At 40.2% G+C, this 72,089-nt stretch overlaps 2 protein-coding genes across 10 annotated transcripts in view; one reads left to right on the top strand and one right to left on the bottom strand.

The window, feature by feature from the left end:
* Positions 1-17,935, top strand: part of MAST4 (microtubule associated serine/threonine kinase family member 4) — a 592,623-nt gene extending 574,688 nt beyond the window's left edge. For 7 of the 9 annotated variants that reach the window (XM_075182588.1, XM_075182552.1, XM_075182578.1 and 4 more), the window contains 10 exons: positions 343-465; positions 875-987; positions 2,125-2,252; positions 3,992-4,218; positions 5,538-5,741; positions 9,307-9,533; positions 9,650-9,772; positions 10,330-10,466; positions 11,474-11,655; positions 12,026-17,935. In XM_075182588.1, the coding sequence (XP_075038689.1) occupies positions 343-465; positions 875-987; positions 2,125-2,252; positions 3,992-4,218; positions 5,538-5,741; positions 9,307-9,533; positions 9,650-9,772; positions 10,330-10,466; positions 11,474-11,655; positions 12,026-15,459 (4,898 nt within the window). In that variant the 3' untranslated portion in view covers positions 15,460-17,935. The remainder of the gene's footprint in view (positions 1-342; positions 466-874; positions 988-2,124; positions 2,253-3,991; positions 4,219-5,537; positions 5,742-9,306; positions 9,534-9,649; positions 9,773-10,329; positions 10,467-11,473; positions 11,656-12,025) is intronic. The other 2 variants (XM_075182596.1, XM_075182569.1) reach the window with 1 other exon arrangement.
* A 9,130-nt stretch (positions 17,936-27,065) lies between these two features.
* On the bottom strand, positions 27,066-45,290 carry CD180 (CD180 molecule). Its single transcript, XM_075193508.1, has 3 exons — positions 45,133-45,290; positions 31,157-31,323; positions 27,066-28,872 (listed from the first exon to the last, which is right to left on the bottom strand). Exons 1-3 carry the CDS (start codon positions 45,223-45,225, stop codon positions 27,135-27,137), a joined length of 1,998 nt encoding a protein of 665 aa, XP_075049609.1. The 5' UTR covers positions 45,226-45,290; the 3' UTR covers positions 27,066-27,134.
* Between the last annotated feature and the right edge of the window lie 26,799 nt (positions 45,291-72,089).

Below are 72,089 nucleotides of genomic sequence, written 5' to 3'. Positions count from 1 at the left end.
TGTGACTGTGATGGGACCCTGTAAGTTCAGGGACTGAGGACCACTCACAGCCGAGAAACACTGTTTTACAGACTTGTCCCTTTCCCAGCAAACTTGACATCCAGGGTATTGGATGAAACAACCTTCTTTATGTAGAACGGAGTGGTTGTAACTTAAAGGGCGGCTCCCATAAATGACAGATGCACTTCACATGCAGCATTACATTTACATTGGCGTTACGTTTCACTTTAACGTTTGACATGTGGCTGCATCTTAACACACAGAAGGGCATCAGGATTTATCGTGGCATCTGCTTTGTTCAGTATAATGTCTGCATATAACACTGTCTTGCTGCTTTCACAGGGGGTGCATATGAGGTGAAGCAACATCCCTTCTTCTGCACCTTGGACTGGAACACTTTACTGAGGCAGAAAGCAGAGTTCATTCCACAGTTAGAGTCAGAAGATGACACCAGCTATTTTGACAGTAAGTGGAATGAAAGGCCATCTATGGAGGTTATCAGGGTGTAGTACAATTTGTGATTAATCTTAAGTGGATGATGTGCACCTCTGTACAGACAATGCTGGTACTGAAAGGATAGTGGTGACCTAGCCATTGAAGTCTGTGCTCCTACCTGCACTTCTGCAAAAAGCCACTTTTCCATATATATAATATATGTATGTTAATGTTACATTCCCTTCGTTGTATGGAATGATCAATTATTTTCCCTCCATTTAACTATATTTATAAGGTAACTGGTTGTTGCTTTTCCATTTCCTTGTGGATCACTTTTCTCCTCCAGATCACTGATGAAAGGGAAACCTAAATGCTTTATTTGTTTATGTTCTTCATGCTCTTTTCTGACCATTCCCGTTTATAAATATTTATTTTTAAGCTCGGTCTGAAAAATACCATCACATGGAAACAGAAGAGGAGGACGATACGAACGATGAGGACTTCAGTATGGAAATTAGACAGTTTTCCTCATGCTCACACAGGTTTTCTAAAGTAAGTCAACTCTACATCTAGTAATACACCCACTGTACTTTATGGCATATTTCACCCCCTACTGTGAAACTGAAGGATGTTACAAGTCACTAAGGCCGTATGCTTTAGGGGTGCATTATTCCTTATAATACAAGATTAGTAGATTTCTAACAAAGAAATTAAAAAATTATCTTCAATTGTATTGAAGTTAACAACGCCTACATTATTTCAGTATATTTAGTTTTTTGTTTAACTATTTCACTGCCAATGACAATGAAGAATTGTGCCACACACGTTGGTGTCCAGTTATGGAGATTCATCTCTCTTTGCCCCTTTTCATGCCACATTGTAAGATTCGAGCATTGGTAGAACTTCTGTGAGCAAAGACTCATGGGGAAAGTAATCACATAGATATGTATTGTAGGCAGGTTAGTCGGCCCGCTGCCGGCAGGGTAAAGTTTAACTAAGGTGAATTTGATGGTGAAGGAGAGGAATGAAACAAAGAAGTAACAAATATGTTTCAGGTACAATGATCAACATTTTGTAAACTTTTATTGCTAATTGTCTTGCAATAATTTTGCAAAAAAAATTCAAATCTGCATAATCTTTTTCTCATATCCATGCAGTGTACATATACATATTGCACAGACATGGAAAAAATGTGCACCAATACATTGAGGTACAAAAAACCCCTCTGTACAATAGGAAGGTAAAGGATAGCTTAAGTTTAGGGTTTAATAAGTTAAACCGTTATTATTGTTATCCTTTATAAAGCACTGACCTATTACACAGCACTGTACATGGAGAGGATCATGAAACGATCCTTGTTCTGGAGAAGACTTTTACGTTTGTGCCAATACTAATTATTACATTGGGTCCTAAGATGTTCTGCTGTTGTCCTGTAAAGCAACTACAAACTAATGTATCACTGTATTTTAAGCAACATCATTGTCTAAGCACAAAAATTGGGATATAGTCCAATTTAAAAATGAAAGCCCTTTAAGAGAACGAATTAGAAAAAAATAAAACTTCTAGAATAAATGAAAATAAAATGTGAGTGTTACACAATAATTGTTATGAAAAAGAATGGATGATGATTGCTCTTTGCACATGATAAAATCTCTTGCAGAACTTTTAACCACATCTTCATATTTTTAGGTATTTAGCAGCATTGACCAACTGATGCAGAACAAGATGGAGGAAAAGGACGATACTACAGAGAAAACAAAAAGCCTGAATTTACCTCCAGTGGAATCTCTGAGTTGGAGCTCAGAATATTCAGAGATGTGAGTAGAATATGAAGATATTGATGAATGTTCAGGCTGGCATTAGGGCAGAGTGTTCCCTTGCAATGTAAATGTCTTAGGTTTGTCTAAGCAGATGGAGAGTAGCTTACTGAGCAGACAGATCTCTTCCTATTTCAAAATAAGTGGCTGCTCTAAACGCAGTATAAAGCCACGCCCATGCATGGGCGTTATCTTGCAGATGCTGCACACTACGGCTGTTCTGATGCATATGACGCACGCTCCTTTGACAAGTGTCTTATTTTGAGTTACACTGATCATGACTTACGTTGGTTTATGGAATCATCATTGTTGCAACTACATAAAACTGTCCAAGTTGTGTAGTTGATAATGATTGTTGCGTCTTTGCTCTGCACGCATCTGTACACAAGATATGTGTGCAAATCAGAATACAGTTGTGGAAACACAAAAGCGGGGAACCTTTACATTCATCTCTAGATCAGGCTTTTTTACCCCCTTTGACCGCTCAGTAACCATTGACCTAGATGTACATGCACTGTGCATTGGCTAGTAAGGACTACAAAATAAATCAAATTGGGCACATTACAGCTACATAACAGAAGACGTTTTCACATATTGCTGTTTTGGTCTAGTAGACATTATTGGTACAGACCATCCCTGCTTGTCTAGTTCCACATTGCAGTGTGATGATACTCTGTTATAGAGAGTTTGTGGTGTTCTGTGTATGGGAGAGATGTATGTGAGGCATCCTTGTGCTTGGAAAGAAAATACCTTCCTAAAACATCTGAAGTGTGGTCAAGGGGGATTTATTGAGAAGCCAAAAAGTAAAGTGGAAGCATAGCTAAGGCCGTTACAGGAACTGAGAGTGTAGTCCAACATTCATTATATATATATATGTGTGTGTGTGTGTATATATATGTGTGTGTGTGTGTGTGTGTGTATATATATATATATATATATATATATATATATATATATATATATATATATATATATATATATATATATATATATATTTACATTATATTATATTCGTATGTCTGAATACTCTACACGGCATACCTGTGTGTTTATATACTTGACTAAATATGTCCATCACGCTCTGTTTTAGTCCTCTGCAGCAGGTTAGGAGGTAGGTGCTTCTCTAACTAAGCAGGTAGAGTTTGGGGCAGATTCTGTTAGGAAAGAACCTTCCTCGATGTGTTCCTGCACAAATTCTTGGCATTTCCAGTACAGGAAACATCACTCATAGAGGTGCGAACAAAAATGAGCTGAGATTTTTACCTACAAGATCCCTGGTAGGGGTTCCTATGGGACCTGAAGGCTATTTGAACCCACCCCTTTGATTGGTTTGTGTGATAGCTTCTATGCAGAAATACACTACGTGGATTGGTGGATTCATAACTGGGGGCAGGGCCAGTGATGTCACAGTAACTAAATCAGCAAGCTTTATGATTTGGATGAGATCTCATTCTGTCCTACAGGGAGGAGCTTACCAGGGAGATAATACTTTTTATCAGAGCTGCAGTGGAAAGTCAGTTTTACAATGAACAATTCTCTGACAAGTTGAATTTGGGGTTTTATTGGTCCTTTCAGTTTATTTGAAGCTGTAAAAATTGGGCACCAATTATCATGTACAAACACTGACTAATAAGAATGTAATGACTAATTTGACACGCAGAGTTGTGAACCATTGCAATGTATTTAGATTGTGTTTGTCTTTTAATTATAATGTTACAAAGTTTTGTTTTACCAAACAGGCAACAACTGTCTATATCGACCTCTTCTGACACCGAAAGTCTCAAGCAACGGCACAATACCAGTCTGCTGCCAAAATTTGCTATCTCTTCCGACCTAGAGCGTGATGAGTCCAGTGCTGGGGACTCCCAAGAGGAAGGAGATAAATCTGTTCTAGTCTCGGAGGACTCCCCACAGGACGACCCTGATCTCACCACACCCGTCAGCATTAGCAGCTCTACGGTTTCAGGTGTGTACAGATCTACAGCAGAGAAGTAAAAGCTCAGTATTGATGACTTGACCAACGCGAATGTTGGTCAAGATCCACCAAACGTTGCCTAGATGGAATTCTAGATTGTTACATAACATTAGTGCGGATGTTCTAGACTCAAGATTGGCTTCTTTAGCCGTTCATTAGTGATATATTCTAGTTCTGTTATATACTGGATTTCACAGGGGACAGTATAGATCTAACTTTAAAATAAGTGGCCACCTGCTCATTACTTTAAGTAGAAGTGATAAATAACTGAAGTATTGTGCCTATTTTTCCGCTAACAATATCCTGTATTACTCTTGGCAAAGTACATCGTGTGTTCTGTGTACATAACGTGTTTATCATTAGAGTTGATAATGTTATCATCACTCTGAAAGTAAATTTATTAGGGAATGATGCTGACACTGTTCTGCTGACACTTAGAGGTTTATCAGTTCTGGATTTGTGTGTCAAAGTTCCAATTGTGAATTGCAAAAAACTTTCCAAATAATGAATTCCAAAACTATATTGAATTGCATTATTTATCCTTAGTCCAAGTACACTGGGTATTGTAATATTTTAGTAATCCTCATAAGTAGCAGACAAATAATTAGAGCTAGCTTTATTAAAGGATTCCTATACATTTCCTGAACTATGGTTTCTCTTCACACTCTCTCTGCATCTAGTGAGTAGGAACTGCTACGTTGATCTCTGTGCAAAGTTTTAAACTAATTCTTCCTGAAATATGACAACACCTTGAGGGGGCATCTATAAAAAAAAATGATAATGAAAATAAATAGTGCAGACAGTTTACTCAGTTCTTGTGCTCTGCATTAATATATGTGCTGTTTGCCCATCTGATAACCCCAGATGTGCCTATATAAGAAATATTATATGATTGCTTATTTTGCGCTGTAAAAACACATGCAATGCATTATAAAATAAAAATAAAGTGCTGCTACAATTTTCAGACATTGCCGACTGTACTGCCCCTTAGCTATGTTTAGTTAACCAATGTGTAGGCACTGTATGTTTTAAAACAAGTACGTTTTAGGTATATTATTGCTTGAGATGAGCCTTATCCCATTGGTGTCACTAGTTCCTATAGACTTACTTTAGTTCCTCCCCCAAAAAATGTCTGCCACCGTATCAGTTACATGTATTAAAGCATTTATAATCCTTGCAAGTCTCCCATGTTACTGATCCTTGCAGCACAGTCGATACCTCTCGCATCTCTCTGGGTAGAGTCAATAGAGCTGATCTATCCTCTCAAGCTGTGGATGTTTTAATATGTCTGTCCTTTCTCCCTTGAACAGTGAGTAGTTTTTCAGAACACTTAGATCATGTGATAAATGGAAGGAGCGAGAGTGTGGACAGTGCAGATAATTCCTCAAAGCCCACGAATGAGGCCGCTGCTCTTACGGGTCGTCAGCGATTAGACAACACAGAGAAACAGAAACTGTCTGGGAAAGTCACTAAGTCCATCTCTACTAGCGCTCTGTCTCTCATGATCCCTGGAGGTAGAGCTACAAGTCCTCAGCATGAATCCTTGTGACCTTGCATGACCTTCTCACCATTTGTCATCCATTATTGTCACATACGCACTTTTCATAATGCATCCTTGTTGTTGATTGTTTGTGTCTACATACACAGTACAGCACCCATACAATATATTTCCTGCCGGGATGGCCAATAGTTCCAAATTCCAGCAACATTATGTGGCTGCACAAATTGCATTTAACATACTGTAAGTTTGTATCCTCATTGGATGGACATTGACATTTACCCACAAATACCTGGGAAAGTAGTACATCAAGGCTGTATTGCAGTCTACATGATTGGAGATTTAATAATAAGACAAGAAAAAGGTTTATTTAATGTGCGTTTCTCCTTGTTTCAAGGTTTCTGAATTAATATCTTTTTGTTATTTCAAACCAACTTTTATTGATAATTTAATAAAACCACATATATAAGCACATTCATCATTTACATACATGCAACTATTTAATATATGAGGTCTTTTATTCATTTGTATTGGTAATTGTGAACTATTCAGACTGATCATCTGGAGTAAGATAACCTCAATCAGATATGGGAATGACAATTAAAACTGCCCCCAGCTATTTTAAATTCACGGTTTTTAATAAATTCACATGTGCACTTTTCACTTTATTTCACTGTTTTTTAACCTATGTGGTTTTATTGAATAATCAATAAAAGATGGTTTTAAATAACAAAAAGATATTCAGAAACCTTGCAACAAGGAGAAACTCTAATCACCACATTAAACGAAGCTTTTTCTCTTCTTATTGTTATTGTATTCAGTTTGGTTGCTGCACCCCACAACTAATAAAATGAGAATTAGAATATATATTTTCAGCAATTGGTGCTGCAGAAAAATCTCTTTTTAATTATGATTGGAGATTTGCAATTTAAATGCAAAGCCTCTCTATCTGCAGACTGCTATCTGACCGCGGAATCAGACCAAGGAGTATTTAAGCATGCATATATCAGGGCCAACAAGCATCTTCAACTTTTCATGACTCCTACTGTTAAAAGCCATGATATATTTAAATCCTAACCTAAGTGGCCACCGTTCATCCTCTTAGAGCCCTATAGGAAGTGGCTCTGGGGTTTCCCCTGTTAGATGGAGAGCAGAAAGCAGCATTGTGGTTGTAGAAGAAGTTGTTCTATTAATGTAAGCTGCATTGAATGGGATTTTTAAACCTTCCACCGCATTTGTCACTGAACCTGATTTTGCTTTTGGCAATGGGGGGGTTGTGATTGCACAGAGCATTAGGAAGCCCCATCTGCCCCCCACCACCTGCGAGCCCCTTCAACATAATTTGTGCTTGCCTCCTTCTCTCTGTGCTCATATAGATAACTATATCAAGTCTAAAATCATATGTAAGGTTTAATTCACTAAAGGAGGCCCCTAGATGGTTGAAGCACACGGCTTGACACTTTTGTGGATTAAACATCTGTCTGTGCATTTCTTTACTACTCTCCCCTGCAATCCCCCTCTTCTTTCTCCTTTCCTCTCCTCTCCTCTCCCTTCAACCCACCCCACCCCCTCCCCACTTAGCCATAGATTGACCTATGGGGGCATTGGCAAATAGGCTGTTATAGTGGCAAGAACAAATGTTTGTTAGATTGTCGTTGTCCCCTATCTAGGGATACAATTAAAAAAAACAAAAAACTGGAACCCATTGCTTACCCTCATAGATGGCTTTTGTCAATTGCAAATAGGCATCATCTCGTTTTTATAAACCATATTATAAATAACATTATCTGGCATGTCTTGTGTAATATTTGTTTAGCTAATGTAATAAGTGTACAGCTTTATTGCACTGTGTTTACAGTGGACACCTTCATACCATCTATATACCATTATAACAGATAGATATTACTGTTTAATGCCTTATGTGACACACTTAGTATGGTTCTTTATATATAATTGCAGGACCAGAAAGTGCATCCATTAGTGTTGTTATTATATGAACTAGAAAGAGTCTAAGTGCCCTCTACTATAAATTTAATAGTTAAATGCTCAAATTTAAAGCTAGTTTATAACAACTGGTTTTATCCCAGAGGGTTAAATGTCAGCTGAAGAATTGTGGGTAAAACATGCAAATTATTTTTTCCCCTTATTGGAGTAAAATGTATGAATAGACCTAGATATAGGAGCCATTAATCCTGCTTGTAGACAGCTTGTTTGTATCTTGTTAGCTCTCCTTAGTGCAAGATATGGATCATTGGCTTCTGCTTTATAAGGTTTGGAGAGTACCCAGCAATAGGTACTACTAGGTTTATAGTGAGGTGGGCTGTTTTGATGCTATTACATGCATCGATTTGTAATTCCTTGTTCTATTTTTAATTTGTACGTAAAATCGTAGCCCCAACAATTTCATAGAAGTCAATAAAAAAATATGACCTGTACTGCGATGAAAACACTTGTCACAGGGACATACCTTGTTTCCCAAACATGTTCCACATTAAATGCCATAATGAATGTATGTATGTGGTCTCAGGCTACTTTATAGAAGCTCTAGTGATAGTGTGATGCCATGGTTGTTTTAGGTATTTGTCTTCAGCAATTAGAACTACTGCCTTGTGGAATGATTGTTTGCAGTTAATGATGCTGTGTGTATTAGACAATGCTCAGTTACGCTTGTGATAGAACTAACCAAGCTCAGTTCATGTATCGTCTGTACAGACAAAGGTTGTCTCTGTCACCATTATTTCCATCCTCCAGTACTTGTGAGAACTTGCTGAGAGTTCTGATGGACAGCTGTGAATAGAAAACCATTGGTTCCCATTTTTTTAAGGTTTAAAATGTGATGCATCAGCATGGAATGTAGCAGATAGGTGTCAGGTGTGTCATCAGAGCTGACATGTGACAAGATTAAGGAGTATTTTACACCGCTGTAGAAATGTGCGTGTCAGCTTTTGTTGTGATATACTGAATAGAATGTTGCAATCTGTTCTAAATTGATGGTGAAAGTTTGGCTTATTAATTAAGTAAGTCTGCCCACAGCTATAATTTTTCTGTTCAGCCTTAGTGGTAGAAAGTTGCTGCAAACATTAGTGCCTTCGTTCCTGCTGTGTGTAGGCTGCATAGTGGAGAATTGTGTGTAATTGTCTCCAATTAGCATCACCCAGTGGTATAAAGGAGTCTGAGCTATGCAGAATCCCACACATGTCCAAAATCTGTATTACCTTTGTGGAACTGGGTTCGTGGAAAGACCACGTAAACTAGGCCGAGGTGGGAGATTTGCACAGGAGCATACAATATTACCATCTTTAGTTACTTTTCCTATAGACGTGAATGAGATTTTGGCAATGGGCCCCTGTAGTTATGGGAGGGGCCAGCCAAAGGGTAGTAAAATTGCAAATCCAGATCTTCTTGGATTAAGTTATGACTTTCCATCTCTCCTCATCTTATAATACATCGCCTGCATGGTTTGTTTCCATATGTATGAATTGCTTGATATGGCTTGCCTATTCTCTGGTTCATGAAATAACTAGTATTTTACACTATATGCGCGGCACGGTGTGTACTAAATGCCGGCTGTCTTATTGCAGATGTGTACAGCGTCTCGCCTCTTGGGAGTCCCGTTTCCCCACTCTCCATATCTTCAGATCCGTCCTCCAGAGATTCCTCTCCCAGCAGGGATTCTTCCATCTCTTCTTTTAGTCCGAGACAGCCAATCGTCATTCAGAGTTCCGGCAAAAAGTTTGGTTTCACTCTCCAGGCAATCAGAGTGTTTGTAGGTGACAGTGATGTTTACACCGTGCACCATATTGTCTGGGTAAGATTTACCATTATTAAATTACGCTTATTGTGCTGTGGGAAGTACATTGTAGAAATGTATATTATAGCGCTCCCTTCATTTACGGTGATCTATATGTTTTCTCTCCACTGCAGAGCGTTGAGGAAGGAAGCCCCGCCTACCAAGCTGGTCTTAAAGCCGGTGATCTCATTACTCATATAAACGATGAGCCAGTTCACGGGCTTGTTCACACAGAGGTGATAGAACTCCTGTTGAAGGTACAAGTGACCTGTATTTCTCAGGGATAACCCTTTATTATAATTTAAACGGAGACCTTGAAGTTAAATTATAATGGAAGAATAATCATGCATTAATTATAATAAGACTGTGACATGTCATTATTCATTGCTTCACCTCCTTAATATTATGCAGCACATCCAGTTAGCAGTTTTTTTTTCTTTTTCCTTACCGTAGTAATTTGATTATTACAAAAAGAAAACCACTTTGATCAGGTGATTGGGGCTGCATTTTATATTTCCCAATATGTTCATTTATGATAAGTGCATTAGCAGTTCTTTTATTTTAAGGATTCTTAAAACCATTTTTCTGAGCGCAGCCGCTGCAGCGCACAGTGTGGGGGCCTTCAGTTTAGCGCCCCCTTCTGGTACCTGATGGCATGGGCAGGACGTGAAAGGGAGGGGAGGGGCTTAGGCAAAAGTAGGCAAGCCAAATTGCATGCGTATATGCCTTTCTTCATGCCTCTTCAATAGCTAAATCTTATTTATACCATGCTTTTCATTTATTATAGCTCCTTAATATTGTCATTTCTTGACAGAGCGGCAGCAAGGTGGCAATCACTACAACCTCCTTTGAAAATACATCAATAAAAACTGGACCTGCCAGGAGAAACAGTTACAGGAGCCGGATGGTGAGACGCAGCAAAAAAACAAAGAAGAAGGAGAATATAGAAAGGTCGGTGGCAGACTGTTCACGTCTGCTAAGTATTATGAAGACTGTACTGTATGCGCTTCTATGACAATAGATCAATTTTTATTGTTTTTCTTTTTAATACTTCATAAAAATCTCACAGTAATATTGATTCGGACACCAAGCAACGATGGGCTTGTTGTTTGCTTTCTGCAGGCGTTTGTGGTTTTAGATAAATGTTTGTAGCTCAGGTGAAAACTAAATTATAGAACAATGTTTAACAGAATCCATTCTGAGCCCAAATCATATGTCATAGCTCCCCTTACCCAACTAGCAGAAAGGCCTTTGTCTGAGACCCCTACACCTGTCATGTTCAAGTCTTCTGCTAGTGGATAAAGGACAGTTTTGATTTACAATTCGTGAGCTCAAGATATCAGTTACATAGAGACGAATAGAAATTTGTCTTCGTTTTACTCTACTCCTATCATGTGCCAAGGAGATGGCGCAGCAAACTGCTTACGCTTATCAATGTGGCGGATATGTTAATGCTTAACTGGGCAGTGTGTTGTCTATTGTTCCGGCTGCGAATTAGTGTTATAGACCAGTGGGGGCGCTATGAGAACAGCGACGTAGAGCAGCAACGGTGTGATTATTATAGTGGGTGCACTGTTATCTTCACTCTGTTACAAAGGAAGTGAAAAATATTTGGAGGTGGATTGAGGGGAGAGAATTTAGGGATGATTCTATCTTCTCTACTTAACAACATATCCTGGGGCCCCCTGGTAAATATATCCTGGGGTCCCCCTGGTAACATGGTTCCTTTACTTTCTTTAGCAGTTCTCTTTGCTGTGTATACAGTGAAATACTTGTAACTGTGATCTCCTGGTTAGCTCCTTTAATACTAAATTAGTTCCGAACACCTTTGTAATGTAGTAACGTAGCTGGTGAGGTTGAAAAGGCATAGAGGGAGGCAGGCAACAGTGGCTGTGCTGATACATGATCTAGTAAATCTGTACAATCAAAATAATGTGATGTATGTTTCCCACTTTCAGGAGAAGGTCTTTTTTCAAAAAACTGGCAAAGCAGCCGTCTCCTCTGCTTCACACGAGTCGAAGCTTTTCCTGCCTAAACCGCTCGCTGTCATCTGGAGAAAGTTTACCTGCATCACCCACCCACAGCCTGTCACCCAGATCTCCTACTCCTAGCTGTCGCTCCACTCCGGACTTCCCATCTGGTGAGCTACGGAGGTTGTCATCTTAGCATAAGGGAGGGCAAAGAGGTGTTATTCATAAGCATAATCCTGCAATGGACACATTACATAGCTTGTGCACCTTTATGAAAAGTGACTCATTTATTATACGGCTGAATGGATTAATCTTATGAAGGTTGTGCGTGAACAGTGCTATGCAATCCTTTTTATTTAAGTAATTGTTTTTATTGTGTTTTTTCTTAGCATAGATTCTACCAATGTCCATATTTGCAGCATCATTTTTTTTGTATATGAGGACAATGAAAAAAGTTTTTGCTTATATTTAAAATGTATGTGTTAATTACATTAAACATTTATAACTTTTTCACTCACTGTTTATGCTCATATTTCATAGGCACTAACTCATCGCAGAGCAGCTCCCCAAGTTCAAGTGCTCCAAATTCCCCAGCAGGTTCTGGACACATTAGACCGAGCACTCTTCATGGCTTGGGTCCAAAGCTGGGTGGTCAGAGGTACAGGTCTGGAAGACGCAAGTCTGCTGGCAGCATTCCCCTCTCTCCACTGGCAAGAACCCCATCACCAACTCCTCAGCCTCCCTCCCCACAGCGCTCTCCATCTCCTTTACATGGGCACTCCGTGGGGAGCTCCAAGTCAACAACCACCTTCCCAGTAAAGATGCACTCCCCACCAACCATTGTAAGGCATGTGGTCAGGCCCAAGAGTGCTGAGCCTCCAAGGTCTCCACTGTTGAAGAGAGTACAGTCCGAGGAAAAGCTTTCACCGTCGTACTGCTGTGAGAAGAAACACTTATGTCCCCGCAAGCACAACCTGGAGGTAACCAAGGAAGAAGTCCTAAAGCAGTCCTCACCGCGTGACATCACATTACAAAGCCTGGAGGAGAACGTATGTGACGTTCCTGCATCAACACGGGTTAGACCTGTAGAGCAAGGCTGTCTGAAGCGCCCAGCATCGCGGAAACTGGGGAGACAGGAGTCCCTGGATGATCTTGACAAAGAGAAATTGTTGGCCAAAATAGTCCTAAAGAAAAAAGAAATGTCGGAAAGACCAGACTTTCTCCTAAAACAGAATATAATACAAGATTTGCACAATGAAATCGGGTACCAAGCCTCAGAGGTGGAGAAAGAAGAGAAAGCACATCAAACTATTTTAAGGAGGTCAAACATATCTGAGAATAAATTTTCTGCTTATGAAACTTGTTCTGTCGGAACGATGTTTAAAGACACTCACTGCAAGAGTGTAAATTCTCGACCGAATGGTGCCAACATTTCTTTGGATCCCAATTCATTCTGTCAGGGTCCCCCCGTTGCTGATACAGCCCACGTATCCTACGAACTCAAGAAGGCTCCCACTTCATGCTCCCTGCAGGACAAGCTTGTCCATCCCTCTGATAAGGTCATAAAAGATGACAATTTAGATAAGTCCCCTCCAAGCAACATTGATTATTTCAGGAAGATAAAGTCCTTCGAAGAGAAAGATGCTGGTTTCTGCCCAACCTTAAAGTCTAAAATAGTTACTGTGTCTCATGAATGTATGCAGGCAAAGACCGGACATTTACAGACAGATTCCTTATCCTTGCTAGATAACAGGACTTGTTTATCCAATGTTCAGAGCAGTTCTCTTTCTTTTGCATCATTAAAAGCTGCTAACAATAGATGTGAAAATAACGTAGACAAATCAAGTGTTACAACCACAGAGACACCTGTCCGGAAAAGCCCTTCTGAATATAAACTAGAAGCAAGAGCTGTATCTTCCTTGAAGCCAATTGAAGGTACTTTAGACATAGCATTACTGTCAGGACCAAAGGTTCCAAAAGCCGAGCCTGACGTTACGTGTACTAACCCCATGAAGCCTGATGAGCAAAGCCGAAATTCAAAGAGCGAAACTCCAGACACTGGAAATGCATTATTATTATTTACAAAAACAAGCTCTAATTGCTCAAGTATGCTCACAGGGCACAAGGGACCTATTAAAGAGAAGCCGAATGAGTATGTACCAGCTGATTGCCGCACTGCAAAGATTTGTCAAAACAAAGATGTGTCCGGACTTAGAATGAAGAAAAATGTTGTGGATGAGACTAATTCCACTCAAAGTCAAAGGATAGGCGCAGGGCAGGCAGCAGTGAGGTGTCCAGCAGCAGAAGGATTGTCTCTTTCTCTGAAAGCTAATAGACAAGAGATGACATCTCAGGATATGTCCTCTGTCAAGTGCTCACTGGAGCATAGATATAGTACATCATACTCTGAAAGGACTCGTACGTCTAGAGAATCCTTTGAGAATACAGCTGCTACAAGTCTGACACAATCGAGCAACTCTGAAAAGTACGTCTCTGCACTCAGCTCTATAGAGGAAGTAAACCAACAGGCAGCTGTTCCCCAGATAGACCATAATCCTCACACATGTATGACAAAGAATGTTGACTTTTCTCTTTCAGTCGAACCTGGGGCTAGCAAAAAAACTGTATTGAATGCAAAAGAGGGATCCGCTCCTGGAAGCTGCAATAGCCAAAGTAAAAAGCTGCAAAACGCTCCGCAAAAAACGTCTCCGGAGCATATCAAGAAAAACTATGTAGATGCTTTGAAAAAAGAATTATCCTCTCTTTATGTAGAACAGTCACCTACAGCCACAAATGACCACCCCGGAGCCAGTATTAAAGCCCTCACGCCGGTTAAAGAAGAGCAAAAGAATGCACACACGCAGCTAGTCAGCAGTATCAACATGTCAAAAGTGGCCATGGAACCGAAGCCCAACTCTGCTAAAATAGCCCTCTCTGATAAGTCAGTCTCACAAAATCCTAATCCAAGACTGTCTGATATAACAAGCAATCAAAAAGTGATTCAGAAGACTGAATGTCCTATAAAAGTTGCCACTGGCCTGAATACTGACTCTAGTGCCCTCACCCAGTACAAAGATACCAATAAAAGTGAAACCAGTTTCATCACCTCCTCTCCCATCGAGCGTGTAAATACAAAGGGCACCGCCAGTGTGTCCACCACTGAACTTTGTCTCAATGGGAGTCCAGCAGGTACACCAGGCACTGTTATCCATAAGGAATGTTCTGCAAAATCATATCTAAAGGAAAAAACAAGTGCACATGCAAAACTAGCTAGAGTAGCCGCTACCAAAACCTGTGCACAAGGAAAAGCCGTTCTTGAAAGAGGTGTAGAACTTGGACTTCCTTTTATGGAAAGTTCTCACGAAAATAAATGCACTGAAGCACTTTATGTCCTGAATGACAAAGGAAAAAGTAAGATTAGTTCTGTTACAAATAGAGACGCTAGAGAGATGACTTCAGAAAAGCATAAACTTGGTGTTTCTCAAAACGTAGTAGGGAAAGAAGGAGACCTGAGGAAGACACTGTGCGACGCTAAAAGCAGCGGTGCTGCTCTGCCTAAAGCTGTGTGTACAGATGTCTCTTTCACCAAATCGCACTTAACTGAATGTCCTGTGAACTATTACAAAGATAAAAATGAGCAAAATACCAATCTGAATGTTGCAAATAACAAAGTTAAGAAAGACACCCAGGTATTATCCGGTAAGACCGGTGCCGCTTCCAAGGATGGCGGCAGCCTTTCCAGTAAACCTGTCGCCGAAAAACAACTAGGTGTCCTTACAAATACTGCAGCCCCGGCTACAGCCCGGAGAGAGCCACCTTCCTCTCCAAACAAGAAGAATGTCACAAAAAATGTGCCCAAGCCACCAGCTGCACCTCTGGAGAACATCAGTACCCTTTCCTCAGAGAAAGACTTAAAGGGACTAAAGCGAGGAAAGGACACCGTTCCACAGTGTAGTCCTCTGAAGAAGACTTAATCCGCCAGCACCATCACCGAGACCTCTTTACTGTAGTAGCTGCTAATCTGAGACTTCTTTCAAAACCAGCACTGTGTAGTATCTTCATATGTATTTGTATCACGTTGTGTGTTGAAATAAAAAAAAGTAAAGAGGGTTGTACTTTTCAGCTCATGATCCCAACTGTTAGCCAACAGGGTGCGGTTACTAGCAGAAAGATGTAGGGATGGGTAAGGGCTATAGGGGATAAAAGGTCTGTGTATATTTACACTGTTGTATTTTGTGTTGAATGTAGAATGTACAGTTTGCTGCTGAATTTCACTGTTAATTTTTAGTTTGCTTCATGAAGCTATAAAATTAACAAAACCATGTTTTTACCACTGAAAGGCGATAGTTGCTTTCCTAAAGTGGCATCTACAGGAATCTAAAAAAAATAAGGAAATGCGAGTTTTCACTTTTTAATTAGTTACACCCGAAGATCAGCCATGGCTGTGTGATAGTATTTCCACTTTGCTTTGGTAATATGGCAACAATAAAATAGAGGTCAACTCTGCAGCAAAGTTGCTGATGTTTTAGCAATTCTATAACATCAAGGAGTTGTACATGACAAAATGTCACAAACTTTTTTACCAACCGCAAGCTGATTTACAATGTACAATGGATGGAAATGCGCTCAAGTCTAAGAGGAATGTGTTCTGTAAAAACTTTCCCTTGCTGCAGTGTTGGCAGCCCCCTAATAGTGCCAAATAGTTACTGTCTTTAGCGACAACCTTATTGTAGCCAATCAGAATCACCCAGCAACCTAAGGAGTTTAGTGACGTGAATGTTGTCATGAAAATATCATCTTTTACAGTATGTATTTAACGCCAGTGTGGAGTTCATATTAATATCGTTATCAAAGCAATGCATTTATCCCATTCTGCCTCCATTTCACAAGTGCAAAACTTTTTTGTGTGAAAGAAACTTTCTTTCTTGCAGTTATTGAATGTATATATTTTGGTTTTGTTTACTACATAGGCTTGAAAGGGAAACTTGTTTTGCAACATAAGAAATAACTGAGCATTTCTTTTGAGAACATTTGTAGATGTTGATACATAGCTGGGGCCTTACAATGTAACGGTTTAGCTGTGCTGGGATATACATTATTTTGTAAGTGCATTAAGTAGCTCCATACATTTCATACCATCTCTTTTTATGTATTATAAATATGTGAATAATGTAACATAATAGGGTTTTTTTGTGGGGTTTTGGGGCCATGTTAGAGCTACTTGGTGCTTGGGGAGGGGGCAACTTTACTTTCTACCTTTTGTGAAGCCTTATTTAAATTTTATATACTTACCACCACGTTTGTTTGTTATATCTCAATCCACAGTTAACAAGAATTAGGAACTGAATCTGCCCAAAGTTAACACACTAGGGGAGGACCTCCCTTTCTATGTACTACATGTAATCTCTAGTTGCTACACTGTGGCAATAAATAGATTCAAAGAAGCACGTGACCGTCTGGTGCAAATTCCTACAGACCGCTTTCCACTTGCTCAATGTCAGTGCAATGATCGTGGTTTCCCTAGAAAGTATTACTGAAATCGCAAGACAGGCACATGGATCTATCTCATTTAGGGACGTGTTTGGCTATTTCTTTAATAGAGAAGTTAAGGATGGGATAGCAAAACATTTTCTTTAACCTAATCTGCCATAAACCTGTCTCTTTTACTTACACACAACTTTGCAGCAGCTTCAAAATCATGTTGCGTCCTTTGGCTTAGGCAGCCGAGAGGTGTTTTACGTGTAATCTTTTGGCCGTAGACATCATGAAAACACTGTGCTGCTGTACATCATGTTTTCACCGACTGACTCTGCAATTTGTGTGCTGTTTACAGAGATCAGCTTTACATTAATTGACTAATAAATCATTAGAGCACATCATATAATTTTACCTGTCTTTTAGAGTTTCTTGCTGCTGCCCTGAATAGCAGATTCAGAGGTTGCACAATAAAATTAGAGAAGCATTGCAGGCTTTCTGGTGGTTATGTATATTACCAAATATTAATGCACCTGTCTGTCATAGCACTGCATTTGCATTTTAGGCTTTCGAGTTCCTTCATCCCCCATTTATTAAATGTTTACAAATGTACGTGTTGTGTAGTCACTCCTCACACCGGTCACTCATGTTGTAGTCTAAAGTACCTGTCGTGTTCATGTCCTACTTGTTTGTAAGTGTTAACCTTACTGCTAAGATATTTGTGTTACTGGTTAGTCTCTTCTATGTAACGTTTCTAAGACCTGTGCTCCTTTTATAGTCTCTTCTGCTGTAGAAATACCAGCTTAGTATCTGTGCAATAAAGTGTTTGTTGTCTTAACTTTCTATAAAAACAAAATACACAAGAAAAAAAAAAACCTCTACTCTATGAATGTTGTATTTGTTGTATATTGAACAAGTATTTATACTTCAGCTGCAACACGTAACATTGAAATAAAAAGTCAGCATGAAGGTGAAGGCTGTATTGTTTCAGTTGATTTTCCAACTTGGCTCCTGTGCAAAGTGGATGAAACATTGACGCAAGACAATAGGACGCGATGTATTCATGTAAATCGAGCGTCAACTACGAAGATACTGCCGATAGTATACATGGACATCAAGGAACCTTATCTGCCATGTCCAAATAATGAATGTACCATTGGTGCCCCAAAAAGTATGATAAAACACAAATGACAATAATCACTTAAAAGGCAAATAAAGTTAAAGAAAAAGTAATTAGGAAAATAAAATAATTAGAAAATAACAAAACAGAAGTAGGAGATTATGAACTATATGGAACATGGATCTTCAGAGCTGGTCCTCATTAACACCCTACAGGCCATATTTTGAAGGTTTCCTTGGTCATTTCTAGAATTTAGTTACTGATGAAGGACAGTGAAATAGAGAGAACAGCACATGTCATGGAGGAGAAAATGGATGGCACGGAAAATATGCTCAGACTTGTGCCATGTGGACGGCACACTCGTAAAGAATATATATATATATACCCCTGTTATGCTGCACAAAGCACTTTATCTTTGATTCAGAAATGATCCCACCTGTTTGCCTTACAACCTGACCTGTTCAGGGAAAGGGAGAAGTTAAGTAACTGATATAAGCTCAATATAATATGATTAGAATCTACACTGGGTACAGGGACATACGACCGCTGAGAAGTTACAAGACTTGAAGTCATGGGTAGCCTAAAGATGCACATCACATAGCAATAGCTGACACGTTGTGACATTAATTCTGTTAACTAATTACATGCCTTGTCTAAACTCATAATGGCTTTTGGTACTGTTGTCTATCACATTTTCTAGTCATCATCCATGTTGTTTGGTGGTGTGAACATGTTTCTATAGTTGAATTTTTTACTAGTCAAAGCATTGACTGTTTAGGTAAGACTGATACAGCGCAAAAAAGTAGAAAGCTGTGCCCATTTCAATAGCAATTTATGGCATAGAAAGCAGATGACAAATTACTGTAAATAGGTAATGCTACACTTTGATATATAGTATAACCCGTGGGCAGGGGGGCATGTGCCCCCCGGGCCGGTCCCATAGTGGGCTATCTTGGGCTGGGTCACTGGGCCACCTTCATTTTTTTCCCTTTAAAATAGGCTGTGGAGTCAAGTCTTGCCCCCTGGGCTAAAATTTGCCAGCCCTACCCTGCTCGTGAGCTTATTTTGAGCTACTCTGTGCACAAAGAGTTGAAGTCACAGAACACCGTTCTTTAAAGAATCCGATAAGTGAAGAATCCATGGCAATGACCACATGAAATGGAGAGTAAATCCTGAAAAAAGGCACCTGCCCCTGTGTTCTAAATCTGCACATTTGGGTCACCCTATCTGCTACCATTATAATCCAGAACTTATATACCTAATACAGGTCCGGGCCCAGGTACTACGTATCTCCCCCTTGTGCCTTTGCACACACACCCCATTCATATTGTGTGGTACAGTCACTAGACCCCCCCAGCTGAAGTAAACGTACAATCAGAATGATAAAAGTGCTACCCAGGTTCATTATTAGCTGCTGAAACCGCACAGTTTAAGACCTATGACCTACAGTACATCGATTACCTACATTTCTCAGAGAGGGCACCTTCCAACCCTACAAAGGTCTGTAAATTGGGATAATTGGAATGCATATGTGTAAAATGTTTTGACAATACAGGAACCAATCCATCCAAAATGAAATGTTTGTGCTTCTGTAACCGATCATTTAGGCATCTAGTAGTTCTGCCAACAAAGAATAAGGACAATGAAGTGCATAAATTGCAAACTTGGTTCCACAAGTAAAAATAAAACAAAAATAACTTTAATTATCTCTACCCCAATAAGAAATATCTAGGGTCTGTGTGCTACCATTGGGTGAACCTAGGTGGTTGCAAAGTGCATCATGGTTTAGGGGCTCCTAAAATGAATGATTGTATTTTCCCGGCGCCCCAACACTGAACGTTGTCCACTGACATCAAGCAGAAGCACCTGTCCGCTTCTTATCTGTGAAGTTTCTGCTCTTCCATGTCGGTGATGAGCTAACATTTTGTAGACATGGGGCCTGATTCATTAAGGTACTTAAATTAAGAAGTTTATTATTTCGGTCTCTTGGACAAAACCATGTTACAATGCAATGGGTCAAAATTAGTTTTCTGTTTTTGCACATAAGTTGGGCAGCACGGTGGCGTAGTGGTTAGCACTTCTGCCTTACAGCATTGGGGTCATGAGTTCAATTCCCGACCATGGCCTTATCTGTGAGGAGTTTGTATGTTCTCCCTGTGTTTGTGTGGGTTTCCTCCGGGTGCTCCGGTTTCCTCCCACACTCCAAAAACATACTGGTAGGTTAATTGGCTGCTATCAAAATTGACCCTAGTCTCTCCCTCGCTGTCTGTCTGTCTCCTCTGTCTGTCTTTGTGTGAGTGTGTCTGTATTAGGGAATTTAGACTGTAAGCTCCAATGGGGCAGGGACTGATGTGAGTGAGTTCTCTGTACAGCGCTGCGCAATTAGTGGCGCTATATAAATAAATGGTGATGATGATGATGATAAGTTAAATACTGACTGTTTTTTCATGTAGCACATATTTTACCCACATTGTGTTGGTTAATGTCTCCTGGAGCGCACACATATATAAATAAAAGTCCAAAGGTGAGTCGTGAAATAAACTGATGATTGAACTCGAACAGTGGGCCTGATTCAAGTCCGAACTCAACTTGCACGCAAATTGCGGTTTAAAAAGAGCACAGAACTTGAGCGTAATTTCGCCACCTTTAAATCCAAGCGGCTCTCGAGATCCATTTCGCTTTGAATGTGGATGTAATTACTCTTTGTCAACATACAGAAAGTAACGTTTAGGCAAACACAACAGAGAGTGCAGGATAGACACAGGCATATGTGCAATATATATAAAATCACATGAGTACGCATGCCAAATGTAAATGAACTCCTGATTAATAAGAAAAATGTGTTTTAAAAAAGTTTTTCCAAATTTTTTAAATGTTAAGTACATAAAAAGCCCAGGACTTGCATAGGCCGGATCTGCATTGGCACGCCCCTGCTGTACATTGCTTACGTTGGCCCTCCCCTTGCCACCACCGTTCAGTGCTTTAAGTTCTAGAAAGTCACAACTGTCATTTGCACTCGGACATGAATCGCACATAAGGGAATTTGTGTCCGAGCATGAATCGGGCTCAATGGGTAGAACAATCCAGTACAATTAGGACTCAAAGCATCACCATTGTCAATCTGGTTGGTCTGGCCTTGGCAGCAGTGCACCCATTTCTAACTGGGCTTTTTTTCATCAAGATAATGCTCCGTGCCACAAGGCAATGAAAGTCATGTAAATATATTAGGGACGTGGTGGTGAATTCAGCTTCATGTTCTATGAGAGAACAGGTGATTTGGAGTAGAGCTGGTCATCACCGTCAATTCACAACTACTGTGAGATGCATTAGCATTGATATGTGCTGCATTATTGAAAGTACCCTCCCCCCCACCTATTTTATCCCAGGCCTGGCTGAAGTGCCCCCATATTAAACCACCGCCATGTAAGATGCCACCCCCACTAACCTCCCACCATATTATATACATTGAAATTTATTATGCCGGCCTCTTTATAACCCCACATTTTATTAACATCTCCATTTTTTCACTCGCTTTCCCAATGTATTCAGTTCTTGAAAGCTATAAGTGAGGTTGATTTTCATAAAGTGGCAGTTAGAACTACAACTGGAAATTTGATTTAAGCAAATACTTTCATATGGACCTTTCATTTGACATAACAGAAGAATGGTGTTTCTAAAGTCTCAAAGGATTTCTTACAATAACGGGGTGTTAAAGCAGGAATTTTAATTACCTTTTTAATCCATGCGCTGTATGTCAAAACTACTAGGCTATTTTTCCTTTTTCAAGGATCATTAAATATAGGAGATTAACAAAATTGTATTAAAATATATCACCTGCTAAAAGGGGTGGATTTGGAACTTAAAGTGGCCCTAGAAAAAGTTCTGAAGGTGGCCTCACATAGGCTGTACGAAATCAACTTTAGGCGGAACCAACACAAAAGTAGGAATAGTTAGGACATAGTTATCCCTTGCAACATTGCTGGTAGGCGAGACCAATGAAACAAGCTATGGTGGGGGAAGTCACGGTAGCAGCAGATGGAGTCTGTCACAGTAGGTGGAGCTAACACTTAGAGCATTACCCCCCTCACAGTACTGAAGCTCCTGGGGGGCAGAGCCAGCTTGTGAGGGCAAGTTGAGGGAAAACAAAACAAAACAGGAGCAGTGTAGGACTTGGGCATGATGAGGCCTCTGAGTGAATGCAATTGTAGGTGTGTATTATGTGGCTGGTTGTATACCCAACCCATGGTTCACCAGCCATTTTGAATCTACAAATTACAGCGTGCCCTCTGGCAGGAAACACTTTGCTGTGTAGTTCTACAGCACTGAAGAGCCAGAGGCACTGATAAAAGTAGTGTCATTGTGTGAAGACCCACTTACCTTGCAGCTTGTATACCGTCCGGTCTGCTTCTCCAGAGCAGGGCAGAGGAGTTGATCCACGTGGGAAGCTTGTATTGCTATACAAAGTAAATATGTTATGTAATCGCTGTTGTTTTAGGGTCTCTTACTTTACAAAAGAAAAAAGACAAGAACTACATTTAAAAAGATGTATATTCACTTTAATACCACTTGTCTAAGGGGAGACAGGGGTGATGGAAACATGCACACTCGGGGTAGGACCGGGGGGCATCTGTGCACTGGGCCTCTCCCATAATGGGCTACCTTGGGCTGGGTCACTGGGCTACCTGCATTTTTTTTCTTTTAAATCTTTGCAATAGGCTGCTGAGCCGAGTCTCCCCACAGCCCCTCACCAGGGGGTGCTCATGATCCAAGCACCTGGTGGTGGAGGAGGAGCAAATTGGTCAGGGGACACGTTCACAGGATGAGGCTGTACTCCCTAGGCAATCGATGGCTGCATGCTGCCGGTCCTTGGAATAAGCACAGTCCTGCTCAAGTCAGCTCATCAATATGGTAGAGTAAATGAGGTCTGGAAGTAAGAGCTGATGTACACTTATAAGAAAAGCAGATTCCGTGTAAGAAGGTACCAACTAATTTGTGACTTTTGTGTGTTCCGTTGGTTGCGTCACAAATGGAAGCAAGGAGGGAACCTGTATATTCTGACCAGACATGTAGCATATAACAAATATGTCACACTGTGGGGCTTGTTTAGCATTGTGCAATCTACACACATGCTGTAGTGCCTAGGTCAGTTTAGAAAATTCAAGCTAACACATTTGTGCTTACAGCAATATTTGCTATTAACCCCTCCATCGCTCAGATTATTCTCAACTATTTTGGCACGTGTTGGACTGGTCACATTCCAACATCAATATACGTAATTTGTTTGAAATGGTTTAAGGGGGAGCCTCACATGAGTGAGCATCAATACTGGGAGGCGGCATATTGAGGAAAATTAATAGGAAGGTGAGGGTTGAGGGACACAACATGTCTGACAAGGTTCCTATAATGCTCTCGGTATTGTATGGCGGCCGCTAGGATGCACACTCTACTGTACAAACCTCCACTAGGATGCTTTCTGTATTATAGAGGCCATTACTGTAATGTGTAAAGTTTAGTGGTATCTAAAGGTATAACTCTAATGGCAGCCGCTAGGATGTGCCCTCTGCATTTTACGCCAGTCACTAGGATAATCTTTGTATTTTATGACGGTTGCAAGGACGCATTGTGTTGTATGGCGGTCAAAACGATTCTCCCTGTATCATATGGCAGTCACTCAGGCGCGGGCTGGGAGGCATCAGCCCGCGGGGCGCACAGGCGGCCGCATCACATGACACACAAGGCCGCGTCATAATGGCTCGGCCGCATCGCGTGATGTGGCCGACTGTGCACTGACGCGGCCGCCTTTAATATTAAAAAAAAAAATTGCATCCACGGCGGGGGACGGGGGAGGTGGTCGGCCCGAACAGCCGCTAGACTGAGCGGCCCGGGTGCCCGCTGCCCCCCGGTCCAGCCCGCCCCTGCAGTCGCTAGGATTCTCTCTGTATTGTATATTGATTAATAGCCAGTCTGGGATATACTCTAGAAGGTGAGATTTAAGTTAAAGGATAAGTCCACCATTATGAATTTATGTTTTAGTGCATTATTTGTGTGAGGGGATAGTCCTTGCAGCAAAAGTTCTGTCTGAAAAAAACCTGAATCTATTCAGCCCCTGTACAAATGTTAAACAATTATATCATGGTCTGCATAGGTATTGCTCTATCGTCTTTGCTTTCAGTTGTGTCTCACTTGCTATATTTCAGAAAAAGTGAATATAGAGGAATGAATATTTATAGAAACAATACAACTGAACAATACCTGCTGCTTCTCTCGTATATTTGGCTCTTTTTCCATATTAGTTTCCTCAGGCAGAGAATATACTGCTGCCAATACATCTAGGGGCAGCCCTAACAATTAATCCCATATTCTATATTTCATACCTCCACTAAGATTGTACGATCATGGGCAAAAGTTTTGAGACTGACACAAATATTATTTTTCACAAAGTTTGCTGCTTTACTGTTTTTAGACCTTTTTGTCAGATGTTGCTATGGTATACTGAAGTAAAATTACAAGCATATCATAAGTGTTATTAAGCTTATACAAAGAGTCAATATTTGCAGTGTTTACCCTGTTTGAAGACCTTTGCAATTTGCCCTGGTATGCTGTCAATCAACTTCTGTGTCACACACTGACTAATGGCTGACAATGCTTGTCTAATCAATGCTTGGAGTTTGTCAATATTTGTGGAAATTTTGTTTGTCCATCCGCCTCTTGAGGATTGACCACAAGTTCTCAATGGGATTAAGGTCTGGGGAGTTTGCTGGCCATGGACACAAAATTTCAGTGTTTCGATCCCCAAGTCACTTAGTTATCACTTTTGCCTTATGGCAAGGTGCTCTATCATGGTGGAAAAGGCATTGTTCATCACCAAACTGTTCTTGGATGGTTGGGAGAAGTTGCTCTTGGAGGATGTTTTGGTACCATTCTTTATTCATGGCTGTGTTCTTAGGCAAAATTGTGAGTGAGACCACATCCTTAACTAAGAAGCAACCCCACACATGAATGGTCTCAGGATGCTTTACTGTTGGCATGACACAAGCCTGATGGTAGCACTCACCTTTCCTTCTCCGGAAAAGCGTTTTTCCAGATGCCCTAAACAATCTGAAAGGATATTCATCAGAGAAAATGACTTTACCCCAGTCCTCAGCAGTCCAATCCCTGTACCTTTTGCAGAATATCAGTCTGTCTCTAATGTTTTTCCTAGATAGAAGTGGATTCTTTGCTGGCCTTCTTGACACCAGGTCATCCTCCAAAAGTCTTCGCCTCACTTTGCGTGCAGTTGCACTCACACCTGCCTGCTGCAATTCCTGAGCAAGCTCTGCACTGGTGGTGCCTCGAACCCGCAGCTGAATCAATGTTAGGAGACAGTCCTGGCGCTTGTTGGGCATTCTTGGGCACCCTGAAGCCTTTTCACAACTATTGAACCTCTTTCCTTGAAGTTCTTGATGATTCGATAAATGGTTGATTTTGGTGCAATCTTACTATACGCAATATTCTTGCTTGTGAAATCCTTTTTGTGCAAAGCAAAGATGACTGCACGTGTTTTCTTGCAGATAACCATGGTTAACAGAGAAAGAACAATGATTCCAAGCACCACTCTATTCCAGTCTATTATTCTAACTCAGTCAGAATGAGAGAGTGATCTCCAGCCTTGTCCTCGTCAACACTCTCACCTGTGTTAACGAGAGAATCACTAACCTGATGTCAGCTGGTCCTTTTGTGGCAGGGCTAAAATGCAGTGGAAATGTTGTTTTTGGGATAAAGTTCATTGTCATGGCAAAGAGGGACTTTGAAATTAGTTGCTATTTATCTGATCACTCTATGACATTTCAGAGTATATGCAAATTGCCATCATAAAAACTGAGGCAGCAGACGTTGTAAAAAAAATGTCATTCTCAAACTTTTGGCCATGACTAGCTGATATGTGATATTTCAACATATATGTGCAGCAATATGTTTGGATAATCTGTTAGGTCATTTTAACCTGAAATCTTATGTTTTCAATGGTTTGAACCTATTTCTTTTGACTGTAAATATATGACGGTTTAATCGGTCGGCTTTTGCAGCCTCTTCAGGTCATGTTGTTTTTCACTAAGCAGTTAAGTTGAACCATAGTGTTTCCACTTCTCCAATTTTGTTTCCAGTTCCTCATAGTTTACTGTATGTAAACTTTTCACCTTCTAGTTCTTCAAAATAAAATTAAAATGTGCTTTCTCTATGAAGGTGCCACCTTGTATTGTCATCAACTTTATGAATACTTTAGAAATTACTTTGGCTATGAAATATTTGACCCAGCTTTTTTAATTTTGGACTTTTAAAGATAGTTTCACTTTTTTTTTATTAATAAATTTCTCCCCTTAAGTGACCCCCACATTTTCACCCATGAATTATGAGGGTCCCTCAGCTGTGATTAAATAGGGAAGAGGATATTTGCAATAGTCAGCCCAGTCTCTTTCTCAGTCATCACAGCACTTCAGCAGACCCCCAATGTAATTATCTTTCAAAGTCAGATGGAATTCAGTTGGTATAATGATCTGAGGAGGATGAGGTGCTGACGTTGCAGTTTGCTGTAGATTTAATTGCAAAACAAGTGTCGTCCCCCCCCATACACACAATTTAGGTGGAAGAAACATTGGGATGTCAGGGTTTTAGTTTAAAACATTAATCTGTAGACCCTGCATAGTAATCGGACGATTGACTTTTTCCAGATAGGAATCCGCAGTGATTCTACATACCTCATTTGTGAACTTCAATCACCCTGAAGTTTCAATAACTCTTAAATGTTCCAAAAACTCTCAACCCAAGGTACTTTTTCAAGGTCCGTAATGGGATAGGGCCCAAAAATACAAATTTATTGTGCATTATCACTTAATAAAATTATTATAATCATGTTTTACTTTGCTATTAAATTTTAGCAATTATATACATCATTTGTAGAAATAGGAAAATTAGTAATAGGAAGTACATATTTGAAAATGGAGCCATGAGTTAAAAAGTTGATTTATAGACAAGTGCTTGACGAAGAACATGTTTATGTGGAATGGTTAGATATCTTTACTAAATGGAAGAATATGTCCTTTTCCTATACAATTGTATAAAGAATGCTACTGAGATAATGCCCATCAATACAATTACGATGATTAATATAATATGTGAAGAAGACTTTCCACAAGTTATTGACACTTTAGACAATTCTGTACCATTTAGCGATGATGGAGACCCACATATGGTGTTTGTCTTGTCTAGAAAAATGTATGCATGTTTTTTGTACCAGGATAAGAATTCTATATTGGAGCATGAGCAATCAATGGGATTGTGGCTTAAATTAATGGTACTTTCATCTGTTATCTTCTGCACCAAATCAATAGGAATGGTTGAGATCATGTTGACAGCAAAATTTAAGTAAATGTGACTCAAGTTCCCAAATGCATTTGTACTAAATACAGTTAGTCTGTTGTGACTTAGGTCCACGTGTTTTAAGTTCTTTAGTTTGAGGAAGGGCTGTCCCTCTATGGTATGTAACTCACAGTTGGATAATATTAGCGTTTCAAGCTTTAAAACATTTAAAAAGATATTGTCGCTTTGGAGAGTTCCATTTTGAAATGAATTCCTTTCCATGTTTAGAAAAACCAGGTTCTTTAGACCCTGGAACATATGCATATTGCTGGTATTAACAAAACTGTGGGACAGGTTCAGGACTCTCAGAGAAGCTAAATTGTTGAAAGGACTTAAAGATTCATGAAATAACAAATGGACTTGTGTGAAATCTATAACTTCTAGCTGACTGTTCTCTGGAAAGGCCGGGTTGTCTAAGCTCAAAATGGATCCGTAACTGAGATTTAAGTGAGTGAGACTATGTAGCCCAGTAAAAGGAGTACTGCAGCATGTCATTTGTTTATAATCATTGTGGCTCAGGTCCAGATATTGAAGTCGTGAAAGGTCCTTTAAGCATCCAGCTCCCAAATCCAAAGTCTTTAAATTTCCAACTATATGGAGATGTGTGACCAGGGGCATACTATCTGAGCTTATATTGCAAAGACCGTAGATTTTGTTTTCATTTAATATGAGTTCTTTTAGCATGCTGCCATTACTGAAACGTGGAAGTGTATACAAGTCAGTGGACATTAAATCCAGACTTTCAGTCTTGGTCAAACATGACAATGTTTTAGGCGACTCTTCAGAAAATTGTCTATATTGTAGACTGAGTTGCTTCACTGAAACATTACAAAGGCCAATTAGACTCTCTGGGACAATATCAAACTCTATATCTATGTCTTGAAATGTGCCAATCCTAAGGATGTTGGTCGTTAGACCATTGAGTCCATTTACAAGGGAGGATATCTGAGTGTTCCAACCACAGCCAGTCAAATCCAAACTATAGAAGTTACTTGCGTTGAAAGAGTTTGGCTCAATATACTCAATATTGTTACCCTTTAAAATTAGAGTCAAATTGTTCATCTGCTTGAGAAACTCTGAATCTTTCACAGATATTTTGTTGATGTGGTTTAATTCAAAATTCAATGTCCTCAAGTTCTTTAAAGTTAGATTACCAGGAAATTGTATAGAAGAGATAAAATTGGTTCCCAAATGCAAAGTTTCCAAGCTCGGTAAGTTTTTAATTGGAACAAATTGTAAGTCAGATATAGAGGTTTCCTGCAAGTAAAGATGTTGGAGGGATGTTGCTCCTACAAATGCCAAATCTGCGATGTACATTATAGGATTCCCAGTAAATATAACGGTGTTAAGCCTTGTGTTGTTCCCAAAGACATCCTCATATATCCAATTAATACCGCACCTGTAAAAGAATGGCGATATGGGTTCACAAACAATTATTTCTTTAATTTTCAAATGTATGTTTCAGCAGAAAAGACAATACAATGACAAAGTATTTTTGGATTAAAGATTGAGGAGCTTTCCACCTAGTATAAACAGCACTTTAATTCCCATATTATTGTAATTCACATGCTTGATAATTCATGACCTTTTTATTAAGAGACCACTTTTTCACAGATATTTCATGGCTGATGAAAAACTCCCCCATAAATATTTGACTTTTGCACACAAAAATCCATTTGTACACTTTTGGGGCTGTACTTTAAATTGCAGGTATCTTTTTATACATGCAACTTTAAATTTAGTATTTAGATACGTCCTTCACTAAAATATGGACGTCATCATCATCATCCACCCGGTAACTTATGTTACATGACCAAATGGACTTTTGTTCATCTCAAAATCAGACCCTTTGTATATTGTTGAATATTTTTTTTTTAAATAGGATTCTTCTGAATAAGAAAATGTTGCCAATCATCCTTAAAAATGTAATGGTATAATATGGAGGCTGGTAACTGAGAGTTCACTGAGTTGATTTGGGGGAGGAGAACGTTATTTTTTTTTTGACATTTAAATAAAAATTCAAAAGGTGATACAAAAGTATGTGATTTAAAATGATAAAGATTCAAAAATTCCAAAAATACAAAGAAGCAGTTTTACAATGAGCCTCAATTAGAGAGCAAACCGTATATGGAGCTCATGATGCCTCAGTTTTTCACTAATGCAGAAAAAAACAGCTCTCCACTGTGTATAAATAGCTGATGATGACTGTGACCCAATAAAAATCTCTGCTATTCTATTTGTGCATAAAATGCAGGAGTCTCAGTTACACACATTTACAAATATATGATAAGGCACCGCCCTGTCAAGGACCTCCTGCTAACAGGGTGGTCCTAATGCTAAACAATGAGAGTCTCTATATTGGGTCACATATTAATGTTTTTAAATTCAGAGCTATAAATCGAGAGACCCTAAATTGGGTCACACAGGACTCTCCAAAATGGCAACAGAAGGACCAGCACTTCCTGTCAGCTACAGCCCATGACTTTTTCAAAATGCCTAGGGCGCCATGGACCCTAGCACCGGCCCTGAGTCCCTCAAATCCCTTTCCCCCCTTTCTCTCTCTCTCTCTTTTTTTTCTCTACAGGCAGAGACTCGCGTTCAGAAACCAACACAACCCGAACACCCCTACCAACAATCGTAGAAAAAAAAAAGAGCAAAGATTTTTACCAACGAAAACACAGAGCACCAGGATCATCCAAGATAAGTAAGACGAAAAGCAACCACCAACGGTCTTCACCTAAAAGTACCACCCAGGAACAACACTCTGCAAAGCCAAGCAGGTGCACATCCAAGAAAACACTAACACAGATACTTCCACACAACGACAGAGAAACAACACGGACAACTCCTTCCACACTGCCCCACAGAAACCTCCATCAAATATCACGTTGCCTACCTACTGTCCACCTTAATGAGCGGCAACTGCAAAACTAGACGTGCTCCTAGGTTTTGTGACTAGATGGAAAAATCGGTAGAGGTGCTCTATGCAAATAATGTGAGCATGACAACAAAGTCCATCCTCCTACACCATTAGAACCACTATTGTGTTTGTTTATGGGTCATACTGTGTTTAGAAATGTGCTTCTCTGCCAAAGTGTAACTGGAAGGTGCAAAATGCATACAGGCATTTTGTACCTTTGGCCATCTCCATCTTTTCTATCTTTTGTTGAGTGGAAACGGATCTTCATCTGTCCACAGAGCAAGTAACACCCTAAAAATTATTTTTTTCCCATTTTTTTTTTATCAAATTTTATTAATTTTGCTGGGCAATATGAAATCTGATTTTTGCCAAAATGTAGATACTTAACAAAAAGAGGTAAGAGGGTATGGACAGGGCTGGGTCCCTTAACCTACTGATTGGATGTAAGTCCAAAGGTTAGCATTTGCATGTCCAAACTTACAATTAGGGGTTAATTTATCAAACTGCAGGTTAGAAAAAGTTGAGATGTTGCCTATAGCAACTAATCAGATTCTAGCTGTCATTTATTTAGTACATTCTACAAAATGACAGCTAGAGTCTGGTTGCTATAGGCAACATCTCCCCTTTTTCATGCCCACTGCTTGATAAATTTAGCCCTTAGTGTACATTGTTATAGAAACAAACATTGAGATACTATAAAAGATTTGCATTGATATATCAGCATCAACAAAGAAATAATGAGGATGTATATGAAAAGTCATACCTTGATAAATCTAAATATTCCAGTTTTTCTAGACGACTGAAGGTACAATGATCGAGGGTATGGAGTGTGTTAAAGCTGAAATCCAGAATTTCAGAACTGGTGGGTATGCTGTCGGGTATCTTCTGCAGTCCTAGTCCCTCACAGCTATAGCTTTTATTGACAATGATCTGAAAATGGAATGCAAATGCAAGAAATAAATGATACAGTATTTAAAAACTGTTATTCTGTCCCCATTATTTCTGCATATACCATGTTTACTTTAAATGACAAAAACTTATATTAGTTTGTAGACATACAATAGATCTCTCTGCACTGCTTTCTGGTGAGTTAGGGGAAGATATGGTAGAACTACCTGCAGTCGTTGTTTCCCTTGTCTCTCATCAAGTGTGACCCTGTGTGGTGGTGTAGAATGTCGTTTTCAGGACATACAAGGTAGCGTACACTTAGGGGCAGATGCAGAGTGGAACAGAAGTAAGTTTGTGTAGTGTATCTTGCATGAAATCACTCTGTGGATGTATGATTAGAAACAGGGCGCACACATATGCTTCTATGAGCGCCATTCTAGAACTTATGCCCACCTGTGCCTGGGGAGGACGGACAGGGAAGGGAAGAAGTGTTCTAATGTTGGCTGCGTACAATAAAGGCGTGTTTACACAAATGCGGCTTATAGAGCCCTGCAGAAACATCCTTTAGGGCAACTAAAGTTTTGCTGCGGAACAGTCTGTGGCCTAGATTTACTAAACTGCAGGTTTGAAAAAGTTTTTAGACCATATGAGCTCATATGGCAATTGATGTTTATGTTTTATTGTATATTTTATACGTTATATAATAAAATTATTGGTATCAAGATCCACAAATCTTTACACAGTTTTGTTATAACACAGAGAGCGCAGTTGTACCATTTTTTGTTATTTAGCTCTCTGGATTCCCTCTGCTTGGCTGGATCAGCAGTTCCAAGACGGTGCCGTAATGATGCACGAGTGCCAGAAGGCCTCTATTTGAAACTCTGCTGTTCGACTGCCCCCTTGGTGTGTGTGCGCCTCTCTTCCTCATTTGTGTGCGTGTTTGTGCTGCTGTCCCTTCCCTGTGTGTGTGTGTGTGTGTACGGCTGTCCTTCCCTTTTTATATGTACTAAATTCTCTCCATCTCTTTTCCCTGTGTTTCTCTCTGGCTCTGCCTGTGCGCCCCAATTGTTTGTGTGTTTGTCTCCACATTATGGGTGCCGGTCCCTTTTTTCATCCCTTTTGTGTGTATGTCTCCCAGTACCACAATCCCATCTACCTCCATTCCTTTTTCTCCCATCAGCTCCCACAAGCTACTATTCTCTTGTGCCGCACCTTCTCCCCCTTGTCTTCCACTTTTCCCGCTTTAATGCATTTCCTCCTCTTCTGCTAGAGTCCATGTGGCAGCAGAACCAGTGCTTGTGGTTTCCGATCAGAAGGCACGTGGATGAAAAGAGGCACAACCATACCCAATGCCACATATTTGTGACAGGTACAATCGTAAACTTCTGTATATCATGGTTATTTATCATCCTCCAAACTCAATTAGTGCAAATTAGTGCCTGCGCGAATTGGTGTTTGAGACACTACTTGTCAGGGTTTCCTCACTGGAGATTTTGCATACACTAAAGGGACGAATTATTAAAGGGTGGAAAGTCCTTTGAAGCAGGAAAAAGCCTTATTGATTTATTAAAGTGTTACCACCAGGGATAATGCTGCTACCACTGGCTGTAATATTGTCTTTGTACGGGGCTGCTTATTTAACAGCTATCGCTGTGGTTCTTGTACCACTGCAATACCTTTTCTGTTACCCCCATCTCAAGCATTGTCCCCACTTAACAGTGTTGTGTCAAGGGCTAATGGTCTGCTAACCCCACTTGCTTTGTATTCGCTCCACCTACAGTTGTTTTGGACCCGCCTACATGAAGCCACATTAGAATTTTTTCCAAGGCCACTTCAAGTTCCCAATTTGGCCCTGAGCGTGTGGCTCGCTGGTGGGTGCTGATAGGAAGTGGAGATGGTGTTATGTGCGTATTGTCGCTAACCAATAAGGATTGTCGAACCTCGATTTGTGTTTCCAACGCACAAAGATTTATTCGCAATAAGTAGAATAAAATGCTCAAGCGAAGTAATAATAAATACAGCCGTTACTTATCGCAGGCGCTCTGGATCCAGTGTAGTCATTCAATCCTGAAGTCTGGGGACAAGATGTCTGAACACTGGATGTGAAGCTGCTGCTTATATACATAATGAAATACAGTAATACAATGAAGATGGTATAGCTTGCATCTATTGGTCCAGGTCTCAGGAAGGTCCAAGGGGTTGTCAATCATTGGCTAGTTCATCCTAAGGAATCCAAAGGAGGGGGTCACCTCTCCAGGGGGTATGCTCTGCTCTTCCCGCCAAGATTCCTTAGTCTTAAGTAGTTCATAATTCCCTATCATTCATAACTTGTGTATGCACTATGCAATTCCTTCGCAGAGTGAACCAAACAGTAGGATAAGTAGAGGTTTATTATGATACCACTCATGATATGATTCCTTCAACCTGTTCCGTGTATTTCACTAATATGCATGTAACTCTAATAATAACATAAATACTACTATATTTCGACATAACTGACTATGTGTTGCAACTACCATTAATGTGTACTATTTTGTAAGTATGCGTGTTTGTGCGAATGTATGGTAAAAGACCAATTACTGTTGCTGCCACGTGTAGTGGATGCGTACGCCCTTTCACGCCGTAGCGTGCCCTTGTACGTCGTAGCGTACCGTACGCATCTTTTCAGACAAAGACAACCAAGTTTGCTCGACTTTAATTGAAATGACTTTATCCAATTAGCTGACTTCGACAATGGTTAGGCACAGTACCACTAAGGATTTAAATCTACTTGCACCACTGATAACATGACAATAGTGTTGTACACAAAGTAGATAATATTGCATTTAAACAAATTTCTGACATTATCCATACTATACTCCAAAATGCTATCCTCTCCTCAATCCTACTGCTGTAGTTTTGCCGGGCGTGACGTTACGCCCGGCATTCAGTGAGAAGCGAGGAAGGAGGAGGATGCTGGGTCCCGGGCGCCGCCGGATTGGAAAGTAGTTTTTTTGGGTGTTTTTTCTTCTTCCTGTCCACGGCGGGGGCACAGCGAGGGGCAAAGGCTGAGGGGGTCAGAGGCTGAGGGGGTCAGGGGGTCAGAGGGGGCAGAGGCTGAGGGGGGCACAGTGTGTGTGGATGTAGAGGGGCACTGGGTGTGTGGATGCAGAGTGTGTTAGCTGTAAATTATTCTTTGACAGAAATATAATTGAAAAAATATACATAAATAAATTCTTTTCCCTTGGATTAATGTGTATTATTTTTTTATACAACTAAACAAGTATTTCTGTTCTGACCTAAATACTTATTACATCTTTTTGACTACTTATAAAACGGGACTGCTCCGTAATTATTTTGGAGGGGTGCCTTCGAAAAAATTATGGAGACTCTAAGGTGCCGCGAACTGCAAAAGTTTGGGAACCACTGATTTATTGGCTTGTATGTGCCGTACTTGAAGAAATTATCATAAGTGGAACTAAAACACCAGCATGCTATCTGGATCTTGAATAACCTCATGTCAGTCCATGTTCAATGGTCCTTCAAAGACTTTAACAAGCATTGACCTCTCCTCCAATGTCACAAGACCTTATTTGGACGCCTCTTTATTAAAAAGCAAACAACAAAACAGATTTACATACGGGATGAAAGTATCTGTATCAAGCATGGTTAGAGAGGGCAGCCAGAAGATAGACCAATAAGAGTAAGTAATACGAGGAACGGGGGAGATCCATGGGACAACTGTTGGACATTCTAATGCCATCTTCCAATGTGATTCTGCTATGCACCCAACAGTAATTGGATTCTCTTTAACTCCAGGATATTTTTCTTTGACAATGTTTCCATCAGAAGTAATTTATTTGATGAAATGTCCTTGGATACATAGGGCAGACAAGATGAAATGTAAAAACATAAATTAAAGATCTGCAATTTCAAACATAGATTGAAGAGGGTACATTTCTGGCACCAACAGCTAAATTAGAATTTACAGTTTAATTTTTCTTGCATTCATTGTTGCAAATTTATTTATTACATTGTCAAAATGTATATATTGTGCAATTCCACTTTCTATAGAAATAATCAGTAGACTCTGGTCTTCCTATTGAGGCGCTTATGTTTTCTTTTCATTTATTTCAAATTGCTGAAATGTCCATCACAAGAAGGTACGGTCACTGGTAGACTCAGAAAAAGTTGTAAACTGACTTCTATATTCGGATAAGACTCTATAAGAGAATATTCATTTGTTCTTCATGTATTAATTCTAGGCAATCTAAAGGGGACACCAATTTTAAATTTGGCAGCATTGATATAGCTTGATGATTAACACTTTATACTTCTGCAATCAAGTCTGGGGCATCTAAATCTTCATTTCACGTGAGCGATGTCACTGGCTACCTATTGAAAATCCGATTAAACTCATGTAAGTCATTTGCCGCACAGAAACTCCAGTTTGCTGAAATTTCATTTTATTTGCCCAACCTCCAATTTATTTAGATCACAAGGATATCCACAATAATTTTAGTGGCGATTTGAAATTGCTGCTTTGCGGATGTACTTGCGCTTTTATCAACTGCGTTCTAAAGTTCCATTCTATATTTTATATTTTTACAATGCAATAATTTAATGCCACTTTGTATGTATATGGTCTTTTAGAGACACCTTTAATGTATTCAGTAACATTTCCCATGGTGTAATAGAGAGTAATCTTTGAACTTTACCAAATAATTTCAGAGTTTACGGAGGCTGCATATACAGCGGCTGGGTAAAGGCTGTAGGCTGAGCTTGGTGCGAGTGATGATGATTCATATTCTTTTCAGATTACAGCCTTAACCAGCGGTTGAAGTGGAAATTTAGAAGGGGCGTTATGGAAAATGTAAGTGAATGGAATGTGGCAGTGTTACAATGAGGGCAGTAGGAGAAGTGGCTGTATGGCATACCACCATATACCAGCCCACTTCCACCACTGGCTTGAAGACCATTGTGTTTCTCATCCACATTGCCCTGTTGTGATACCCTTGTCCTCTTGTATTTTTAATTTAAATGTGATCCTTCAATATGTTTAAAATTTCTGTCGCTAAACGGTTATCAGTCTTTTCACTTTGAATTATGTTTTTATGATTTGGTACTTCCTTCCTTTTTCCTCTTTCTTTCCTTAGGAGAGTTGCTCTGATTGGTTGTGCCGATTGAATTCCCTTGGATACATAGGTCAGACAAGTTGCAATATAAAACCATAAGCTAAAGATCTGCATTTTTGAACATGGATTAAATAGGGTGCATTTCTGGCACCAACAAGTCAATTATAATTTACAGATTCATTATTCTTGCTTTAATTGTTGCAACTTTATTTATTGCATTGTTTCTGATCCTATAAAAACAGGTATTTGCCACAAATGTAACTGAGTAATGGCCACAGAATCGCACACTGAATTCTGCATTAATTCAACTTTATTTTACACCCTTAGTATACAGTGGTACTAAACGCCAAAACATACTCATACCCAGTCTGACCTCAGAAAGGGATCTATACCAGACACCTTCTTTATATGTATAAAATAGTTGTTTATCAATCTGTGTATAAGAGGTTCTGCAAAGTTTCACATATTTGTTATTCCTTGTTTTATGAGCTGAGACGGCAGACAGCCTGGAGTATTCTTGTTCTAAAGCTGGGTAAATTCAATGCTTGCAAATCTTACCCAAACTGACCTCAGAAAAGGGATGTATACAAAATCACACATCTGATAAACACACAATATTTTTGTATACAGGGGAGCACACAGGGGGGGTTTCTGGTTCTCCAGAAACCCCTTCCCTCCGCGAACGAATGGACGCTAAACATTGCCCCTACACAGCAGCACTGTACTGTACAGCAGCCACGGCGCTGTCAGAGAACCGTCCGCGGCGGTGCTGTATTGTACTGCGCCGCGGCTGCTGTACAACTCCGCATCGCCGAAATGCGCAGCAGCTCTATATATATATTTTGCTTTTTTTTAGGGGGGGGGATTAAAATTCCTGCCTTTGCCCCTGGTATGGGTTATGTTATGGGTAACGCACACAATCTTACAGCAGTATTTTTCATGCTGTGTAAGTTGCCAGTTCTTCAGTATGTACCATATAGTTGGCAGCACAATACAGTGTCAGAGGTTTGGTGACAGAACATTTACTGAAATACACTCTGATTAATTTATGCTTTTGTCTTTCTGTCTCTACTATGCTCTTCTCCACTCTAATCTCTTCTCTTTGATTCAGTTCTTTATTTTTGTTTTTTTTAACTCTGTCACTTCCTTTTCTAATCTGTGTCCTGGTTCCTCTAGCTGCTTTTCAATCTACCATATCTCAGGTTTACAATCACACATTACAATTGTTGTTCTCTGTCTCTTTCACACACTGTTCTGCAGCACTTGTGACATCATAAAAGAACAGCTGCGTTGCAATTCTGTACTCTCGTAGGTCACACTTTATGATTCCTATTTGCAGGAGGACGATGCGGTTTCAGAACTCTTCATGTGAATAAACCACAGCTATACATGTAGGAGGATTTGTAAGTCAGATGTACTTATAGATGCTTCTGATGAACTTCCCCTATACCCATGCCCAGAGTTAACTTATTGCTGCTCTTGGCAAGTTTTACTACCCCCCTCATCCTCTGCATCACTAAAGAGTTCCACGGCCCCAACCCACATCAGATCACCCAAAAAAAAATGAAATGTCCACCACCCATCTCAGATTTGTTCTAAAAATTTTTAGTTAAGAGAGGATGTCAAAACAACTATTTCTGCCAAATATCTTGAATATCTGATTTAATATTGAAAAATATAGATTGTCCAATTTATTTATTTTGGATTCGGGAGGAAGAGTTACCTTAGGGGTCCAAATTTTGTGGTGATTCCTTAATAAACACCCGTGATACTTAAAATAAACTAGATAAAGAAGCCGCGATTAGTAAATTTGGAAAATGTATTAAATAATTGTCAGACAGTTGAGAAATTTGGCAGAAATAGTTTTTTTTAACATCCTCTCTTAACTAAAAAAAATTCAAACAAATCTGAGATGGAATGACCCAAGAGAGATCTAAGGTTGTGTAAGGGATAGTAGGATATCATCTGCAAAATATTAGATGTTAAAGCTACTTTTGCCCACAGATTCCCCAACATATGACTTTTGTGTATATAATAGCTGACACTAGTGGTCTGATTCAGAGTTAGATGTGAGCTTGTTTACGTAGCGTATCCTTGAGTTTTTCACACTGCGTATGCTCAGAAAGTGAACATATGCAACTGCGGCTATTCAGACCTATAATTTTTGGGCACTTATCACTGAAGAAGCATAACAGGGGAGGTAAGGGGTGTTCTAGCCCTGGCATTGTACGGGGCGGTTGGATTCTGGGATCAGACTGGGTCGTAGTTGCTGATACGGCTGATAAAAAAGGTTTTATTTGCATGTGGTCAGGGTTAAGTGTAAATAGCGAATTATGATGATGATGACGAACACCCAAACTAGCAATCTGCTTGTAATTAGAGGTTTAAACATGCTTATTGAGACTTTAGTTGTCGCTCGGCCATAGATTAGGATTTGTTGTGCTTTTTGTAGGAAAGATGAAAAATAATAATTTTTGTTTGCATGTCAGGAAGTTGTTCATGCTGTATTACCTCGCTAATTAAAGTTTAAATGATACTTCATAGCAATTATATTTGTAACATATAAAATAAATAGTGTATATGTTCGCAAGTTAGATATGTGTTTGAGGGGTGAGGTTTTTTGTCATTTGAACGCACCTGCTGCTCATTCAGACCTGGATGCATCATCTCTGAATATGACGTATATACACGTTCACTTACGTGCAACTTTTTGAAATGCAGGTCATGCTTACACTTGTGTTCCACTCGGAATCAGGCCCTGGGTGTTCTACCATCAGGGCATAGGTCAGGGGGACAAAGGGTTATGTGGAACAACACTATATTTCTGGGAACCAGGTTTCATAAATATCTTTTAGTGTATGCTAAAGTATATTTCTTTTCACAGTCTACAAATAACAATTTTAAAACGTTATAAAATCAGAAGGTAATCATGGAATGTAAAATGTGCATTTAAATGTACATAAAATATATAAACATAACATGACATTAAAGGCGCGAACAAATACAAAATCTGGCAAAAAATAATAAAAAATACTTTTTAATCATTGTAATAAAATCAAAATAGCAATTATTTAAAATGAACTATAGCTTTTAGTCTCTAACAAGGGAAACTCACTGATTTTGGATGCTTTTTCTCAGAATGTTCTGTCATAAGAAATGTCTTTGGCAATAAATATACTCTGATTAAGGGTTTATGCACATGGTGGTTATTATGAGTCTGCGGTGAACAGAGAAGAGGTGAACTCATTGATGCTAGTGCAGTTTACTGACAGTTGATTACAAACTAGGGATGTGCACCGGCGACTTTTGAGGTCTCGTGTTTTGTGTTTTGGATCCGGATTTTCGTTATTTTTGAGGTTCGGATTTGTCTCGCAAAACACTTGACGAAAGGTCTCGGTTCGGATTTAAGGTTTTGGATTCGGATTTTTTTGCAAAAAAACATAAAAAGTTTAAAAATCAAGTTTTTGGGCTTATTTTCACTCCTAGGCTATTATTAACCTCAATAACATTCAATAACAAGCATTTCCACTAATTTACAGTGTATTCTGAACACCTCACAATATAGTTATTAGTCCAAAACGTTGCAACAAGGTATCTTTCTGGACTGCGTAGAGGAGTGGGTCACCACAATATATATTAAAAACCCTGAACTTTTATGATTCGCACCAATAAATGTACCTGGACTGCGTAGAGGAGTGGGTCACCACAATATCTTAAAAACCCAGAACTTTTATGAATCGCACCAATAAATGTACCTGGACTGCGTAGAGGAGTGGGTCACCACAATATATATTAAAAACCCTGAACTTTTATGATTCGCACCAATAAATGTACCTGGACTGCGTAGAGGAGTGGGTCACCACAATATCTTAAAAACCCTGAACTTTTATGAATCGCACCAATAAATGTACCTGGACTGCGTAGAGGAGTGGGTCACCACAATATCTTAAAAACCCTGAACTTTTATGAATCGCACCAATAAATGTACCTGGACTGCGTAGAGGAGTGGGTCACCACAATATCTTAAAAACCCTGAACTTTTATGAATCGCACCAATAAATGTACCTGGACTGCGTAGAGGAGTGGGTCACCACAATATCTTAAAAACCCTGAACTTTTATGAATCGCACCAATAAATGTACCTGGACTGCGTAGAGGAGTGGGTCACCACAATATCTTAAAAACCCTGAACTTTTATGAATCGCACCAATAAATGTACCTGGACTGCGTAGAGGAGTGGGTCACCACAATATATATTAAAAACCCTGAACTTTTATGAATCGCACCAATAAATGTACCTGGACTGCGTAGAGGAGTGGGTCACCACAATATATATTAAAAACCCTGAACTTTTATTAATCGCACCAATAAATGTACCTGGACTGCGTAGAGGAGTGGGTCACCACAATATCTTAAAAACCCTGAACTTTTATGAATCGCACCAATAAATGTACCTGGACTGCGTAGAGGAGTGGGTCACCACAATATCTTAAAAACCCTGAACTTTTATGAATCGCACCAATAAATGTACCTGGACTGCGTAGAGGAGTGGGTCACCACAATATCTTAAAAACCCTGAACTTTTATGAATCGCACCAATAAATGTACCTGGACTGCGTAGAGGAGTGGGTCACCACAATATATATTAAAAACCCTGAACTTTTATTAATCGCACCAATAAATGTACCTGGACTGCGTAGAGGAGTGGGTCACCACAATATATATTAAAAACCCTGAACTTTTATGAATCGCACCAATAAATGTACCTGGACTGCGTAGAGGAGTGGGTCACCACAATATATTAAAAACCCTGAACTTTTATGAATCGCACCAATAAATGTACCTGGACTGCGTAGAGGAGTGGGTCACCACAATATCTTAAAAACCCTGAACTTTTATGAATCGCACCAATAAATGTACCTGGACTGCGTAGAGGAGTGGGCACTGGGCACCACAATAAAATATATAAAAAACCTTCAACAGGTCTGCATTACACTACACATACGGCTGCTCCTCCATCCTCTCCATCATATACATGTTGGAGTTTTAGCGTGTGACAACCTCTTGTTTTTGATAATGTCAGTGCATTTTGAATATTTTTCAATTTGCCCCACACCACTGAATGTACTTTATCTATGATACGCATCTATCTATCTTGACTGCGTAGTGTGGTGGCCCCGGTACACAATTTGGTACCGAGGCCACAATATAATTAAAAAACCCTCCACGTGTCAGAATTCCACCAAACAAGTATCTGGACTGCATAGTGGGGTGGCCCCGGTACCCAATTTGATACCGGGGCCACAATACCTCCTCCAAACATGGTACAGACAATTCGTCATTGAGATCCCAGACAGACAGGGTCAAAGTGTTATTGTTTGACTTTGTAAACCCAAAAAACTGTCCCTGTTGCACATAGTCGTGCAATGAAGACTGACTTTTTCATTTAAAGGCACGATCTTTCAAGTGTAGTGTTTGTAAGTCTAAGTCATATTATACTTTTGGTAAAATTGGTTTATTTTGTTCCTCTTTATGGTAATTAGTCATAGAATTAAAGTATGAAATAGAATTAAAGTATGAAATAGAATTAAAGTATGAAATAGAATTAAAGTATGAAATAGAATTAAAGTATGAAATAGAGTGGTATAGAGTTGTAGTGTGGTATAGATAGAGTGGTCCACACAATATAATAATAAAACCCTCAACTGGTCTGAATTCCACCAAACAAGTATCTGGAGTGCGTAGTGTGGTGGCCCCGGTACACAATTTGGTACCGAGGCCACAATATAATTAAAAAATTGGGCATCAACTGTCACCGTTGTTTAATATCTGATACACCTAAATATGGACTGCACAGTGGAGTGGCCCCGGTAGTAAATTTGGTGCCGGGGCCACAATACCTCCATCAACCCTCTAAATCCCACTCCACTGATGGCGGACACCGGGCGCACGTCTAACACCAACATTGCAGTTACAGCCGCAGTTATACGCTTTGCAATAGGGTGACTACTATCGTATTTTGTGGTCATGGCAAACGACTGTTGGACGGTCAATTGTTTTGTGAAAGACTTAGCGGTCTTACGACTTCCCCTCTGGGAAGATGACCGACTAACAGCAGCAACAGCAGCAGTGGCAGTAGTAGGCGTACCGCTGCAGGATTCCTCGGATGAATCCCGTATTGAGGAGGACTCAGTCTGGCTGCTGACTTGGGCTGCAGGACTGAATCTGATGGAGATTGTGGAGGAAGTTGACGAGGAGGGTGTTGCTGGTGTGTATCCAACTGGACCACGGGATTTAGGTGTCCCTGTACCGATGAGGGTCCTAGCCCCAGTTCCTGAACTAACCACTGAACTATGAAGGTTATTCAGGTGACGTATAAGGGAGGATGTTCCTAGGTGGGCAAGATCCTTACCCCTGCTTATTTGAGCTTTACATAAGCTACATATGGCCATACATTGGTTGTCTGGATTTGGATAAAAATAACTCCAGACCGAAGAGGTGCATTTTTTGGTCTTCTGACCAGGCATGACGATGGGCTTTTTCATCCCATGGACATCAGCTGTTTCCCCCCCTGGTGCCTCATTTACAATAACCACATCACCATCCTCATTATCAAGTTCCTCCACAGCGCCAGCTACATCATCAATAGCCTCCTCCCGAGCCACCTCTTCCCGTACAGTGATGGGAAGGTCAGGCTTGACAACCACCAACATCCTTGGACTCGCCTTGTGGATTTGTGATAATTTCTCTTTAGAAGGCAGAGTTGTTTGCTGTTTTGTTGCTGACAGCATAACTCTCTTCAATTTTTTGTAGGGGGGGGAGGAGGAGGAGGGCTAAGATCCGTGGGTGAAGCTGAACCACTAGTCATGAACACGGGCCAGGGCCTAAGCCGTTCCTTGCCACTCCGTGTCGTAAATGGCATATTGGCAACTTTACGTTTCTCCTCAGATGATTTAAAGTTTCTCTTTTTGCTACTTTTTCTTAACTTGGGCTTTTTGGATTTTACATGCCCGGTACTACGAGATTGGGCATCGGGCTTGGAAGACGACGTTGATGGCATTTCATCGTCTATGTCATGACTAGTGGCAGCAGCTTCAGCATTAGGAGCAAGTGGGTCTTGATCTTTCCCTACTTTATCCTCCAAATTTTTGGTCTCCATTATATGTAGCACAAGATACTGCAGAATGTGTGAACTTGGTAATATTGCAGTACCAATGGACTTATACTGCTGGATTGGTTTTGCAAATTTGGTTATAATTATTATATATTTTTTTTTTTTTTAAATTTTTTATTTTTTTTTACTTTTTTTTTATTTTTTAAAAAATTGGGAATAATGGGGAAATAACTATGCCCTTAGAAGCACAGAGCACAGGACACAGCACCACTGGACTGAACAGGACACGGCACAGGACCCAGCAGCACTACGGAACTCAGCAGGACAGAGCACAGGACACAGCACCACTGGACTGATACTGCAGAATGTGTAAACTTTGTAATATTGCAGTACCACTGGACTTTTACTGCTGAATGTGTGAACTTGGTAATATTGCAGTACCAATGGGCTTATACTGCAGGATTGGTTGTGCAAATTTTGTGGTAATTAAAAAAAATTAAATTAGTTTTTGGTATTTTTTAAAAAAACTTTTTTTTATTTTTTTAAACACAGGGGAATATTGGGGAAATAACTATGCCCTTAGAAGCACAGAGCACAGGACACAGCACCACTGGACTGAACAGGACACAGCACAGGACCCAGCAGCACCACTGACCTCAGAAGGACAGAGCACAGCACACAGCACCACTGGACTGATACTGCAGAACACAGCACAGCACAGCACAGAACTAAACAGCACAGAACTAAACAGCACAGAACTAAACAGCACAGAACTAAACAGCACAGAGGACCACCTAACACACCCTCCCTCTACCCTGATCAATGCCCGAGTGAAGATGGCGGCGACTAGCGGGGAATTTATAGGATCCGAGTATCGCGAGATCCGACAACGGGATTATGAGTCAGAGCCTCAGTTTCACTTTTGAATTTGGCGCCAATACCCGGATCTGTCTCGGATCCGACTCGGATCCGCAACGTTCGGGTGGGCTCGGATTTCATAAATCCGAGTGCGCTCATCCCTAGTTATTAGTACCCTATTTTCATTCGCTGAATTTCTGTTCCCTCTCTTGTAGATGCTACAAATTGCTTTTTGGCAAAAAAAAGTTGACTGTTATTAACTTACTGTAAAACTATTAGTAACAAATATTTTCAAGGATTGGCAACCCTGGTAGAGTCTGCAAACAGCTATTTCCCCCGTCCCATCCCAGCCATCTGCCTTGTGCCCAGTACACTTAACCTGTAACTCTTCATAGAAATCATTCGCCTTAACTACAATTATCTCTAAAATATAGAACAGAGGAGAGACAGAATGAACTGTCTGTGTGCACCTAGCTTAATTGTCAGGTTCCCGTGATAATGGAAGTAGGATAAGGAATAATTAATTTCAGTTTATATTAATATTGCTTTACAATAGAAAGTACAAGATATGCTAGCATCAAACATACAAGTGACATATCCTGTAGTGAACTGTTCACAAATTCATAAACTATTGGACAATTAGCAGTCTAATCACATGATTGGTTTATTTATTATTATTAGAATTCACTGCTGATTATAAATCCTCATGAATGTATGCATAAAACATTAGCAGGTGCATTTATTTTATTACTGGAGAAAACTCACCTCCCAACATAGAGATTCTGGTGCCGTTTCAGGCGGTTTGGAATACACCGGATAAAATATGAGTAGTGCAGCAATAAAAGCAGGACCAGCCATTGTTGGTACAGAAACTGCTTTACTTGTGAAACCACCACTTACACTCTTAGTAAAGGGAAGCTAGAATCTGCTGTCCGGAAGAAAGGCTGCTGATAAAGGATTGTATTACAACACATTTCCATATAGAAGAAAATAATGTGGTTAACTAGCTGCTCATAGCTACTTAAATAAAAATTGCATTCTATAAATGAGTTACAGTTAGGGCTTGGATTGTGGGAAATGTATTTTATATACATACCGATCTTACTGCCTGTAAGTCCCTATAGAAGAAGAACACAACAAACAGTCCAGGTGGAAAATGTACCAAACCTTCTAAAAAGGAAAAGTGGAGGTGTTGCCCATAGCAACCAATCAGATTCTAGCTATAATGTTTTAGAATGTAATAGATAAATGATAGCTAGACTGTGGTTACTATGGGCAATACCTTCACTTTTGCTTTTTAGAATGTTTGCTACATCTACCCCCAAAAGTTCTTAACCGGTTTCATTTGTGGAATAGCCTTAGCCTTGTATTCAGGTTTGCAACCTATAGATCAGTTTTGAACAAATAATTTATTTTTGATTACTTTAGTCTTGTCTTCAAATTTAGTACATACTAATAGACACGTAAGAGCTGCAAAAGTTCGCAAACATCGATGAGCTCAACCCCCTCTATGGCCCCTATGGATCCCCTCCCTCCTTGCCCCCATCAACCCCTTGTCTGTCCCCCTACATTCCCAGGTTTATCTTCTACTTCTATTTTCTACCATTTTGTATTACTTAGGGTATGCAATTCTTCTTCTATTTTACATATTTGTAAACCTGTTTATAAAATTAATTTAAAAAAAATTACTTTAAAAAATAAATAAAAAAGAGCTGCAAAAGTGCGGATGGTCAGCACAAATACAAGTTTTGTTGTCCTACATCTATCTCTCCGCTTGTACTGGATAGATGATGGAGTAGCTCATAAAGATGTGACTGCGGAGGTACATTTTTCTGCAGTCATGTATATAGCTGCAGGACTGCACCTTAAACTGCATCCAGGTGCAAACATAATTTTTTGGTGTTGTGGAATTAGATATTTAATGGAGCTTTGAGTGGTGAGTATTGTGCATTTGGAAGTGGGTGGGAGGATTTCTGGTCTAGCTGGTGGGCACCAAACCTTTTTCCCTCCGCACAACAAACTAATTTTTAAACTTCCTTAATGAGGATTGGGTATCAGACATGATTTTTGATAAACGTGCAGTTATAGGTGCAAAAATACCAATGTAATGACATTAAGGGTCTTATGTTCGGTGCACAAATGCTTACAACTCTAAATATGTGGAAAATATATGCATGCAGGTATCAAACTAATAGTCACACATCTGTTGTTTACCCCTTGAAAAATCCAATGGGTGTTTTTTCTGTCTAGCAGTAGGCTAAATGGAAATGTCAATAAAGTATTGCGAATCGATGGCTACGGCACAAATCACTTAAGAGTTTATACGCAGTCCGAAGTGGCTAGATAGTGCTGCTTATAATCATCATTATTGTGTATAGATGCACCAGTCCTCCAGTGCACGCAAAAATGCATCTAATTTCTGCAGATATATCCATACCTAACTGCGTCGCAATGATATGAACATGCCCTTACTGTACTCAGCCTATGTTTGCCCACCACTATTAAGCCTCTCCATGCATAAAAGGGTGCAAGTCAACCTAGTACATAATCCTTTGTTTGGACTGTGGACCTAACATTTAAATCTTCGCAACCTGCCCCCCCTTCCCCATTCTCTTCGGCCACCCCCATCCCCAATTCTATCTACCTCCTGCCAGCAGGCGGTTTCTAAGCAAACATTCAATTATAAAGTTAGTAGTCCTAAACCACTAATTAAATTATATCATTATATAGTCCAAAAACTGTAAATGGTAAATGTTGGTAGCAGCTTCTTGTTACAATCTGGAACCAGTGGCAGATTAATCTGGAAATTCCAAGTTGAAAAACAAAGTGTTTTGAACATTTTAGAACAAGTTTTTTTCTGAACATTTAATTATGTATAAGAAAAAATACACATTAGACAAGTAAACTTGGTATAGTAATCAAAAAATGATCTGCAGCCATGACGCTCCAAAGAAAAGGCGAAAGAGAGAAGCAAATAATATATAGGTAAAAATTTATCAAAGTGCGTCTTTTTCCACTGTGTTTGTAATTTCCGCAAGACGTCATTGATTTTGACCTCCAACCCGCTGGGTTTATGATCCTGCTCTTTGGAGGGTTGAAACTGGCCATTTCAGTGGTGAAAAAAACCAGCAGGCAACTTTATAGAAATTGAGCGATTTTTTTAAATAATGGTTTATTTTTATTGGCTTTAAAATCACAGGAATTCGGTCTCATTTGCACCAGGGCAGGCTGGGCTGGGGACAGGGGGCCATCTTCCCCTCAGGCCGGTCCCAGTGTGGGCTACCCTGGACTGGGTCATGGGTCCAGCTGCATTTTTCTTCCTTTAAAATGTTCCAAATAGGTTGCTGAGTCGAGTCTTGCCCCCCGGGCTAAAATTTGCCAGCCAGCCCCTGAATTGCACTGTATAAGCCTATACCTATTGCCTATGTTTAGTTGACAGGGTTGCAGGAGTTAGAGGCAGGAGATAGTCCACAGTTGGATGGTGTTGGTTGGTGTTGTATTGGTGATTTGGTGAGTTTATATAGTTTATTATTGATTTCTGATTGCTGTGCTTGTTGATATAAACAGACATTACATTATAAACAGGTGAGGTGCTCTCAATATGAATACAATTAATGGATCCTAGGACATTAGGTAGCCTTAAGACCCTAAAAAAGGCTAACCTTTTGTCCTGCCACACCGACTCCTGGCAGGGAAGCGCATATATGTGCACATTTTTTAAAGGGCACTTAATACTTGACGTAACTGTCTGGAAATTGTTGGTTGTGTAAATCTTAACACTTTTGAACGCAGATTGGAAAGATTCTGTGGTGATATAGTGTAGGGCACACGCTAATTTGTGTAGCCCAGGCACTGCATAGGTTCTTGTAATTAACTGCTCTAAATTAGCTCTTTCCATCTCATAAAGGTTCTGGAGGTTAGTACCATTCAGGCGAAACATGAACTTGATCTTCTGCTCAGAGAGGAAGTCCGGGCCCAATTGACCTCTAAAACATGTGAAGTGTGGGACTTGCAAAGACCCTGGATCTGGTGTTGAGGCTCCTCCACCCTCCTGCGCCTATCCTCCTCAGGTAGGTGGAGGACCTCAGTAATGGATCCCTGTCGGACTGGCCCACTGGGGTACCGGGGAATTTCCTGGTGGGCTTCGCTGCCTGGTTGATCCACCCTCTATCAGGTTGGACAAGGTCCTCCTCATTAATTCATGTAATTTTACAAAGAAAACCTTTATGTTTATTTTATTAAAAGGAGCTAACAAACTGCCTTCTGTTACAGCAGTTGGCCAAATATTTTAAATTTTGACCCATCAGTCCAGAGCATCTGCTGCCGTTTTTCTGCACCCTAGTTCCTATGTTTTCATGCATAGTTGAATTGCTTGGCCTTGTTTCCACGTCAAAGGTATGGCTTTTTGTCTACAATTATTCCATTAACACCACTTCTGGCCAGACTTCTCCAAACAGTAGATGGGTGTACCTGGGTCCCACTGTTTTTTTTCGCAGTTCTGAGCCTGTATGGCTGGATAGCCATACAATAATGTGTCTGCAGGCAACAGTGAAGCATGGTGGAGGTTCCTTGCAAGCCTAGGGCTGCATTTCAGCAAATGGAGTTGGGGATTTTGACAGGATTAATGGTGTCCTCAATGCTGAGAAATACAGGCAAGTACTTATCCATCACACAATACCATCAGGGAGGCGTCTGATTGGCTCCAAATTAATTCTGCAGCAGGGCAAGGACCCCAAACATACAGCCAATGTCATTAAGAACTATCTGCAGTATAAAGAAGAACAAGGAGTCCTGGAAGTGATGATATGGTCCCCACAGAGCCCTGATCTCAATATCATAAAGTTTGTCGGGGATTTCATGAAGACAGAAGGATTTGAACAAGCCTACATCCACTGAAGATCTGTGGTTAGTTCTCCTAGATGTTTAGAACAACCTCCCTGCTGAGTTCCTTCAAAAACTGTGTGCAAGTGTTCTTGGAAGAATTGATGCTGTTGTAAAGGCAAAGGGTCATCACACCAAATAATGATTTGATTTGATTTGATTTACATTTCTCTTCTGTTCATTCTCTTTGCATTTTGTTAATTGATAAAAATAAACTTTTAACACTTCTATTTTTGAGAGCATTCTTACTTTGCAGCATTTTCCCAAAAACCTGCCTAAAACTTTTGCACAGAAATGTATATCTGGCACACCTGGGCTTGACTAGATTTTAGCTAGTACAATGATAGCAATGAGTTAACCATCTAAATCAGGGGTTGGAAACCTTTTTCTAAGTTTTCAGAATTTCATGTAGCTATATTTTTCCCAAAGAGGGCTCCAACATTCCAGGACCCAGCCAAGCAGGAACTGAGCTTTAGGCACTAGCAGAGCCAGGTAACTACAGCAGCAAGAACAGGTAGGATTAGAACAGCTGGCAGACTGTTTTGGGACTACCACAAAGGACTGCTCAGTCAGGACTCTGTTCCAATCTAGGGGGCAGGGCCCAGACTGTGCACACTTATATACGCTACATTCTTTGTACAACTACACTATAGAGTTATCCATGTCCTCTGTGAGCTGACCATGCCCCCTTCAGTAGCTGGCCATACCCCCTCTGGTGGACCTTTACCATTGCATTCTCCCGTGGGCCCTTCATACCTCAGTCAGACACTGGGCCCTGCCATTGTTTGGCACGTTTTTTGTGTATTTCCCAGTGATTTTCTAAATTACTGCTTCATTTTACCAGCGGTTTCTAAAATTGATGACCATCGGGATAGCAATTTGCAGTGAGTCTCGTTTGAATATGTGTCTTTCTAGTGCTTTTACAGCAGTTAGCCATTAATAAATTTGCCTGTTTGCATTTCAATATAAAAACTATACTGAAAAACCGTGAGTTAATCAAATTGCACCTTGATAAATTTCCCCCTTAGTGTAGTAACCTTTAACTAAGCTTGTTACGTGCATATATTAATATTGTACTTCTAATGCATAATAGTAGTCATAGTACCAATATTTGAACAATGTTATTATTTTGTTTATATATATTTAAAAGTTATGCAGAAAAATAAAATAAAAGGAACATATTATATAACATATTTTAGTGGTATAAGTTACAGACCACATTAGTACATGTTCTAGAACGTCTGCCAGATGCACTTTTTATTTGTCTGTCTGTGTGTTTCACTAGCATCTTATCATTGGTATCATATCCAGCAATGCTCTATAATATATTACGTATACATAACAAATAAATGTATGCATTTGTTTCATTTATCTAAACATTGCAACAGCAGAGCAGTATTAATTCATAAACTATAATCACTGTCAGTCTGCAACGCCACATATTAAAATGAAACATTATATATTGATTACTAAATATTATGAATGGGATCTTAAATTACAAAGGCATAATCAAATAAATCAAATGTAAGCTATTAAAGTGTCCACATATGCAACAGCGACAGCACAAAGATAATTTAGAAATAAAATAAAAAAGGCAATACATTGCCACATACCAAGCCAGAACATCATTTTTTCCCATTATAGTACATATATATCAAATGAAAAATTAACATTCTTTAAATAACTATATACCATAGATAAAAAAAAAAAATAAGTATAACACAATAAAGTAAAACCCTCTCTTGAAAAAAAAAAGGAAACAAAAGCTGGATTGAAAAGCTCTAATTATATAACCAGAAAGCAGATTTTATGTAAATTAGACAACCAGCAGTCTATCTGGGGAATTAGTCATTTTTCCAACAGTGAAACTGTCGACAGTTGAAATGGCGACGCAAAAATGTCTAACATGACAATGTCTGCATAGTACTACTGTTGACTAACCCCTTTAATGGTGACACAGAGACTGTCTACACATGCAAAATGGCGACAACTGATGTGGTGACACATTATAATGTCAACACGTTAAGAAATGTATGCCCCCGTTATATTTTGCTTGCTGAAAAATAAATGTATTGCGACAATTTAGCCCCACTAAAAATGCTGCTACAGTGTCTACTTTCATGACTTAGTTTAGTACATCTATTAAATTCTTAGAAATTCTTAGAAATTCTATAAAAGAATACAGAAGTGAAAGTTGCTCAATCAATTTATAAGCTCATAGCAGATGCTTGAAAGGGTGGGGTTATCCTGAAAGGAACAAATACAGAGAAGAATCACCCAGCACACTGCTATAACCAGTAAAAGAGATACTATTTGCTTATACATAAAAATGCATAATTCTCACTTACACACATTTGCAAATGTATGGCCCAAAAATAGAGACTCTCATTGTTTAGAGTTAGGAGCACCCTATTAGCAGAAGTACATTGACGGACCGGGTGGCTTATCATACATTTGCAAATGTGTGGAACTGAAAATTCTGCATTTTTATGTACAAGTAGAAATAGAAGCTCCTTTACTGGTTATAGCGGTGTGCTGGGGGATTTTTTTTTACTGTATTTGTTCTGACCTGTAAAGAATGTAAAGTTTTATTATGTGGACTACCAGCAATGGAACACTATTACACCCTATATTTATTTATTTTTTAATTATTATCGCCTATTAAAACACTATGATGCCCTAAAGAAAATTAGTATATCATCATCAGCTATTTATGTAGCGCCACTAATTCTGCAGCTCTGTACAGAGGACTCATATCAGTCCCCTTTGGAGCTTAGTCTAAATTCCCTAACACACACACTAGCAGCCAGTTAACCTACCGGTATGTTTTTGGAGTGTGGGAAGAAACCCGAGCACCCGGATGTGCTCCCCCAACGTATGTTATCCCCCCATGCAAACAAGTGGGAGAACATACAAACACCAAACAGATAAGGCCATGGTCGGCAATCGAAATCATGACCCCAGTGCTGTGAGGCAGAAGTGCTGACCACTAAGCCACCATGCTGCTCTGTATATATTTAAATCATCTTATCAGTGTAAACGGATTTGCATAATATTGTTACATTTTCACGCCTTACATCAGCCTAATAAAATCCCTTCACGCCATTATCCAATTCGCCATTTCTCCAAACTGACTGAGCATGCTGATTGTTGCGGTGTATCTGACTGTTCCTGACTGCTGATTTCTGAATGTGTTGTTTTCTGAGAGCTTATTCCCTATTCTGTTTGATATCATGACAGGCGACAGGCTGGTATTAAAACCCAACTGCTTTTTTAAAAGAAACCTTTTTTTTTTTTTACAGGTAACTGTAATTTTCTTAACTTGTTCAGTTAGACGGAATGTCTAGGGAGTGTAGGAAGTGTTACTCCACAGGAACAGCCAAAAGAAGAGCTACACGTTCAAGCTTCCAGCGAAGAAGACGTGGACCAGACCTGTTATTTCACTGAAGCCGTTGTCACAGAACACGCCATTCTCCATTTTGGAGGAAGAGGACATGGAGGGCAATGAGGAAAGTGAGGAAGACTATCTGGAATAGGGTTTTTAGCACTGCACCCAGAGACTAACTAAGCAAGCATGAATAATACTCTAAATAAACAGTAGTTTAGAACTGAGCTCGAGCATATGGTACCATTGACAGACTTGATATGTGAGTGACCCAGGCAATTGATTGAGAGAGCATGTTATTTAGTCTCTAGCGATTAGCTTTCTGGTTAGCATTAGTAATAGACACAGTTACTCACAAAGTCACTGTGGGTTTGCCAGCTTCTGGTCCTGGATACGCTGGGCTCTTTGTATGTAGGGGCTGGCTGGCACACTTTAGCCTGGGGGGCAAACACACAGAACTGTCCCATAAATAGCGGCCCTGTCACACGCCGGACTCCCGCTGTCTCCCCGGGAGCCGGCGCCTGTCCCTGCTGATTCCGGAGGCCTCCTCCACCAGGATCCCCCCTGTTTAGCAAAACTCACTTACCTGGTTCCACGCCGCTGCCACCGTCCAGCGCTGTCTGTTCCCCTCTTCCGTTCAGCGCTCAGTGTTCTGCGCATGCGCAGAGCTGTCTAGCCCTTTTCTGTGCTCTCACTGCCCTCTATTGGCTGCCTAATAGGAACTGCACTATATCTAAACCCTATGACCAGAACTCAATGCTGGTTCTTTCAGTCAGTCCCTGACTCTAGTATTGGATACAGCTCCTGTGTTTTTGCTCCTCTCCGAGTTTCCAAGCCGCTATCCCTCCGGGAACACCACCTCTAGGTGGCTACGCTACCGAAGCTCCGGTCAGCACCCCCAAGTGGCAACTATATTCTACTTCTGCAAACCAACTTCCGAGTATCTACGTTGCAGTACTTTCCTGCTATTTCCACTTCCAAGTGGCAACGTCGCTGAACATTACCTGCATCATCAATATCAAGTGGCAAGTTTATTCCTAATTGATTCTACGCTCTCTCTATTGTGGTTCCCTGGGAACTTCCTTAGGGGACCGCGACCTGCAAGTGGAAGCCGCAAAAGCCCATATTCCCTTGCGGGAATCACTGGTGAACACCTTTCACTTGTTAGACTCCGCGCCCCTAGCGAGAGTAACGCCAATCCCGGCTGAACTACTAGGATCTACTAGGTTTTAACCCTACTGGTACGTGACAGGCCCATCCTTAAAGGGTGGTTTTTTGGTACAATATATATTAATATAAAAAAAGAGGCTATTTTAGTGTTAGCTTAAACCAGCTATACTTTATTATTATAAATGATAAATCTTCAATAATGAAAATAAATAATGCAACAAAAAGCAAACCTCGCTTTATATTGCATTTTATGTTTTTATATCTTCTCCCTACAGCACCTTTTTTTTTACATACCTGGCTGATTATAATGGGATAAATATATAACACTATATAGCAATAAAATCACAACAATAAGAACAACAAATACAGATATATCTGCCCCATCATCACACTGTTCCCTTTTTATCCCACAGTTCCCCCTGCATCAGGCCGTGCCCCTCATTACTGTGCCCCTAATTACATTGTCCCTCTCATTACGATGCCCCTCTTCACACAATTGTAATTTACTTACCTTCCTATGGTCGTCTTCTGTCTTCTTTTCTTCTCAGCCGTTCAGCTCCTCTTGATGACATCACACCCGGCAGTCAGTGAGGATCGGGGCAATTTGGTGCTGCTGTAGTCTAGGGGAGGAGCCCTGTAACACTGTAGTTGGAGCATGCAGGCAGCCTATGCAGTCCATGCGTAGGCGGCCGCATCACATACTATTCCATGTGGCCGCATCATTCATTAATAGAGTATTGTACTACAAACTTTCCCCCTCATTACTACACCTGTAGTACAATATTCTATGAATGAATGATGCGACCGCATTTAGTAGAGTAAATGTAACAGCCTATGCATGGACTGCATAGGCTGCCTGCACCGAATTCCCACTAGACCACCAGGCAGCCAAAAAACTGACATGCCCCCCAGCCCGCCCCTGTTCCTATGACAACTGGTTCCTGAACAGTCCACTTTCTAGACATACTCTGGAATTTCCGAATGCTGGATACACTCTAAACGCTGGATACATTCTATGGATAAAGAGTATTCTGGATATACCCTGATACTGTGTCTGATGCAATTGCCTGGTTTGCTCTTTGAATTACATATAGACCACGCTTATAAATGAAAATCAGACACATTCACTTGATCAGACTATTATAATGGAAACTCATTATTCAAAAAGCAATGAAACTTTACAACATAAAGTATTAAAAAAACATTTCAGTCGAGCATTAAGTCAGGGAAAGCACAGAGCAGAGACATTTGCTGAATATTGTCCATGTTTTCGAATCAATAATCGTCCCTCCTCTCGGTTTGCATGTCAAACACACAAGATAGATTACTGGGATATAACAATAAGAAAAATGAAATATTCTAGACTTATTTTAAAATTACATGTAAATTCCATCTATTTATTACTGTCAATGGCTCATTTCTACAGTACTTGTGGCTGGACTTTAAATGAAGACGTAGAGAACAACTCATGGACAAACAATTCATTGAAGATTTAAAGTTATATTTTATTCCATATTAAAAAAAGCAGAAATCTTATTTTTGCAATACTTCATTCCAGGCCTTTCTAGATTGCCTTTTGTGACAGTATTTGATAAAAGAACATCACGGTCTGTATAACTGATTACAATTACTTTTTTACTCCTATAAGCAAGATGATGTCAGAATTGCCAATTAGTATTACTTAAATTTTTTATTGTATGGATGGAGGTTGCACAATAATATAAGTAGCAGGGCAGAGTCATACCTGCCAAACGATAAGAACCTAGTCACAGATATTCTAATCCCAGGTGCAGCATAGACGAATTTGACAGGATGGACCACCTATGCCACCCTGTCTTTTGTTGCTGGGAGCCAGCTGGGCTTACTTTGCCACCGTTTCCTTTTGTTATCCCAAGTGCGCCCTCTAACCGCAGTAGGAGGGACTTAGAATTCTGCCACCACTGGACTCCTTCACGGCTTCCAGAACCACATTCCTTCTGGGTAACTGGCGCTGTTAGTGTACCCCCTTGCTGTGCACCTGGACTGGTACTCCTTGATAGCAGGCAGAGCGGTGGTACCGGAAAGCTGGGTCCAAACCTCAGAACAGCTGGAAATGGATTAGGGTTAGGTCTAATATGTAGGTCACAGGAATTTCAGCATGGAGAGGTTGTCAAGTAGGTCTTGGAGCAAGTGATGTTTATTCGCTCAAGTGCCCTGATAAGGAGAGTTCACACTGGTTGAAGGTACCAGCAGGGCTGCCAAGAGGAATTCAGGGCCCCGGTACAACAAATTCATGGGGCCCCCCCTTATAGTTGAACAAGCAAAAAAATTTGGCACCGCCTTACGACGGCGCAAAATTTGTCATGTGTTTGGTTGCACAATTGGGGGCGTGACAATGCGCCGTTGGGGCGTAGCTAGTAGAATAAAATCAATAGGTCCTGAATTCCGCGGAGCGTGACATTTGTCCAAGCATTCCTGACTTTCAGGACATCTAGCACCCTTGTGTAGTATAGGAAAAATGCAGTGTGCACACAGAGGTCAGTCTTGGCCTGCGCCCACTGGACTCACCCAAACATTGACATTGTCCCTACTAGAATCACAACATTTCACACACTATGCTGCTCTGTCCTATCTGTTGTTCTCACTTTTACCACATGTGGCTGCAGATTTCTTTAGTTGCGGCTTGTCTGGATCATGGAATGTTGGAGGACCTATTTGGAAAAAAAATGGCTACATTTAGAAAATTACAGCCAGCCCTACCGTTAAATCAATAACATCCATTATTAATAATTAGGCCTTCCTCCAGCCCCAACATTAAAATAGTATTCCCATTACCCCGCAAACAAAATAGCAGCCATTAATTAGCCACCATCTACCTCACACACACTACATTGCCAAAAGCTCAGTGCCATCACACACACATTACTGTGCCCCATTATCATCACCACGCTATGCCCCCTTATGATCACACTGCGCCCTCCATGCTGCCTTTGCCCCTTTCTTTAACCCCCTTTGCCATGCTGCTTGTCCGTCTTTTTTTAACCCCTCTGTGTCAGGCTGCTATTGTCCCTCCTTTCTTTAACCCCTTTGTGTCATGCTGCTATTGACCCTTCTTTTTTAACCCCTGTGTCATACTGCTATTGTCCCTCCTTTCTTTAACCCCTTTGTGTCATGCTGCTATTGACCCTTCTTTTTTAACCCCTGTGTCATACTGCTATTGTCCCTCCTTTCTTTAACCCCTTTGTGTCATGCTGCTATTGTCCCTCTTTTTTTAACCCCTCTGTGTCATACTGCTATTGTCCCTCCTTTCTTTAACCCCTTTGTGTCATGCTGCTATTGTCCCTCTTTTTTTAACCCCTCTGTGTCATACTGCTATTGTCCCTCCTTTCTTTAACCCCTTTGTGTCATGCTGCTATTGTCCCTCTTTTTTAACCCTTGTGTCTTACTGCTATGGTCCCTCCTTTCTTTAACCCCTTTGTGTCATGCTGCTATTGTCCCTCTTTTTTTTAACCCCTGTGTCATACTGCTATTGTCCCTCCTTTCTTTAACCCCTTTGTGTCATGTGCCCCCCCCTGTTTTTTAACCCCCCCCCCCCCCGTTTTCCTCCCTTCACTTACCTTTACTTCTCTCTTCCTTCTTGTCTTCTCTACTGCTCTGTGTTCCATTGCTCCAGACTGATTGAATGCTGGGCGTGACATGATGATGTCACACCCGGCATTCAGTCAGCCTGGAGCAATAGAGCACAGAGCAGCATAGAGGAGGGACGCCGGCGCCGCAATCATGTGAGTATGGTTTTGGTTTTTTTTACTACCCTGCTCCCCCCACCAACGACCGAGCCCCCCCTCCCTCGCCGAAAAAAAGAACAAAAAAAAAAAAAAAAAGAAAAATTAGTTTTGAAAATAAAAAAAATTAAATAAAAAAAATTTGTCGGCGCGAGGGCCCGGGCCCCCTGACATGCCCGGGCCCGGGTAATTAGTACCCGCACCCCCCCCCCCTCTCGGCGGCCCTGGGTACCAGTGATCATAAAGTCAGATGGAACAATAATGATACAAATCCGTACAAACCAGTGCTGTTTTGGACGCAGCCTAGCTTGGGGGTAAGCCAGCCCCCTGAAGTCTTTGGGGAAACATATTGCATTCTGATACTAAAAATAAATCAGACTTCTTGGGGCCAGCAAACATGGATTTAAATGCAATTTATACTTGACAAAATTTACACTTATCTGTGATATCCTACAATACGTGCTGTTTACAATGCTAGGTTTCCTGTCTAACAAGACCTGCACACAGGTAACGACTCATTGATGTGTATTAGTGTTGGTCACAATAAGTTATTTATAAGTGATCCAGCCACAGCAACATTCTTATTTTGCCTCCTGACCACCAATCTGCCTTTCCCCACGTCACAAGTCACTGTCCGCTTTGCAATAATTAATTGCAGAAGGAATACAGGGTAACTCAAGTCTACTGTGCTCCTTCTTACAATCACTGTAGAGACTCACAGTATGAGTGGGACAGTATAGGGAGAGGAAGTATTCTTACTCTGCTGCCTCTACTCAACTCACTGTGTCAGTCACTGCACTCACTCCTGCAGATAACGATATTAACCAAACTGTCAGCGCGGATGGAGTTACTTTAAAAGTGTTGCCTCAGAAGATAGAAGGGGGCTCACTGTCTCTGGGATACACTCAGAACTTTACTTATTGCATGACCTTGAATGGCAGAAAGCTGTATGGTAGAAAAGCATGTTAAAAATATATAAAGTACAACTTTGGACAGGCTGTGCAATAGAATTGCACAAATCCCCTGGGGTGCGTAGGAAAATAGCATTTGTGGAGAAACAACTGTTGGCACAGGCAAAGCAGAGGAGTTGGACGGATTAAAGGTATTCCTAGCAAAGCAGGGAGTAGTTATTCTCCTACTATAATCATACACAGAGCCAGAGAGGGACCATTTTCAAGGATGTACTTTGCCATTTATGACTATTCCTGCAAGACATCATCATCATCATCATCATCATTTATTTATATAGCGCCACTAATTCCGCAGCGCTGTACAGAGAACTCATTCACATCAGTCCCTGCCCCATTGGAGCTTACAGTCTAAATTCCCTAATATATACACACACTCACACAAAGACAGACAGAGAGGGAGACAGACAGAGACTAGGGTCAATTTTTTTTTTTTTTTTTTTTTTTGATTGCAGCCAATTAACCTACCAGTATGTTTTTGGAGTGTGGGAGGAAACCGGAGCACCCGGAGGAAACCCACGCAAACACAGGGAGAACATACAAACTCCACACAGATAAGGCCATGGTCGGGAATCGAACTCATGACCCCAGTGCTGTGAGGCAGATGTGCTAACCACTAGGCCACTGTGCTGCCCATACACCAGTTAAATCCTTAGAACCAATTGTAGTGTAAGAAGTCTTCACTTATAGCAAGTCACCTTTCCCATAGAATGCTATATACTCGCAGGTACTCAGATGCAACCAGGACTTAAACTCAGGGTAGTTGGGAGTTATCTCAATGCAAGCTAGAAAACGGGATTTAAAAATAGTGGAACTCACCAGAATGATAGTTAATCGGCTAGTAGTGAACAGGAAAATCCAATGAGACAAGCCAAAAGGTCACCAAACATAAATATCCAATAGAAAAGCCAAAGGTTGAGAGAGGCAGCTGACAGGAATTGCCAATAACATAGACAAGGGTCGAGGCAGGAAGCAGACAGGTGATTCCAGAGACTAGGCAAAAAATAAGATGGTAATAGAAACAATACACAATATCAGCGGGCTACACAAATACACGCAGCAGAACACTATTGATAAGCCAATCTGCCATTTATACTAATGAGGACCAATCAGAGTGCAGTATATTGCTGAAACTGCGTTCTTTTGAGTGCCGATATCCTGCAGTAGTGCCCTAGCTGCTAGCAACCAACCAGTATGGAAGAAGCTTTTGCTGGTCGTGGGGCAGTACCTCCTTCCTGCGGAGGGCTTAAAGAACCCCTACATCTGGGTTTATCTGGAAACTACTCAGATCTTTCCTTAGAGCCATAGCTCTTCCAATGGAGTAGACAGTGAATTTGAACTTGGACCCATTTGGAATCCCTTATTTTTTCTACTGTGTACTATTAGCGACCATTGATGACTAATGACCGCCGCCTCTCCTCCACTCTGATCACCTCTTCCCATTCCAGAATCCAGGACTTTTCCCGCGCAGCCCCCCTTCACTGGAATGACTTCCCTCGCTCCATCCGCCTCTCTCCTATTCTGTGCTCCTTCAAACGTGCACTCAAAACCCACCTCTTTCTCAAAGCCTACCACCCATCCACTTAACCCCCATCTCCTCCGCTCATTCTCCCCCCCTCACATTCCCTTAACTGGCTCCTCTTGTGCCTGGTCTGTTTTACCCTCCCTTAGGATGTAAGCTCGTATGAGCAGGGCCCTCTTCCCTCCTGTCTCCTTACCCATTCTTCTGCTCCATGTCTATTGCTTCTGCCTGCCTGGAGTTTCTGAAGTATTGGTACTTTTTGTTTATTGTTCTGTACTGTTATACCCTGTATAGTCTACTGTTTGTACTATGTGCGGCGCTGCGGAAACCTTGTGGCGCCTAACAAATAAAAGATAATAATAATAATACTGGAGGAGGTATATTAGGACGTCCTGACTCAAATCTTTTATAATATACCGGCTTAAATAAAGAACAATGAAAAGTCTAAGGGATTCTTTATGACCTGGGGAGATCCAAACGGAAAACAACAGGTTTCACTTGCTGTTTTTGCGATCTGTGTGTGATAACTTGGGTGAGATCCATTGTGAATGGAGTTCTGATCAGGTACACAGATAAGGTACATGGGTGTGTTTGAAGAGCATGTAGACTGATAGTATGGCTTGTCTCCTCTAACCAATGCCACCATTCTTCAAAGGCCCTTTTGATGGCAAGAAGTTCATAGTTTCTGATGTGATATAATTGGACTCGAGAAAGGATAATCCCTGCACCAAAAATGCAGGCATCCACCTCAAACAAAAAAAAGCAACTCAGGATTAGAATGGTGGAGCACTGGAACAGTAGTGAAAACTGTTCCCAGGGCAGTAACGGCTTTCAAGGCTCGGGGCATCCAAACAGATGTGAAAATATGAATAAACAGATTGTTATGGCGCTTTACTCAATGTGCAGCCTCGTCCGTATGCAAAGGGCCCACTACCCATTAAATATAAAACATATGCAGAAAGAATAAAATGTATACGTACATACAGCGCTCACTTTCTCACACAGAGGTGCATCTCAAATTTCTCTTTGAGTGGGGACAAAAATACTTTTCTTTGTTCAGAGCAGGAAAACTCTCTTCAATGGTTCTATCAAACTTTTTGAACAACATGTTAGATGATACAGAGCCGTCAGTCAATCGCCTCTCATCATTTTATGGATATTCTTCCATCTAATGGCTCCGCCAATCCACAATAAAGTAGAACAGAATCTGGTGCATTACCTTTTATTCCTCAACATAATAAAATTCTTCACATGCAAACATGAGTAAAAATTTCCTGAAATAGGTGGACTCGTACCGAACACTGTAGAAAGAGTAGCATTCAAAACCAGATGGATTGTGGCCCACTCCCTCCCTCAGTCTCCGTACTCCACGAGTCGTCCAGCTGAATCAAATTTAAAAACACCAACGTGTTTCGGCTCTGAATATATGAGTCTTTGTCAAGGTGAAATAATCCAAATGTTCTTGCTGGGTTTTATAATACCTCCCTCCTCCATTGCCCTTCCCGTGGAGACGAGGCTTGGAGCTTCTATCATACATCACTTCTTATTTCCCACCGGAAGTTTTGATAAAGTTTCATAGTTCACACAATTAAAAAAAGAAAAAGGGGCTTGGATGAAATATCTCAGATAATTCTTCTCGCCAACAACACATCCAACTCTTTCAATATAACAATATGCATAAAATCGGTAATGTCTAAATTTTTTTAAATAAAACAAACATAGCGATCCAACATTATTCAATGTATACAATATTACTATTATGAAAACTCACATGGCAATACAATATTTATCGAATATACATATAAAGTTATATTATATAAAAGCATGAAAAAAATGACAAAAAACACATTCCAAAACATCAAAATATTAAAATATCGTCATGTTATATGTGTCTCTCTCCTTTCTTGATTGGAGCTCAAATTATGCAAAAGAGACATTTGTATTTTAACAATTCATCTGTTTTCTCATAGTATCTGCAGTTTATTTATTTCATGCTGAACTGCCCCAGGAGGATATAATGAACCCTTTATTTTTAAGATCTGCATCTATTTGGAGTTTACATAAGTGTATTTGTGTATCTGTTGTTTTCTTGTTTGCTTCTAACATATTTAGAATAGACTTCCATATAAATTCCAAAAACAAGTTGAAGGAAGGTCTAATTCATTAAAATGTGGGTGTACCTACAGATGCAAACCTGCAGGTTCATGTACACAGATATTTATTGGGTAAAAAAAAAATTGGGCTGTCATTTAAAAAAAAAAAAGCAAACTCAGAGGGACAAAAGTGTGGAGTCCGCTCTCAGCACTAGGCTATGACTGGCTGGGCTAATGACACTATAATAGGGAAGCCCACAGCATGGGGTCCACCTCTCATAATGTCAACCAGCCCTCAAGGTTCATCAAGGACTGAATTTTCTGGAATCGGGCATACAAAAAGGCCCCCTTAAGAAAATAGCCCCATCCTAAATATCCCTGGGATAACAGGTGTAATAAAGTTGAAATTGTTAGATCATTGTTTGTTTTGTTGGTGCACTAAAGGTCCCAGCAAGCCCTGGCATGCCTAAACTGTATGGGCATGCCAGCATATGTAGGCGTTCTTGTCAATCACCCAAAGGGTAGCAAATATGTGAGCCACAAATAAGGCTAAACAGGAGGAAGACATTTCAGTAAGTGGATTCTAAAGTGATAGGAGGTTGAAGTTGATGTGAAATTTACAGTTTTGCACATGCTCCTCTGGAGATAGTCCCATGACTACAGAAAGGAAGTGTGCACCTTGATGTGCCTTTGGTGGTCATCGAGGACATACATAATCTCCAGGAAAGGTTGCTTAGAGAACCTTCTTAAAGTTGACTTTCCATGCATACATTGTTTAGTAACATTTAAAATATATACAAATCATCCCAGAAACAAAACAAAACTAAACCTTTTAATTAGAATATTGCCCAATGTTCCTTCTTTTTTCTTTATTTTTTAATGAGTATCTATATAGGGGCAAATACAAGATTTTCAATGTGAGAATTCTGTTGTCCTTTTATCCAACATAAATGAATACATTGTTACACTCCCACCCTTCACGTTACTTATCTCTCCTAAAGTAATGTGAGTGAGTGACCTGCTGATGCTAGGCATCGCCCATTATCTATAATAAGCTGGTTATGCGAAGAGGTCATAGAGTAATGGTACCAATCATGTGAAACATATTGTTAGACAGTTGTCTGATGCGAGTCTCCATGTGCACCTATGAGGGCAGGCAGAATTGTAACTAGACGTTTAAGTGCCCTGGACAAGAGAGAAAAACCTCCTTTCCCCATCCAGCCCCAAAACTAAATGAATAGCATTCACATTTATTTATTTCTCTCCAGCCCCCTACCTCTGCCCCCCCCATTTACTCCAGCTACCCCCCTTCCCTGTTCTCTCCAGTCCATGCAGTAATTTAATTACCTTAGTTTCTCTTCTTCTCTTTTCTTCTTGCTATGTCTTCTTCCTGCTTCATTTCACAGTGTCTTCTTCATCTCTACTTGCTGTATCCTCTTTCTATTTCTTCCTGCTGTGTCTTCTTCCCTACTTCTTCTTGCTGTGTCTTCTTCCCTGCTTCTTCTTGCTGTGTCTTCTTCCCTGCTTCTTCTTGCTGAGTCTTCTTCCCTGCTTCTTCTTGCTGAGTCTTCTTCCCTGCTTCTTCTTGCTGTGTCTTCATCCCTGCTTCTTCTTGCTGTGTCTTCTTCCCAGCTTCTTCTTGCTGTGTCTTCTTCCCAGCTTCTTCTTGCTGAGTCTTCTTCCCTGCTTCTTCTTGCTCTGTATATGTGAGGCTTTTTCCAATATACAAACATTCTCTGTACACAACATTTAAATGCCACACACACACCCCAAACTTATATATGAACCCTGCTGTAGGAATTCTTGAATAAATGACATATGATATCGTGGGGAAGCTCAGCATCACCATCTGCTGGTCACAAGGGGTAATTCGGTTGACATAATTACTATTCAGTTTGCAAAATTAAGTAATGATTGAGTAATAGTGAACTATGAAGCAAAAGATTGTGCACTTTATTTAGCATTATTACGTATAGATTCTCATGCCTGTGATTTCTTGGTTACGCCCTAGTGAGCAATCTATTTGCTGTGATCATTTTGCACTATCTGCGATGCAAATTTAATAGGAATTGAAATTGTACTTACAAAATATCTCCTTTAGTTATTAAAATAACACATGAAAACAAGGAGGCATTATGACTGCTTTTACTTTAAGTCTCATATTTAATTGTTAATTAGCCTCATATATAATTTTTTTATGGTTTTACTGTGCGGATATTATTTTGCCTAGAATGAGCAAACATTCCATTGAAAGTACTAAATCCACTCCCTGGAATTTGCTTGGGCGAACACCTAGTCTGCCCCAAGCTATGTCAACTTATATATGGGATGTTTTGAGGAACAATGTACTAGGTCCAGTTCCTTTGTTAGAGCCTGGTGTTGTATGACCACATTAAATCTTATTTTTATTGAAAAGTTGGTACCACAAATATAAAAAATTCACTAACACATTTAACCTTTCACATTTGACCTTCAGTCACTATTTATTAATTATTTGGATGTCACCCTCTCTGCCTCAACTGGGAAATTTGTGAGTAATAAAATTACCAGAAATCGGTAAGTGCAAATACATTTTTACACTACAGAACCCAACTTCAGTTTAAAACATCATTAGGACAATTTAGAAGATTGAGATTAAACTGTTCTCTGGGTGCAGATTTTATTAAACAATACAAAATCTTACATGATGCTTTCCTTAGAGGTTATCATCAGATATATTGGATTGGGCCTACTGTAACGTCAAATCTCTTCTTAGTACTCACATCTACATCAGGATCCTTAACTGAGTCTGGAAATAAATCAGACATATTTCCAAGCATTTGAATATTTTAAAGCAAGATATTTTATAAGTTGATTCGTTGGCAGAAAACAAACTGCAGTATTTAAAAAGTCTAAGGGGTATATTTACTAAATTGCGGATTTGAAAAAATGGAGATGTTGCCTATAGCAACCAATCAGATTCTAGCTGTCATTTTGTAGAATGTACTAAATAAATGATAACTAGAATCTCACTGGTTTCTATAGGCAACATCTCTACTTTTTCAAACCCACAGTTTAGTAAATATACCCCTAAGAATCTTAAAGACCTGTAAGCACCTAGTATCTTTAAAAAACTGAAAGATTGATATCCCAATTTTTTTTAAGAGCAAATGGCTGATTTAAATGTGGGCAGGCTAAATGAACGATTTCATTACTACTCCAATGGGTGAAAAGATGTACAATTATTTTGTGGTATTAAATAATTGTTTGTTTGTTTGTTGATTTAATTGCACAGTTTCCACCATATTTGTATCAATTCACATAACATTTTTTAATGATTTTAATGATTTTAATTTACTTGAAGCTTTTGTAATTTCTTTTGGTCACTAATATAAAACTGTGTTCATAAGCTAATAGCTTTTTTAAATAAATGAAGCTCCAAAACATTATGAAAATAATAAACTTCATTTTTCCGGGCATGAGCTAACATTACAAATGTTCACAAATCTGTGCACTCGAGGACTTTGTCGCCCTCTAGTGTTTAATGTTTTATAAATACATTTTCTGGGTGTACTTGCATTTATATAAAAGAATGTCTGTCAGTTTATGTAGCCATCTGGCTTGTAAGAGACAAACATAGTTGTATAAGGTAATTACAATAATTATATAAGCTACTACACATTAGATATTTCTGTTTTTCCTTTAAATGGTTTATTCATTCCACACAAGCAATGAAAGGCAGCCTTCAAGGACTATAGAAGGTACATACACTTTCCACTCCAACTATCTGACTACATCCCATGTTAGATCCGTGTTCTGAGGATGATCTACACTATATGGACAAAAGTATTTGGACGCCTGACCATTACTTCAACAGGGACTGTAATGACATTATATTGAAATACATATACTTTAATAAGGAGTTGGCCCCTCCTTTTGCAGCAATAACAGCTTCCATTCTTCTTGGAAGACTTTCCACAAGATATTGGAGTGTTTCTGTGGGAATTTGAGCCCATTCATTCTGTAGTGCATTTATGAGGTCAGACACTGATGTTGGACAAGAAGGCCTGGCTCCCAATCTCTATTACAGTTCATCCCAAAGGTGTTCGATGGGATTAAGGTCAGGACTCTGTGTGGGTCAGTCAAGTTCTTCCACACTGAACTCATCAAACCATGCATTTGTAGTTCTTGTTTTGTGCCCCAGTGCACAAAACAAGAACTACACAGTCAAGTTGGAATAGAAAAGGGCTTTCCCCAAACTGTTGCCACAATGTTGAATGCATAGCATTGTCAAAAATGACTTGGTATGCTGAAAGATTAAGATTGCCCTTCACTGGATAAAAGGGGCCTAGCCCAAACCCTGAAAATCAGCCCCAAACCATTATCCCTCCTCCACCAACTTCACAGTTGGCACAATGCAGTCCCAGCAGGAAAATTTGGAAAACCTGCATGGGACGGAGTTGGAAAATCTCATGCTCTCTGCAAAAGCCTGGTGTTACTGGGGTTGGATTATGTGGCCAGGGAAAAGTATGATTGCTTGTAGAAAACTTTCCAGAAGATTACAATGGAGTATGTTTGTATTAGAGAAAAAAAATCTCCTGTCTTGAAAAAGTGTTGAGGAGCTCAAATCAACAGTGTAGAAGTTAAAAAAAAAAATTAAAAAAAAAATAAAAATATGAGGAAAGAGGAAAAACAGTGGTAGCTCTTAAAGAGATGTCAGCAGAGAATTACCAAGCAATTACTGTTTTAAAGCAAAAGATTGTCATCCCTCAGCAAGAGTTGCACACATCAAGTCTGTAAATGAACTTGTAGAATGCAAATTACAGAGGCTGTATCTTGCGGCAGTGAAAAGTTTAAATTATTGCTCCATGGAGAAAAGACACTTTTTGATATGCATTGCTCACCGATGTCATCCTGACAAGAATGTATGCTGTTATTGTGATGTGAACAATAAAGCACCATTTGATTTCAAGCAAGAAGCTGTTGGTGTTTGCTGTACATATATATATATATATATATATATATATAATTACATAATTATACAATAAAGGATTTCTAGCTGCTCAGCCACTGTTTGAAAACTTACCTTCTGTTGCGATTGCAGCCGACGCGCCGTGCTTCCGGGCGGTGCATGGCTGCAGTCATGTGATCCGGGAGGCGGGGAATTCAAATTTCTCCCCTATATTAGCCCGCTCTGACACACTGCCTGTGTCAGAGCAACGAGTTTACTTGGCGTCTGGCTTTCTCTCCTAGTTTCTGTTCCTTCTACGAATCTCTCTCTGTGTACCGACCTGGCTTCTGTTCCACTGGCTAGTCTCTTGCTCTTTCCCTGGCACATCCTAACTGGCTGATTACAGAGTACCGACCCGGAATACCTTCTGACCATTCTCTTGATTCCTCCAGAACCTCCGTTCTCAAGTCTCGCTGAGACATGTCAGGATTTCATATTTAGTGCAGATACCCTCTGCTAATTAGTCCTGCTTGACTTATCCCCTCTGAGCCTCTTCACTGGATCATCCATCTCATAAGTTCCTGCTATTATGTCAGTGGGCTAACCTAGGAGCTGCGACTTGCGGTTCTCCGGCAGCTAAAACCATCCCGCCTTGCAGTGGTTCTTGGAGAAGACCGAGAGGTCCATTAGACTCCGCGCCCTGGGAAGTCCAGTGCCAATACTGACTAATAGGCATCTCCAGTGAGATGTAACAGCCACGTTACAGAAGGTGTCCGCTGATTGTCCAGAGCCTCCTTGATCTGCACCACTGTGTCTGCCTGCCCATCTCTCACCTCGTGACAGCATGTGTGAAGAAAGCAAAATGTAGCAAGCTACAGTAGTGCATGAAAGAATGTAAGCATTGGGAGAAGAGGCTTTTAATACAGTGGGAGTGGAGGCATGAGCTATTAATTTTAATGATAGGTGAGAGTGGGAGACATTAATTTATTGGTAGTGGCTATTTTATTGATGGTGGTGATTAGTTAATTTAATACTGGGTTTATGGTGGAGCCTATTTGTTGTGAACATGGAGAGCTTGCAGTTATTTATAAGAGATAAATCATAACTGCAGAGTAAATATGAGTCCATTGATAAAAGTAGTCAAAGTGTAAAGTTTGAAGACATTGAGTCTGATGCAAATGTACTTAATGGCTTTGCAGCTTCAAAGAGCTCTTGGACTCCTGAATAGACGTTGCAGGGCCGGTCACAGCTGGACATCCTTGCATGCTTATACAGGTATTAAGAAAAATGAAGGAAAATTACTTTACAGTTCATATTTTGGTAAATCCGGCTGTTTCTCCATACTGAGGAGCAGAAATCACACCAGGGTTGTGAATGACAGGTACGGGTGGTATCCGTGAGCAGCTAAAATCACATATCTTTGGAAAAGGTATGTCACATTGTCATAATCCCATCATGTTTGGTATTTAAATGTGCGGGAGATTATGACCGGTTTATTGAAGGGGGAGTTATTTCTCTGGGAAGTATCTGTGAAGAATTTCCCTCAGTTCAAAACTTTGGGAATATTTGTGAGCCAACTACAGTGACACACAGGGGACATCCCTGCCTACCTATTAGCATTAAACACTGCCCCTGTGAAGACCATCCCATTTGAGTTTGCTTAAAAACCTGTGTTTTGAAGGGGCAAGGGGTCAAACTTTTTGGGGAAATCAATCCACATTGATTACCTGTCCATCTTGCTAGCCACTTCCCCATGGTGCAGATTACGCAACTCACGTAAGTGCTATTCTGAATGTAACCCCTTTTATTTTAAACTGTCTTGCTTGTTATGTCAATCTATTAATTATTGTTCATTATTTTTTATCTGTATGCCCTGTATTTTCTATAATTTAATACGTTTCGTCCTTGATACTCTAACGAATCCATTAGCCTATTAGAAGAGATTGCTCGACCAAGTTAACCCTTGAAATGCCAGTGTGTGATTTGTTGATACATTTGATTAACAAGCTGTGTGTGCTTGCATTTACATTTGTGTAACAGTCTGGAGGTGTGAAGAGGTAACCCTTTGTGTGCTGGTGTGGGTCTTGCTAGTCTGTGAATAGCTAGAAGCCTGTGTGCCAGTGTGGGACAGTATATCGGGGTCCTATTGCCCGTACTCAATAGGTGGTGGCTGAACCTTGAAGTGTCTGGGGGTGTGAGAGCTCTGTGTTTAGGGGCGATTCCGTAAGTCTATAACCTGTGTGATGGGTAGAGAGAGACTGCGGGCTGAAATCGTTTGTGACCTCATAAAGGGAACACCGCAAGGTCACGGCAGCTGGGAGCATGTTCGTGACACTATTAATTTAAAATGAGGTGATGGAACTATTAAATTAATAATAATTATTATCGTAGCTTTGTAAGGCACCACAGTGCTCTGCAGTGTCATACAGTAGGGACAACAGTACATAGATAAAACAGGGGCATAAAAGGTAGACAAAATAAATACAGACATGAAAACAAAGGGTAGAAAGGAGCCTGCTCATTAAAGAACTTACATTCTAAGAGAGCACAGCTGAAACAAAGAGAAAATGTGGTTGAGTGGAGATTGGGACAGTTGTGAGGATGCATTAGTGTGAATAGTGTTATCGGGGATAAGGTCATGGGTTTTCAAAGAGCGTCTAAAGATTTGAAGGCTGTGAAAAAGTGTTCTAGGTAATTCCATAAGTGGGGAGCAGCATAAGAGAAGTCTTATAGGCGGGAGTGAGAGGTAGTTACCAGACACGAAACAAGTCCTAGGTCAGAGGTAGATCTAAGAAGACAAGAGGGTGAGTATTCTGAAATGAGAATGAGGTGTATGCAGGGATGATGGTCTTGAGGGCTTTGTAGATAAAGGTGAGTAATTGGAATTTGATTCTAGAGGACACAGGGAGCCCAGTGGTAGTCATATTAATGAGTACCACTACACCAACAACAGCTAATCCTCCAAAAAAAATCCGATTGTTAGAATGCCTAAGAAAATAAAATGACTTACAAGAAAAATGACAGTTTACATAGCCGGCCGATAGCGGACCTCCTTACGCTACATCCCGAGTGCTGTAAATTCCACAACTTCAAATTCACGTCACTGCTCATAGCCGCAGTGATATGTTTGTATTTAAAGCACCAATGGCAGCATCCCATCACTTGAATATTTCATTTACAAGTTAGGGTCCTGGAAGTGAACCAGGAAATAACTGTGTCATGAAGGGCGAATGGAGTGAAGGATGTGTAGGAGAAGAGGGGTGATCAACAGTGTCAAAAGCAGCAGAGAGGTCCAGGAGAATGAGTATCGAGAAATGACCCTTAGACTTTGCAGTAAGTAGATCATTGATCATTTTTGTGAGAGCAGTTTCAGTGGAATGTTGGGGACGGAAGACTGATTGCAGAAAGTCAAGATTGGAATGAGAGGAGAGAACGTGAGACAGGAGTTTACTTGAGCAATTAGTGTACAAAAAACCTGAAGGGAAAGGGGAGGGGAAAAATAAGATGGTAGTTTGAGAGGCTGGATTTAGAGATGTTTTCTTTAGAATTGGTGAAATGAGCGCATTTTTAAAGGAGGATGGGGACAGGTTAAAGGGTGAGATGATGATATTAGTATTGACTTCGTCTTGGGGAGTGTAGGAAAGGGTGGGTGTAGTCAGTGGAATTTAGCATGAGGAAATATCTTAACGAATAGTGTCTATTTTGTTTTTGAAATAGGTGGCACAATTATGGGCTAAAAGAGAGGAGGAGTAGGTGGGCAGAGAAGTGAATTGGAGGTGGCAAAAAGGCGAAGTGGCTTAGAAGACTGTGTGGATATTAAAGATTTGAAGAAAGTTTGTTCGGCAATTGAAAGGGCAGTGCTGTAAGATGACAGGATGAATTTATAATGGAAGAAATTGGGATAAGAACAAGATTCCTCCAGTGGCGCTTTTCAGTGAGAGAGCACTTTTGCAGGTAGCGGGTCTGTTTGGTGTGCCACTTAAGAGGTTTGGATCATCAGACACTATATAATAGCTGGAGCTGCATTGTCTAGAGCTGAAGTGAGTGTTTTGTTATAGAAAGAGGCAGCCTGATTAGGACATGACAATGCAGTCACTGGAGAAAATAGTTATTTTAGTGAAAAGTAGTGGATTGATTCAAGAATACTTAGGTTTCATTTGGGCGCAGGGGGGAGGACATGAGTTAAGGTGAGGCTGAAGGAAAGGAGGTTGGAGTGGGAAGGCTTAATTGGAGAAACTAGAGATGGAGCAGTAGCGGGAGACGACAAGGTCAAGCGAGTTCCCATCACAGTGGGTGGGAGATAAGGTCCATTGGGAGAGACCAAAAGAAGAAATAAGTGAAAGAAGTATAGTGGCAGAAGAGACAGTGGGATTATCAATGGCAATGTTGAAATCACCTAGTATGCAGGTCAATCGATAGGAAATAATTGAGCCAGGCTGCAAAGTTGTCAAGGTATTGGGAAACTGGACTTGGTGGGATAAATGACAGCAACATGAAGGTGGAGATGATAAAATAGACAGATAGTGTAGATTTCAAACAAAGAGAATGTTATTTATGTGGTTTTGGGGCTATTAATTTCACATTGGGCTGAGTTTGGTGAGGAGGGCCATTTATTAAATGTGGATACTAATAATTAATTTATGGGCTGTTTGGGGGGAAATATATGTATTCATTAAAAGTGGATACTGTTTAATATTCAGGCTGTGTGTGTGTGGGGGGGGGGATAGATCTATTTATGAAATGTGAATGCTACTAAACTAATGTTTGGGCTGGTTGCAGGGACAAAGGTCTATTTAAAAATGGGTGTTTTCTATTTAATGCCAGGGCTGGTTAAGGGAGTTTTAGTTTTCACTCACTGCTTGATTTTCCATATTTAATGTACCTATCCTTTTTCCAAACAGGAACCCGACATTCCAGTATCCAAAAAATAAGCAACTGAGCTTAAGACACGAACAGCAGATAGTGAAAACTCAATGAACAGGTAGGAGAGAGCTGGACAGTCTGTCAAATCT

This window comes from Mixophyes fleayi, chromosome 1 (genome assembly GCF_038048845.1).
Source record: "Mixophyes fleayi isolate aMixFle1 chromosome 1, aMixFle1.hap1, whole genome shotgun sequence".
NCBI lineage: Eukaryota > Metazoa > Chordata > Amphibia > Anura > Limnodynastidae > Mixophyes > Mixophyes fleayi.
Note: the sequence above shows the minus strand (reverse complement) of the source record. Positions and strands in the feature narration are given on the sequence as shown.

Coding starts and splice junctions, on each gene's coding strand:
- CD180 (XM_075193508.1), bottom strand. CDS start 45,225: ATGGCTGGTCCTGCTTTTATTGCTGCACTACTCATATTTTATCCGGTG. Junction 31,324..45,132: donor CAGAATCTCTATGTTGGGAG/GTGAGTTTTCTC, acceptor TTCCATTTTCAG/ATCATTGTCAATAAAAGCTA. Junction 28,873..31,156: donor GAATATTTAGATTTATCAAG/GTATGACTTTTC, acceptor ATTCTTTTACAG/GTGCGGTATTAATTGGATAT.